This window comes from Aegilops tauschii, chromosome 7, assembly GCF_002575655.3.
Source record: "Aegilops tauschii subsp. strangulata cultivar AL8/78 chromosome 7, Aet v6.0, whole genome shotgun sequence".
NCBI lineage: Eukaryota > Viridiplantae > Streptophyta > Magnoliopsida > Poales > Poaceae > Aegilops > Aegilops tauschii.
This window is the reverse complement of record NC_053041.3, coordinates 158,924,442-158,994,386: the sequence shown is the minus strand read 5'-3', so window position 1 is coordinate 158,994,386 and position 69,945 is coordinate 158,924,442. Positions and strand designations below refer to the sequence as shown.

At 45.5% G+C, this 69,945-nt stretch overlaps 6 protein-coding genes across 8 annotated transcripts in view; 3 read left to right on the top strand and 3 right to left on the bottom strand.

The window, feature by feature from the left end:
* Positions 1-65, top strand: part of LOC109739520 (uncharacterized) — a 6,504-nt gene extending 6,439 nt beyond the window's left edge. Inside the window, exon 5 of the mRNA XM_020298603.4 lies at positions 1-65. This exon is cut by the window's left edge and continues 3,779 nt beyond it. The gene's annotated coding sequence lies outside the window, so the exon portion shown is untranslated.
* Positions 66-192: 127 nt separating this feature from the next.
* LOC109739521 (DNA polymerase lambda) lies at positions 193-4,557 on the top strand. The gene is made up of 14 exons (XM_020298604.4): positions 193-392; positions 465-614; positions 844-1,197; positions 1,558-1,651; positions 1,732-1,862; positions 2,185-2,247; positions 2,329-2,508; positions 2,601-2,654; positions 2,772-2,860; positions 3,234-3,324; positions 3,603-3,683; positions 3,825-3,892; positions 3,986-4,070; positions 4,161-4,557. The coding sequence occupies exons 1-14, from the start codon at positions 222-224 to the stop codon at positions 4,257-4,259; spliced, it is 1,710 nt and encodes a 569-aa protein (XP_020154193.2). The 5' UTR covers positions 193-221; the 3' UTR covers positions 4,260-4,557.
* Positions 4,558-4,683: 126 nt separating this feature from the next.
* On the bottom strand, positions 4,684-7,963 carry LOC109739519 (uncharacterized). The gene is made up of 3 exons (XM_020298602.4): positions 7,623-7,963; positions 7,285-7,452; positions 4,684-5,257 (listed from the first exon to the last, which is right to left on the bottom strand). The coding sequence occupies exons 1-3, from the start codon at positions 7,870-7,872 to the stop codon at positions 5,028-5,030; spliced, it is 648 nt and encodes a 215-aa protein (XP_020154191.1). The 5' UTR covers positions 7,873-7,963; the 3' UTR covers positions 4,684-5,027.
* Positions 7,964-19,256: 11,293 nt separating this feature from the next.
* Positions 19,257-37,403, top strand: LOC109739666 (uncharacterized). Of its 3 annotated transcripts, XM_073505683.1 has the most exons (4): positions 19,257-20,330; positions 21,136-21,226; positions 35,899-36,045; positions 36,442-37,403. In XM_073505683.1, the coding sequence occupies exons 2-4, from the start codon at positions 21,194-21,196 to the stop codon at positions 37,111-37,113; spliced, it is 852 nt and encodes a 283-aa protein (XP_073361784.1). In that variant the 5' UTR covers positions 19,257-20,330; positions 21,136-21,193; the 3' UTR covers positions 37,114-37,403. The 3 variants fall into 3 exon arrangements, 2 of the variants coding, with proteins under 2 accessions (XP_073361784.1, XP_040250291.1); XR_012190033.1 differs by lacking the exons at positions 35,899-36,045; positions 36,442-37,403 and adding an exon at positions 22,474-22,609 and having other exon boundaries at positions 20,286-20,330; XM_040394357.3 differs by lacking the exons at positions 19,257-20,330; positions 21,136-21,226 and adding an exon at positions 33,143-35,792.
* Positions 37,404-38,313: 910 nt separating this feature from the next.
* Positions 38,314-41,394, bottom strand: LOC141026961 (uncharacterized). Its single transcript, XM_073503871.1, has 5 exons — positions 41,309-41,394; positions 39,231-40,885; positions 39,075-39,131; positions 38,917-38,969; positions 38,314-38,802 (listed from the first exon to the last, which is right to left on the bottom strand). The coding sequence occupies exons 1-5, from the start codon at positions 41,392-41,394 to the stop codon at positions 38,314-38,316; spliced, it is 2,340 nt and encodes a 779-aa protein (XP_073359972.1).
* An 8,473-nt stretch (positions 41,395-49,867) lies between these two features.
* On the bottom strand, positions 49,868-53,337 carry LOC109739667 (uncharacterized). Its single transcript, XM_020298740.4, has 6 exons — positions 52,985-53,337; positions 52,187-52,269; positions 51,412-51,498; positions 51,121-51,269; positions 50,777-50,908; positions 49,868-50,299 (listed from the first exon to the last, which is right to left on the bottom strand). Exons 1-6 carry the CDS (start codon positions 53,112-53,114, stop codon positions 50,110-50,112), a joined length of 771 nt encoding a protein of 256 aa, XP_020154329.1. The 5' UTR covers positions 53,115-53,337; the 3' UTR covers positions 49,868-50,109.
* Positions 53,338-69,945: the final 16,608 nt, after the last annotated feature.

The following is a 69,945-nucleotide window of genomic DNA, read 5'->3' as shown; positions in this document are numbered from 1 at the left end:
ATGATGTACATGATTGTTTGGTTCAGATTTGCTTGTGCTTGCTGAACCTGAGCTGGTTCAGAATTGCTTGCCTGTGTGCTGTGGCCAGATGGATATTCAGAGCTTGCTGTCCTGTGGTCAAAACTCGAAGCTCAGCAGCAATGTATGCCCTCATGCAGATGTGCTGTGGCTAGATAGATAATACTACTATTCAGAACAACCTTCCATAAAAAAAAAAAGGAATGCTCTGGAACAACCTAAAACCTCAAAACCCCAGGGGCGACGGAGCGAGGAGGGAGGGAGCGATGGCGCCGAAGCGGAAGCCGGCGGAGCCGCCGAGGGACGCCGAGGGGATATTCCGCGGCGTCTCCGCCTTCTTCGTGCCCCACGGCGTGCAGTCCCGCCGCCTCGAGGTCGCCGCTTCTCCCCCCTTCCGCCCCCGTCCGATTTGCCTCCCATTTGTGCTTAGGGCTTTTGGATTGCAGGTGTGGAAGCAGAAGCTGGTGCAGATGGGGGGCCGCCTCGAGAAGAAGGACGCCGACGCCAAGGGCGCCAGGATCAACCACGTGCTCGCCGCCGACGCCAAGGCGCTGCTCCGGGAGCTCGGCGCGGACTGGCTCCACCGCTTCCCAGGGGTAATGGCTAGCTACTCTCCCCGCCCCCCTTTGACCCCGTAGAGCCCTAGTCTCTATTAGCAATCGCACATCTGCATTGAGCTCTGGAAGGCTGGCTATTAGTCCTTTTGGGGCACTTGCCATTTGCCAAAGTAATGCGGGTATCAAATAACCCTGCTATGCTAGTATGGAAAGCCTTCTGAAGCTTTTGATTACATGTATTCACATGAGGATTGAATCTTGACCGCAGAGCGTGGTGTCCTTTGATTGGCTGGAGGAATGCCTCAAGTCCGGCGAGAGGCTGCCCGAGCACAAGTTCACCATCAATTACGAAGAGGAGTTTAAACTCAAAAAGGCACCTGGTGCCGGAGGTACAGGTGCGTCCAATCCTGCGAAAAGGAGCAAAATGTCATCTGAGGATCCTGAGAATCGCAAAGGAACTAGTGGACAGGATGGGAAGGAGGTGGCTACCGGGGAGCATCGAGACAAAACAAGTACACATGTGCATGATGGTTCAGGTGTCGAAAAGGGGCCTGGCCAGTTTGCACATAGCCAGACTAGCTCTGGGGATACTAAGGACACCGTAGGCTCTCTTGATATTGAGGTATAACCATGATCCTCTGATAAACCAATGTGCATAAACCATCTTTTCTCTAAAGCTTAAATTCGCTTGTTTTGACACACCTACTCTTCTATAATTTGCTAAAGTTTATACAGAGTGAGGCATCAAAAAAGAAAAAATATATTTCTGATGAACTTTGAGCTATAGATTCTACTTACATGCCTGCTGAATATCGGAATTCGACCCTGTTACCCATTGGCAAGCAACTTTGTATCTATTCAAGTTTTCATCCATGGAGTGCAAACTTGAAACTCCTCACTTTTCAGTGCTGGGATTTATCTCATTTTTTGCATAGACGGGGATTTCCTACTTTGCATGCTTATGCATTAGTTATACAACCAGGAAGCTTCTTCTGGAGAACCTACAACATATGCTCCACCGGACCTCAACAGGAACATCACTGAGATTTTTGGAAAACTTATCAACATATATAGAGGTAAGGACATCGACACACTGTATTCAGTAATGTTCTCATCATTTGGTTGATTGTTGTGAAATTTCACTTTTCTCTTGAAGCCATGGGAGATGACCGGAGATCATTTAGCTATTACAAGGCCATTCCCGTAATCGAGAAACTGCCATTCAAAATAGAAAGTGGCGACCAAGTTAAAAACCTCCCTGCCATTGGGAAATCTTTGAGAGACCATGTATGTATGTCTTGTTCTACCATTTCTTACTATTTGTTGGTGACTGCTAGTGTAGTCTGCGACTCTTTCGACATTTTAAAAAGCCGACAAGTATATTTTGGACTCCAATAAATGAAACTAATATCCTTCCTATTACTTAATAATAAGATGAACTTATTGTCTTTGTCTTGTTTACTAGAAAAATTATTGCCATTTTCGCTGATAGCATAAAACATAAAGTGCTAGATGACGCTGAACAGTTATAGTATGGGCCAAATAGGAGTTTGAACATAAAAGTTCCAAGAAAAAATAAGTGATTTTGCATTCATCATTTGATTCGCAGATTAATGAAATAGTGACAACAGGAAAGCTTTCCAAACTGGAACACTTTGAGAATGATGAAAAGGTAACCTAATTTTGAGCAAGGACTAATTCTTAAGCATTATTCAGTTGCATGCCCTGATAATAGATTTACATAATTTTAAAGGTACGGGCAGTCAGCCTATTCGGTGAAGTTTGGGGTGTTGGTCCTGCAACTGCTCTTAAGTTATATGATAAAGGACACCGTACTCTTGATGACCTTCAGAAAGATGACTCACTTACATATGCTCAGAGGACTGGCTTGAAATTCTTTGACGATATCAGACAAAGAATCCCTCGGCATGAGGTATGTAATTCATGCACTTGTTTGCTAGTATTAGTTACTAGATTTTTCACAGGCATGCAACACAGCACACATTACATTCTTTTCTTATCTAGGTCAGTGAGATGGAGAAGCTTTTGCAAGAAGTTGGGAAGGATATCTTGCCTGGAGTGAGTTACAGAGATCATTTTGAGCAACTATTTGTACAGATCACACATAAGCTGTTAAGGCCAATCACTTTCCTATAGTTATTTCTAAAATTTGTCATGTGTGATTCTTATTTGAAGGTGACAATTGTATGCGGAGGATCATACAGACGTGGAAAATCATCTTGCGGTGACATGGATATTGTAATTACTCATGATGATGGTAAAAGGTACACTTCAAAGCATGTGAAACCAGGTTTAGAACTGGACAGGCCTTGTCTAATGATTTAAAATTCACATATTGGGAGAATGTATGCTTCTATGGTCCACTCAATGTATGCTATAATATTGTAATGAATAATTACACTGGCTAGGAAATTAAAACATGTGGAGAAGACAGAACCTCACTATCATTCTGAGCAGCAGTTTAGTTATACAACATTGTTATCAACTTCTGCAAAAAAAACATTGTTATCAACTCATTGTAACTTGGAAGTTTGGATTGTTGGCGTATTCTCCCTTATAAGCATGTCAATTCATATTTATGCAAGAACAGTTTTGTAGAACAAGAAGTTGTGAATCGGGCGTTACAATTCTTTGCAGTCATGTAGGTTTTCTGCCGAAGTTCGTTCAGAGGTTGAAGGACATCAACTTTTTGAGGGAGGATCTTATCTTCAGCATAAACAGTATTGAGGTATGTAGCCACCAGTTCCACAGAATTTGAGAAGATATATTATATGGAAGAGAGCATATAAATAATAATCCAAAAAAATGTGGTGATAAAAAGTACTCCCTCCATAACTTAATATAAGACGTTTTTCGACACTATGATAGTGTAAACAAAATGTGTCATACAGTATTAAGCTACAGAGGGAGTAGAAAGTTACAATATCTGGTAAGGTCCTTTCTCAACTTCCTGCAGAAGTGTGTTAAGAAGGTTTGAGTTAGCTAACATTCTTCAATGAAATGCAGGGAACTGACAGCGGGGTTGACACATATTTTGGTCTTTGCACATATCCTGGGCGTGAGCTGCGGCATCGCATTGATCTCAAGGTATGGAGCGATTCCACTATTCCAGTATGGAGACATTCAGTTATATTGATGTTTTTATTCTTCAGTTAGCATGATTTGTTTCTTTTGGAACTGAAAACCATAATTCATTTTGTATCGCTGTCTGCCTTTTGGTGTTGGCAGGTATACCCAAGGAACAGGTATGCATCCGGGCTACTAGCCTGGACTGGAAATGATGTTCTAAATCGACGGTATAAATTCGAGCTCTATGCATACATTGTCCCATGGTTACGAAAATCCAACTTTATTCTTTTGGAAATAACGTGTACAATTACAACACGCAGATTGAGAATACTAGCAGAATCCAAAGGTTACGTGCTTGATGACACGGGTTTGTATCTTGCTACACAAAGCAGTGGTGGAAAGCGTGTAAGCACGTACACTTGTTTGTCGGTCATTACAATTCTGTCTCCCTTCATTTCTCTGTCGGCATTTCATCTTTTATCGCGAATTTTGCAGGCGGGGAGATCAGAGGCTATAGTTAACTGCCACGAGGAGAAGGATGTGTTCGACACGCTTGGGTTCCCCTACTTGGAACCTCATGAACGGAATCTATAGCTCTGAAGGAGAATGTAGCTTTGCCAGACCTGTGTCGTTTTGTTCTCCTTTGTGCCGCAGGCCCGCTGGTATCTGTTTCCAAACCTGTGTGTAGCAAACGTAGTTTGGCGGGATCGTATATATTTGTTGTTCTCTGTTGTATTGTAGACCAGTTGGGGAGAAATTTGTTGTTCTCTGTTGTATTGTAGACCAGTTGGGGAGAATGTTCGTCGGTGACGCATGAATCTACGGATCTGTAACTATTTTGTTGTACAACCGCTTTGCCTTCACAATGGACACTTGTGGTTTACCTTTGCAACTGCAGCTATCACAAGGTGAAAGACATAAAGACATGGTTTTCTGCCACTATATGATCATATAAGATGGCGTTTTTCTGGAATTTAACAAGAAATAAATGCATTTGAAAGTATTTAATACAGAATAATAATCAACATGGACAGTCCAAGCTTGTAGGCAAAATGTCACAGGCACATCTTGAGAAACTTGACAGGCCCAGGGCATTTCAAAGCCTGTTGCATTGTGAGATAATCCAGATCCAAAAACTATCCCCTTCCTTGGAAGTTAACCGGATCTAAAAGTTGGCACGCAAAAAGTGGGAACATCTGACCGATGTTGCGATATATGCTGCATCCCAGCCAGCACTTTTAGCTACTGAAAACGGAGCTCAAGTTCCAGGCTTCAAGTCAAACTAACCATAATCGCCTACATAGTTGCGAAGATTACTTATATCTCCTCTGCCTACACCTACCGAGAAGCAAACAGCGGTGGTCAATAAGAACTGTTGCTGGGACCGCCACCGAGCATTTCGTCCCTGTCGATGAATCGCTCGAGAAGCTCCCGGTCCTTGGTCACCAGACACTCGTCGTCTTTGCCGAACCAGTCGTACCGATTTCTTGCAATGTAATCGTAGGCCGCGTCGCGCAGTGGGACGGGGATGATCAGCAAGGAGCTCAGCGCCGAGTAGGGAAGAGGCAGGTACGATGCAACTTTCAGCGCAGCTGCAACCAAAAATGTTAAGAATGTTCAGTGCCATGATAACCCGAGAGGATCAACAGCGATGGAACAATTGTATTCTAATTGTTTTTTTTCTGAACTGAGTGTGTTTTTTAGTTTAGTTCCATTGTATATCACAGCATAGCTCTTGTTTATAATTTGCAACAACCATATGGAAATCTGAAACTATTTCAGAATTCTGATGCCTCAAGAACTGATTAAACTATAAACTAAAAACAATTATGTATTTACACAAATCAGAATTTACACGATCTAGTGCCGGAGAGCAAAAACAGTTATCATTGCAACTTTGTTGAGCAAGGGGTGGGCCAAACAGCAGCACAAAACACGCAACTGAACAACTGAAATATACTAGTAGTAGATAAGTTCAGCGAAACAAGTGAAGCATTGATGAGTTCAATTATAAGCAGGGTGCTTGACTACCCTTCACAAGCCTAGCTAAAGATAAATCTTGCAATTGACCTGACTCATAAGAATCAACAGGAAGGGCAAGGCAATCGGCTCCCAATTCATAAATTATGATAAATATCATACTGTATATGATGATACTAGATGTACTGAAATAAAAACCAACTCTAAGGATTCAAGTGGCCCTCATATTAGAATTATGCAGAAGATGACAGGAATTCACCCTTAAAGCAAGAATTTCATCTGAGGTGATGCTACTTGCTACTATTCTCAGCGCAGCATCGAGTCAATTGCAAGAAACCACCACATTTGCGGCTAGGTTTGCAGGAAACCACCAACTCGTTAATCCGTTGCAGAAAACACCGAAAAATTTGTTAAGCCGTTGCAAAAAGCACTGATTAGGTGATTTGGCCCGTTTAATCACTTTCTGACAAGTGGGGCCAGATTGTAAGGAGCTTAACTGGCAAAAAATTAGCACACACACCCCTAGATATTTACAGAAAAGGCAATCAGGCCCCCGGTCCCCAATCAGGACCCGCGGCTGTTCATCGGGCTCGCGGCCGCCAAGCGCGCGCCGGACGGCGCCGGCGAGTCGGAGCGGCAGCGCCTTGGGGACGGAGCAGCTGGCCACCGTCGCCTTCAGCCTGAAGCTGCACCCGAGCGGCTGGCGCGGGGGCGCCGGAGGGCCGTCCACCCAGAGCACGCCCGTGTACAGGGGCTTCGCGTCCGCGTCCGCGTCGGCGTTGCCCCTGACGCACACTACGGTGACGGGGCGGCGGCCGCCCAGGTCCCTGCGGGCGCCCACGGCCAGGAGGAACACGCGGCCGTCCTCCGTGACCAGCAGGCGGCGCTGGTCCTCCTCGGACGACGCCGGCACGACGAACGGCTGGGGCACCTCGTACCTGATCTTCTCCACGGGCCACGCGTGCGCGCCGGACGGCGAGGCGAGGTGGCGCACGAGCTTGGCCGGCGAGCCCACGAAGCGGCAGTCGAAGCAGTAGCAGGGCGCGTGCTTGCAGCTGGCCTTGTGGTCGGCGGCCGAGTGGTAGGGGATGCCGTCCATGGCGCAGCCGTGTCCCTTGTAGAGGCACGACACCTTGTAGGCGTCCACCACGCCGTCCATGAAGCGGGAGCGGGTGTAGGACACGGCGTGCCCGCATGGACCGCAGCGCTTGTTCGTGCCGCCGTTGCCGTCGCCGCCGCTGACGCAGGCCTGGCACACGAAATGCTCGCTCCCGCACTGCAATCCACAATCCACAAACCGGGGGCCTGATTGCCTTTTCTGTAAATATCTAGGGGTGTGTGTGCTAATTTTTTGCCAGTTAAGCTCCTTACAATCTGGCCCCACTTGTCAGAAAGTGATCAAACGGGCCAAATCACCCAATCAGTGCTTTTTGCAACGACTTAACAAATTTTCCGGTGTTTTCTGCAACGGATTAACGAGTTGGTGGTTTCCTGCAAACCTAGCCGCAAATGTGGTGGTTTCTTGCAATTGACTCGCGCAGCATCACACTGCTAGTAACCTGTCAGAAAAATCTTGACAGGACACACTTAACCAAGAAGAGCCTGCTCTGAATCTGGTGGAGGAGGATAGGATACTAACCAGTGGAGCCCTCGTAGTAGGCCTCAGGCCCCTCGATGAAGAGAACGCGGCGGAGGACGTCCTCTCGGTCCATGCCGACCAGCCGCAGGTACGGCTCCGCCGCCTTGGACTGCAGGCAGCAGAACCTGATCTTGGCGTGCCTGTCCGTCCTGAACACCCACTTCACCCCTGCATTGCAAAAACCGCCAACAATTCGCCATCACAAGCGATTCCCAGGCGCAACAAAGCAGTACCGTCGAACGCGAATCGCTCGGCCCAAATTAGGCCACGGCTCGACCCAAATGGTGCCCAGGAATGAGGAATCGTGCGGGTCATAGGGCTGGGTGGCGTGCGCTCACCGCGGTGGCAGAGGTGGCAGACGCCGTCGTAGATGAGCACGCGCGGCTGCAGGACGGTGGGCACGGTGGCCGCGACGGCGGCGGCGGCCCCGACCCCGACCGGCACGGGCGGCCCGAGGGGCCGCGGCGCGTCCTCGTCGACGACGATGTCGGTGGCGGCGGCGGCGCCCGCCGACGCGCGGCCACCGAGGCCGACGAGCGACGGGGCGAGGCGGGGGCGGAGGCGGGCGACGAGGGTGCGGGCGAGCATTTTTTTTTCTTTCCTCCCTCGCGGCGAGGTGGCGGTTCTAGACAGGTCTGGGTTTCCCTTTCTTCCTTGCCCTCGCTGCTGAACACTTTCTCTTCTGTTTTATATTTTTTTCTCACTGTCCCCTTTTCAACGCTGACCGCGGATCCCCGGGGCTGCTTCGCTTGGAGAGCAAGTCAAATGTGGTGGGCCTTTTCCTTTCTGTCCTTTTTATTTATACATTTTTTAATTATTCTCTGGTCTTAAATGCAAGTCTTCACCTGAACTCGATCTTTCGGACGCTAATTTAAACACCACCTTTTTGTGCAAACATCTTGTGTCTCTTAAAATAGAAATTTATCCATCTTCGGATGCTAATTTTGCTACTCCCTCCTATCGCTTCTGCGTCAATTAATTTGGATCAAAAGAAGTATTTGATTTGATTTTATTGTTCACGCCGAGATGCAAGATGCACCTGGGCATCGAATCGCCACTCTCCACATAATGTTCCTATTAAAAACCGTCAAAGATCATTTTGCCAATGGCTCGGCACAAGAACCATATATACCTACTCATCTCAGACGGGACGACTCTCAACTTGAGCGGTCGGCGATAATATCGCAGGGTTCTGGCTAAGAAATAAGAACCCGATGTTTCATGTTGCTGGTAGGTCTCAAGAGAACCTAATACAATTTTAATACGTGTTTTCTGATTAAAGGGCCCAAGAAACATCTTCTGATACATAATAGTACGTGTTTTCTTTATGCGACATGTTTTTGTATAAAGAAGAAGCTATTGCATATGAGTGAGAAGCCACAATATTGAAACCATTGATCCGATTTGTTCTTGAATACAGAGCTGGTCACTCAAGTCTATTTGATTCAATGGATTTTTGAGGGATTCAACCCTTAAAATTGTTCCTACATTGCTTGTGTTAGGTTCGTAGGACTACAAACTGGAAGGAGTTTTTCTTAGGGTTTTTGTAGAGGATATAGCTACTGGTGTAACCCGCCCAGGATGGGCCGGGTTACGTTGCGACAGCTCTTCATTCAGAGGTCCAAGGACAGATTAAGGATGGCGGTTTAGTAGGGAGCTTAAGGCCCAGAGGCGACTTAAGGCCCGTAGTGTTAAATCGCCGTTATGGCGTGACTTGTAGTGTAAGGCAAGAATAGTTAAGAGTCTGAGCCGGACATTGTTTATGAGCCGGCCGGGACTCTGAGAGCCGTCTGGGCGTTACCCTCTCTATATAAAGGGACGACCCGGCGGCGGTTCAGGACAAGCAACATCAGATCGATAACCAGGCATAGCGGTTTAGCTCCCTGGTCATCGAAACCCTAAGTAATTCCACCTCAACTGGAGTAGGCTTTTACCTTCACCGTAAGGGGCCGAACCAGTATAACCCTCGTGTCCTTTTGTCCCGTTTAACCCCTTTAAGCTTCCTAGTTGCGATGGCTCCACGACTAAGTCCTTGCATGAGGACATCTGCCGTGACAATTCCACGACAGTTGGCGCCCGCCGTGGGGCCAGCGCACGGTGGATTTGAGTTCTTGAAGGGCAACTTCGAAGGGCTCAAGGGATACGCTGTGGGTCGGATGACCAAGAGTCGTCGCGGCAAGCTCTACATCAACGACGCAGGCTGGGGCCCCGACGCCGGCTCAATCGAGTACGGGTACCGGGTCCCCTTCGGCGGAATCCACGTGTTCATTGGCAAGATCGGTGAGCCGGGCCCTGAGCCGGACATCGGCACCGACCTCATCGACACGGCTCAGCGTGCGAGACCCGCCCGGACTCTGCCTGCCTTGAAACGTGCTTTCGTGGGATGCATCCACGAAGGGCTCTCTGAAGGATCTAGATCTAGCGATGAGACGGCCATCGGCTCTGATGAGGAATCATCCACAGGTAAGACGGATTCGTTGTATCAACTTCAAGACGGCAGGCTCGGGGGTTGTTCCGATGGCAACAGTATTTCGGACCCTTTTGAGCTGCCAAACCGGGTTGGAATCTTCATGGCCGGCGCGCAACCTGTGCAAAACTCCGCCGCTGGGGCAGGAGGCCCTGCGCACTCGCCAGCTCAGGTGCTGATGGATCTTACGGTCATCCCGGCGGATCAAGCTCAACATGATGCGGAGGTGGCACAGTTAAAACTGGATATAGCACGAGCTAAGGAAGATCTAGCAGCGGAGGGGATCAGGATGGCTGCTGAATGGGCGGCTCTAGACGCCCAGACTCAACTGATTCAGGCGCAGTCTTTCCGGCTCACAATGGATCAGAACGCATCCAATGAGATCATGAGAAGAAGGCATCAGAAGGCTCAATCTCGACTCCCTCCGGTTTACGATCCTCGAAACCTCTTCAACACGCCTGGTGCAGGGCCCAGTAACCCGCCAGAGATCACGGCACCCGGGGCTGGGACGCCGGTTCAGCCGCAAGTGATGGGGCCTCCCCGTGTGAATACTGCCCCACCCCAATATGTACCAATACCACCGGGTCATTATTCTAACCCGTTGGAAAACATGATCGCTGCGGCGGCGCGACTGGCGGCTCTCCCAGTTGAGGGCGACTCTCCGACGGCGGTCGAAACCCGTCGGGTCAGAGAACTTCTTCAGACGGCTCTGGCGAAACAGGAGGCATATTCATAGCCGGGACAGGATTCATTCAACCCCTCGTCCGAGCCGGAGCCCAAGTTATAGCAGACACATGGTTTCAGCGACCGACTCAAGTAACGTCCGGCGCCATGACTTGCCAGCTGGCCATGGCCCGGCGCATAATGGAGCCCTTAACGCAGTAGACCAAGACAGAGCACGTCAAGAGGCGGAGCAGGCGGCTCAGCTGACGGCTTACCAACCCCTCCCGGTTTATCCAACGGCCTCTATCGGGGAAGGCGTAGCTACGAGGATCGGAGGTGTCCCTTGTGTAACGCCCCGAGACCGACGCTCCAGAAGCCTTCCAGTTATTTCGTTGTTGTCGTGTGTTTTATTTGTTTGTTGCATTCATCATCGCATCATTCGCATTGCATCGGCACTCTGTTGCCGTCATTGTTTTCAAACTTGCATTCGTTCGTAGTTGCCGCGTTCCCCCCTTGTCTTCGTTGACCGTTCCGAGACCAACCGTGTTTTTGGTTCCCTCTTGTCAAACTAACTAACCTCTCTCGTCAGCCCGCGATCCCCTCCCGCGCGTCCGAAAGTTGTCCCGTACCCGACCCGGTTTGTTGTTACTGTTGGGTCCGGATCATCCCCTAACATCTACAAAACATCTCCGTTTTCTTATTTGGACTCCCTACCTATTATTTTCTCGATCGTCTGATTTTAATCGGAGGGACCAAATGCCCCTATCAAAAATTCACTTGTTTTATATAAGACCACCACCTACCAAATCAGACCAAACCCTAATTTTTAGGGAGCTGTCCCATCCATTCTCCTCTCCGCCGCCACTAGCTCCACCTGGTCTCCCCCTTCCTCGAGATCCCCGATCCAATCCATCCACCCCACTCGCCCCGACCCAAATCCACCTCCCCGCGCCTCCACTCGATCCCTGGCCATCTCCTGCTCGAGCGATTCCTCCTCCTTGCCTCGCCCGAACCCAAAGAGAGGAGCGCCTCTTTGACCTTCAATCGCCGTTAGCCGGAGCACCGGACCCAGCAGATGAGTCGCCGCCGGCCTCTTTTTCCTCTCCCCTGTTTTCCTCTCCTACCTCCTCTAAACTCTCTCCGTCGTTTGTTTTCTCCTCTGCCAGGAAACGTACGGGGCTCGCCCCTGCTGCCATGGTCGCCGGTGCAAGGTTCTGCACCTCCCGTGCTCGCACGACCGCGCGCGTTGACCGCCTCCAGCCGTCCCCGCCGCCAAGTGCCGCCGACGACCTCCATCTTCCCGTCGCTGCGCCAAGTCCCTCGCCCCGCCTCTGCTTCCCTGCTCCAAATCGAACGCCAAGCCGCCGCCCTGGAGCTTCTCCGCCGCCGGCGCCCTCCTCCAGCAAGGCCCTCGTCCCGCTCGTCTCCGACACCAGCGCCGTCCGCCCCGGCAACCTCAACGTCGAGCTCCAGTAGGAACTGCTTCGCGCACCCCTGTACCCGCGAGCGTCTGAGGCTGCGCCCTCCTCCTCGTCTAGCCCCTCCCCGTCGCCGGGATCTCCTCCGGCAGCGCCGCCGTGCCCGCACGCCTATGGCGAAGCTCCGGTGAGCCAAGCCGCGCCCGTGCCCCTGTTTCTTCCTTCCCCTTCACCTTCTATCTCTGACACGTCTCCCTCTCTCTCTGATGCGTCCACGGGAGGAGCTTCACCCTCGCCGGAGTCCTTCTCCTCGCCGCTGCCTCCGCCAAAGCCCTCATCACCGGCCTCCCCTGCCTCGACCTGCTGTCGCGCCCCTTCTTCCTCTACTTCGAGGACGAGCGCGCCGCCCTGCGTTGACCCGCGCCTTCCCATCTCGCTCGATCCAGCTGCGTGCCTAGCCTGCCCAGGAACCGGCCTCCTCCAGCCTCTACATCGACCGGGTCAAGGCCCATTGGGTGAGGCTACACCCAGCGCCCCGCCTCTATTTTTTTTCTCCTTCTGTTGGGCCAGTCAGTTTCGGTCTAGTGTAGTTTCTTTCCTGTCTGCGATTTTTGCTATTTATCCCAGGTTTTACAGTTTTACAGAAAAACCCCTAGACTTCATGCATTTAATAACTCCACAATCGTGCATCTTATGTAAATAATTTATATATGAAAAGTGCTTAGAATTTTATCTAGTTCCACATTATGCCACTTTCATCCCATGTTAAAATGTTTAAAAATGCTGTTTGTTTAAATTTGTTTAAATGCCATGTTAAAATGATTTATTCCATAACTAAATAATCGTAGCTCGGATTTTAATAAACTTTAAATGCAAATGGGGTAGAAAAATGCATAGATTAACTTGCCGCACTTCATTTTGCTGTTTAACAACATTAAAATTGTGTTTAGGCCAGAACAGTACCAAATTCAAAATATGCATATGAAGATTTTCCGGAATTGTTGTTTGTTGCTCCGGCCTCAGTTAAACTTGCCTAAATAGTTAGCTTACTTATGCTTCACCTCTTGCCATGTTTAACAACATTTAATATTGTTGGGTACATAACCGAGAGAGAACTAAATAATTGATGTGGTGTTTCATCAATATGCAACTCGTTGCATATTGAGCTCCACTTAAGTTGTAGTATTGTTTGATGCATATTGCCATGCCATGCCTCATTAAACCGGACATGCATCATACTTGTTTGCGCATTATGCCATGTGTATGTGATGGTTGTTTACTATGTTGTTTGTTTCTTTCCGGGTTGCTTCTCTCGTTAGCTTCGGTTTCGTTCTGGAGTTGTGAGGATTCGTTCGACTACGTCTGTTTGTCTTCTTCATGGACTCATTCTTCTTCCTAGCGGGATCTCAGGCAAGATGACCATACCCTCGAAATCACTTCTATCTTTGCTTGCTAGTTGTTCGCTCTATTGCTATGCTGCGCTACCTACCACTTGCTATATCATGCCTCCCAAATTGCCATGAAACCACCTCTAACCTTTGTCACCCTTCCTAGCAAACCGTTGTTTGGCTATGTTACCGCTTTTGCTCAGCCCCTCTTATAGCGTTGTTAGTTGCAGGTGAAGTTGAAGTTTGTTCCATGTTGGAACATGGATATGTTGGGATATCACAATATCTCTTATTTAATTAATGCATCTATATACTTGGTAAAGGGTGGAAGGCTCGGCCTTATGCCTGGTGTTTTGTTCCACTCTTGCCGCCCTAGTTTCCGTCATACCGGTGTTATGTTCCTTGATTTTGCGTTCCTTACGCGGTTGGGTGATTTATGGGACCCCCTTGACAGTTCGCTTTGAATAAAACTCCTCCAGCAAGGCCCAACCTTGGTTTTACCATTTGCTACCACCTATCCCCTTTTCCCTTGGGTTCTGCAGACTCAAGGGTCATCTTATTTTAACCCCTCCCGGGCTAGTGCTCCTTCGAGTATTGGTCCGAACTGAGTAGACTGCGAGGCCCCCTCGTGGAAACTCGAGGTCTGGTTTTACTCGTAGGATGTCTCATCCGGTGTTGCCCTGAGAACGAGATATGTGCAGCTCCTATCGGGATTTGTCGGCACATCGGGTGGCTTTGCTGGTTTTGTTTTACCATTGTCGAAATGTCTTGTAAACCGGGATTCCGAGACTGATCGGGTCTTCCCGGGAGAAGGTTTATCCTTCGTTGACCGTGAGAGCTTATGATGGGCTAAGTTGGGACACCCCTGCAGGGTATTATCTTTCGAAAGCCGTGCTCGCGGTTATGTGGCAGATGGGAATTTGTTAATATCCGGTTGTAGAGAACTTTACACTTGACCCTAATTAAAACGCATCAACCGCGTGTGTAGCCGTGATGGTCTCTTCTCGGCGGAGTCCGGGAAGTGAACACGGTTTCTGGGTTATGTTTGACGTAAGTAGAGGTTCAGGATCACTTCTTGATCATTGCTAGTTCACGACCGTTCCGTTGCTTCTCTTCTCGCTCTTATTTGCGTATGTTAGCCACCATATATGCTTAGTGCCTGCTGCAGCTCCACCTCATTACGCCATCCTTTCCTATAAGCTTAAATAGTCTTGATCTCGCGGGTGTGAGATTGCTGAGTCCTCGTGACTCACAGATACTTCCAAAACAGTTGCAGGTGCCGATGATACCAGTGCAGGAGACGCAACTGAGCCCAAGTGGGAGCTCGATGAAGATCTTGTTCGTTGTGTTGTTTCTTTTCATGTTGATCAGTAGTGGAGCCCAGTTGGAACGATCAGGGATCTAGCAGTTGGGTTGTCTTCTTTTCTTTTGGTTCTGTAGTCGGACCTATGTGTGTATCTTGAATGATGTATGATTTTATTATGTATTGTGTGAAGTGGTGATTGTAAGCCAACTCTTTATCCCATTCTTGTTCATTACATGGGATTGTGTGAAGATGACCCTTCTTGCGACAAAACCACAATGCGGTTATGCCTCTAAGTCGTGCCTCGACACGTGGGAGATATAGCCGCATCGTGGGTGTTACAAGTTGGTAATCAGAGCCATCCCCGACTTAGGAGCCCCTTGCTTGATCGAATCGCTGACGTTGTTGAGTCTAGAATAAAAATGTTTTGAGTCTTAGGATTATATATATCGGAGAGTAGGATTCTTTTTACTTCTCAGTCCCTTCATCGCTCTGGTGAGGCCTCCTGACGTAGATGTTTTGACTTTCCTCTCCTCAAATTTCACTAAATTTTTTTTAGGATCACGCGGGTATCTTAGAATCGTTCCGATGGTTTTGTGACGAGAACATTGTTCTTGGTGCCTCCTGACATTTAGGGGTTGTGGCAGTGTCCCGGGGAGTTGAGCTCCGAGGTGTTGTCGTCACAATTTTATCGTTGCAGTTCTGGAATACCTGAGTTTCGCCGACATCGAAAATCTCTTTTATGCAGTTGTTGGTGAGATCACCTCGACGCCACCCAGTACCGGGGCGGGAGTTCGGGAGTATTGCCATAACTAGTATAACGGATGCTTTTCGAAGGTTGAGGTAAATGATTTCCGAAGGTTTCTTGGTTATGTGTTGACGGATGGATACATCTGGATCTAGGTATTATTAGTTTGGGTGATATATTTTGTGTCCCCTGTATCCCCAATACCAGATTGCATAACCAGAAAGTTTCGGGAGTTTATAAGTGGGAATTCAAGTAGCTCTTAGGATATCTTTTGGACAGATGCATGATATGAGATTGGGGTTCGACGTCTAGTGGTCCGCCTTTCCACGGTTGGTTTTACAGTGGTCTCGTAGTGTCTTAAAGAGTCCTTGGCTATGCCGACTCGGGGACGCTTCGTATGTCATGTGCACTGCCTTGTACATGATGGTGCTGTACGATCGAGCCCGTGTGGGCCCCACCACGAAAACTTCGGACGAAATCTCTATCATATGTTTGTTCCGGCTTATTCCGCAAGCCAAATCCTTTGTTTTGTTTTGTTTTGTGGTATTCGAGTTGCTTCAATGCCAAGTGTTGATTCCATACCTTTTCTAAGTGGTGTTCTCATATTCCAATGTGGATACTAATCCTTCTTGATCATCGAGATTGCCATCTTAATTCTATTTCCAACCGGTGCGTTTCTTTTCGAGATGATCCCATCATTCTCCCCAGCCGCAAGATCAATTATAAGTTTTCTCAACGGTGTTTATTCCATCTGCCCCAAGTTGCCTTTGTTTTTCCCGCCCTCCCATCCTTTTTCTTCAAGGACTTAGATTTCTCAACCAAGTATCCATTTTATTGACTGAAGTTTCTTCATTCTTTTCCTTTAATGTTTTATCTGGTGATTTCTCATGAATATACTAAGGGAGCTTCAAGTTCATCATTCTTCGTTCTTTTTTTCTTCACCGGTGGGTTCAATTCAAGCTTTGTCGACCATATCCTTTCCTCGTTTCAAATGTTTTCTCATGCCGGTGCAACTCTTAATCATTCTTCGCGTGCTATTCAATTGTTCCGGAGTGCTGAAGACGCCTCAGGAGATTCATGTTTTCATTCCTAATCCGTTCAAGCTATTTCGAGGTTGTTATCTCATTCAACTCATTTAATTCAACTAGCGCAATCTCTCTTTTAAATCATTTCAATGGTGTTTCTTTTGAGTGGGCCCTAACCCACAGGTTTTTTCCCAGGATCTGACCTAACTCTTCTAATTCGTTCCGGAGTTATTCTCAAATTCATTGCAAAGTTTGACATAAGAATGAATTATCAGCAGTCAAATGTCTTTCTCCAAGATCTTTCAAATTCTTTCATCGTTGGTTCATCATTTCTATTATCCATTGTTCCGGAGTGTCTCAATAATTCAGGGTGGTGTTTCTCATTGTCATTCTTGGATTTTGAAGACCGAAGAAGAGTTTCTCTTAAATCTTGCTTCATTCTCTTCAAGATTCATGGTTATAGCTTGATGCCATCCTCTCATAATTGTTTTCGATTGTGAGAATTCTTTTCACCCATCCGGGGCAATTCATGAGTCTTTTCAGTTTGATTCTCTGAAGGCCATCATTTCAGAAGATTTATTCGTTCTCAACATTCAGCTCTCGTTCTCCAAATCTTACCGGTGCATCGTTCAAATATCCTCTAGTCAATTCATGATCTCTTTGTTTCACTTGTGTCTAAATTCTGTCAAGTATCTTTATTCATTTTCTAATTCTTCCCGATGAATTGTGCCTTTGCTACTTTCATTTCAAATTCTTACGGTGGTTCGTTCAAGATTTCAATTCCTTCGTTATCATATCAATTAATTCGTTGTTTCCAAATCCTACCGGTGGTTCCATCAAGACCTTCTCAAGTTTGTGTTATATCTCTCTTAATCCTTTCTACGAGAATAAGTAGTATGACAAATCCATTGCTTGTCATCAATTAATTGGTGAAGGATGAGCATAATGTAATTCTTATTCTTGTTTCATCGAGTAAATTCAATTCCTTATTCCGGAGGTTCATCAAAATTCTTGATTTCATTGGTTCATCTTTCTTTCCGGAGTTCCAAGTTTTCTCGGTTATATCATTTCAAAGCTTCATCTTATCACTGCAAGGTTTCACCTTATGTTTTCAACTCCTCTTTCTTTTATCATCCTTTGATTACCGGAATTCTCACGAAGGCTCAACATGGTGGTTCGTCAAGGTTTCTTTTCATTCTTCAATTGTTCTTCAAGATTTTTCTCGGAGTTATGATCCGTCAAGGTTACTCCAAAATAAACATGGTGTTCAACACATGTTTTGTTTTGAGGAGTTCAAGCATTCTTCATCTTGCATTCTGAAGTGCAATTCTCTCTATCTTATCTTTTGAGGTGGTGTTATGTCATTCTTGACAATTTGAGTTCGCGTTTCATGATTCACATGTTGTCAAGAATGAGATATTTTAAATCCACCAATCTCTTCATTGGATTTATCTTGTGTCATGTTTCACCTAAAGCCTTCCCTAAGGAATGTTGCTAATTGTGGTGTCTAACAATGATCCAAGTTTTCCCCTATCCTCTCAGCGAGAGAAGATTTCATCTCTTCGTTGATCTCAAGCAAGCAATTGTTTTTGTTAGTGGCAAAAAATTTCACCTCATAATTTTGAGAAGTTTTCCATAAGCCCACTACAAGCTTATTCTTTTCGTTGTTGGTTTTCCAACAACTCCGTTCTAACCTTCTTGGAAGGATGCTATCTCAAATTCACTTAAGGTAGAACATGTTGTTTTCTTCTCCGTTCTTTTCATTGCATTCTTTCATTTCTACCGGAGGCATTGTGATATTGCTCTCTTCGACCAATCATCTTGTTTTGTCAAGATCATGTAATTTTTTCCTTTCTTATCCGTTTAGCCGGAGTGTCGTGTTTTCATTCGAGTTCTCTCATCTTATCAAGTTTTGTCTCCTTCCTCAACCGGAGTGCTGTCTGAAATCTTTCTGACCCATTGTGCCATTCTTTCAATAGTTCCGGAGGCAATGTGTTGTTAATTTCATCGAGTATCCTCTCATCTTGTCAAGATCATATTCTATTCCTTCCATTTCCAATCGGAGTGTTGGATCATCTCTTCAATATCTTTTCATCTTATCAAGTTTTCTTCTCTTTTCTACCGGAGTGCTGTCCAAATTCTGTCATTCGTGTTCCTTGTTTCACTTTTCTACCGGTGTGCTTTCATATTCCTTTTGATCCGTTAAGCTCTTGTTTCATATTCTTCAACCTGCAAAGGTTCTCGCAATGTTCCTTGTTCCTCTTTGATAACGGAGTGTTTTAAATTTTGTTCACCTCTGTCGTGTCATTTCTTCAAGCTTTGCGACCTCTCAAGGTTCTTTGGTTTCACTCATTTGTCAAAGAAGCAATTTGTTTTACCACTTCCCCTTCCGTTTCTCTCCGGTGCCATCCTAGATCTCGGGACGAGATCCTCTTGTAGTGGTGGAGTGTTGTAACGCCCCGAGACCGACGCTCCAGAAGCCTTCCAGTTATTTCGTTGTTGTCGTGTGTTTTATTTGTTTGTTGCATTCATCATCCCATCATTCGCATTGCATCGGCACTCTGTTGCCGTCATTGTTTTCAAACTTGCATTCGTTCGTAGTTGCCGCGTTCCCCCCTTGTCTTCGTTGACCGTTCCGAGACCAACCGTGTTTTCGGTTCCCTCTTGTCAAACCAACTAACCTCTCTCGTCAGCCCGCGATCCCCTCCCGCGCGTCCGAAAGGTGTCCCGTACCCGACCCGGTTTGTTGTTACCGTTGGGTCCGGATCATCCCCTAACATCTACAAAACATCTCCATTTTCTTATTTGGACTCCCTACCTATTATTTTCTCGATCGTCCGATTTTAATCGGAGGGACCAAATGCCCCTATAAAAATTCACTTGTTTTATATAAGACCGCCCCCTAACAAATCAGACCAAACCCTAATTTCTAGGGAGCTGTCCCATCCATTGTCCTCTCCGCCGCCACTAGCTCCACCTGGTCTCCCCTTCCTCGGGATCCCCGATCCAATCCATCCACCCCACTCGCCCCGATCCAAATCCACCTCCCCGCACCTCCACTCGATCCCTGGCCATCTCCTGCCCGAGCGATTCCTCCTCCTTGCCTCGCCCGAACCCAAAGAGAGGAGCTCCTCTTTGACCTTCAGTCGCCGTTAGCCGGAGCACCGGACCCAGCAGATGAGTCGCCGCCGGCCTCTTTTTCCTCTCCCTGTTTTCCTCTCCTACCTCCTCTAAACCCTCTCCCTCGTTTGTTTTCTCCTCTGCCAGGAAACGTACGGTGCTCGCCCCTGCTGCCATGGTCGCCGGTGCAAGGTTCTGCACCTCCTGTGCTCGCACGACCGCGAGCGTTGACCGCCTCCAGCCGTCCCCGCCGCCAAGTGCCGCCGACGACCTCCATCTTCCCGTCGCTGCGCCAAGTCCCTCGCCCCGCCTCTGCTTCCCTGCTCCAAATCGAACGCCAAGCCGCCGCCCTAGAGCTTCTCCGCCGCCGGTGCCCTCCTCCAGCAAGGCCCTCGTCCCGCTCGTCTCCGACACCAGCGCCGTCCGCCCCGGCAACCTCGACGTCGAGCTCCAGTAGGAACTGCTTCGCGCGCCCCTGTACCCGCGAGCGTCTGAGGCTGCACCCTCCTCCTCGTCCAGCCCCTCCCCGTCGCCGGCATCTCCTCTGGCAGCGCCGCTGTGCCCGCACGCCTATGGCGAAGGTCCGGTGAGCCAAGCCGCGCCCGTGCCCCTGTTTCTTCCTTCCCCTTCACCTTCTATCTCTGACACGTCTCCCTCTCTCTCTGATGCGTCCACGGGAGGAGCTTCACCCTCGCCGGAGTCCTTCTCCTCGCCGCTGCCTCCGCCAAAGCCCTCATCGCCAGCCTCCCCTGCCTCGACCTGCTGTCGCGCCCCTTCTTCCTCTGCTTCGAGGACGAGCGCGCCGCCCTGCGTTGACCCGCGCCTTCCCATCTCGCTCGATCCAGCTGCGTGCCTAGCCTGCCCAGGAACCGGCCTCCTCCAGCCTCTGCATCGACCGGGTCAAGGCCCACTGGGTGAGGCTACACCCAGCGCCCCGCCTCTGTTTTTTTTTCTCCTTCTGTTGGGCCAGTCAGTTTCGGTCTAGTGTAGTTTCTTTCCTGTCTGCGATTTTTGCTATTTATCCCAGGTTTTACAGTTTTACAGAAAAACCCCTAGACTTCATCCATTTAATAACTCCACAATCGTGCATCTTATGTAAATAATTTATATATGAAAAGTGCTTAGAATTTTATCTAGTTTCACATTATGCCACTTTCATCCCATGTTAAAATGTTTAAAAATGCTGTTTGTTTAAATTTGTTTAAATGACATGTTAAAATGATTTATTCCATAACTAAATAATCGTAGCTTGGATTTTAATAAACTTTAAATGCAAATGGGGTAGAAAAATGCATAGATTAACTTGCCGCACTTCATTTTGCTGTTTAACAACATTAAAATTGTGTTTAGGGCAGAACAGTACCAAATTCAAAATATGCATATGAGGATTTTCCGGAATTGTTGTTTGTTGTTCCGGCCTCAGTTAAACTTGCCTAAATAGTTAGCTTACTTATGCTTCACCTCTTGCCATGTTTAACAACATTTAATATTGTTGGGTACATAACCGAGAGAGAACTAAATAATTGATGTGGTGTTTCGTCAATATGCAACTCGTTGCATATTGGGCTCCACTTAAGTTGTAGTATTGTTTGATGCATATTGCCATGCCATGCCTCATTAAACCGGACATGCATCATACTTGTTTGCGCATCATGCCATGTGTATGTGATGGTTGTTTACTATGTTATTTGTTTCTTTCCGGGTTTCTTCTCTCGTTAGCTTCGGTTTCGTTCTGGAGTTGTGAGGATTCGTTCGACTACGTCCGTTTGTCTTCTTCATGGACTCGTTCTTCTTCCTAGCGGGATCTCAGGCAAGATGACCATACCCTCGAAATCACTTCTATCTTTGCTTGCTAGTTGTTCGCTCTATTGCTATGCTGCGCTACCTACCACTTGCTATATCATGCCTCCCAAATTGCCATGAAACCACCTCTAACCTTTGTCACCCTTCCTAGCAAACCGTTGTTTGGCTATGTTACCGCTTTTGCTCAGCCCCTCTTATAGCGTTGTTAGTTGCAGGTGAAGTTGAAGTTTGTTCCATGTTGGAACATGGATATGTTGGGATATCACAATATCTCTTATTTAATTAATGCATCTATATACTTGGTAAAGGGTGGAAGGCTCAGCCTTATGCCTGGTGTTTTGTTCCACTCTTGCCGCCCTAGTTTCCGTCATACCGGTGTTATGTTCCTTGATTTTGCGTTCCTTACGCGGTTGGGTGATTTATGGGACCCCCTTGACAGTTCGCTTTGAATAAAACTCCTCCAGCAAGGCCCAACCTTGGTTTTACCATTTGCTACCACCTATCCCCTTTTCCCTTGGGTTCTGCAGACTCAAGGGTCATCTTATTTTAACCCCCCCGGGCCAGTGCTCCTTCGAGTGTTGGTCCGAACTGAGTAGACCGCGGGGCCCCCTCGTGGAAACTCGAGGTCTGGTTTTACTCGTAGGATGTCTCATCCGGTGTTGCCCTGAGAACGAGATATGTGCAGCTCCTATCGGGATTTATCGGCACATCGGGCGGCTTTGCTGGTTTTGTTTTACCATTGTCAAAATGTCTTGTAAACCGGGATTCCGAGACTGATCGGGTCTTCCTGGGAGAAGGTTTATCCTTCGTTGACCGTGAGAGCTTATGATGGGCTAAGTTGGGACACCCCTGCAGGGTATTATCTTTCGAAAGCCGTGCCCGCGGTTATGTGGCAGATGGGAATTTGTTAATATCCGGATGTAGAGAACTTGACACTTGACCCTAATTAAAACGCATCAACCGCGTGTGTATCCATGATGGTCTCTTCTAGGCGGAGTACGAGAAGTGAACACGGTTTCTGGGTTATGTTTGACGTAAGTAGAGGTTCAGGATCACTTCTTGATCATTGCTAGTTCACGACCATTCCGTTGCTTCTCTTCTCGCTCTTATTTGCGTATGTTAGCCACCATATATGCTTAGTGCCTGCTGCAGCTCCACCTCATTACACCATCCTTTCCTATAAGCTTAAATAGTCTTGATCTCGCGGGTGTGAGATTGCTGAGTCCTCGTGACTCATAGATACTTCCAAAACAGTTGCAGGTGCCGATGATACCAGTGCAGGTGACGCAACTGAGCTCAAGTGGGAGCTCGATGAAGATCTTGTTCGTTGTGTTGTTTCTTTTCATGTTGATCAGTAGTGGAGCCTAGTTGGGACGATCAGGGATCTAACAGTTGGGTTGTCTTCTTTTCTTTTGGTTCCGTAGTCGGACCTGTGTGTGTATCTTGAATGATGTATGATTTTATTATGTATTGTGTGAAGTGGCGATTGTAAGCCAACTCTTTATCCCATTCTTGTTCATTACATGGGATTGTGTGAAGATGACCCTTCTTGCGACAAAACCACAATGCGGTTATGCCTCTAAGTCGTGCCTCAACACATGGGAGATATAGCCGCATCGTGGGTGTTACAAGTTCCCTTGTCTGGTGCTGGCTCTCCGTAACGAACGTCTGCCCAAGGATTTCAAAGGGCCCAGGAAGGTACCTAATTACACGGCGGATTTACAGCCCGGAGCATGGATTGAGAGCTACGAGATGGTTATGGAATTACTGGAGGTCAGCGAAGCGGCGATGGCCAAATACTTCACCATGATGTTGGATGGGACTGCCCGCACTTGGTTGAAGGGCCTGCCACCTAATTCCATCGGGTCATGGGCAGAGCTAGAAGCCCGGTTCATCCAGAACTTCAAAGATACATGCAGGCAATCTATGTCAATTGTGGATTTGACTAACTGCAAACAACAAGAGGGTGAGTCTACAACCCACTGGGTACGCCGGGTCAAGGAGATAATACATTCGTCTGATAAGATGGATGCCGGCTCTGCAGTCTTAATGTTGGAGCAGAATTGTTGTTTTGCGCCCCTGAAGATGAAGCTCGGGCGGCTCAAGCGCGATTGCAATGATATGGGTACGCTGATGGCGGCTCTGGTCAAGTACGCCGACTCTGACAGTACCAAGGATCCCGCGTCTGATGATGAAAGGACAGGGAAGGGAAAGAAGAATGGCAACGGCAAGGGCCCGCAGCATAACCCGGCGAACCAGGGAGGTAACAAACGTAAGGCTGATGGTAGTATGGAGTTTGTGGCCAACACCAATGCGCAGGGCAATAACCACCGACGTAAGGGGAGACCACCTCCCCGATCCGGCGGGTCAGGCCCGACGCTTGAGCAATTGTTGAATGAGCCATGTCCAAGGCATGGCTCTAGGGAGAAGCCGGCCACTCATCTATGGAAAGACTGCGCAATCATGAAGGCCTTCAAAAATTCCAACGCTTTTAATGGCAACAATGGGCAGGGCGGCGGCTCAGGCGGCGGCGGCTTTCATGGCCCGGGCGGCGGCTCAAATTCCAACTCTCAACATTTTCAAGGTAATCAAGGAGGTTTTAATCAGCAATCTGGCCAGGGTAATCAGCAGCAGCAGCAGGGGGATACCAGACCAATCCAAAGCAGCTCAACAGTGGACAATATCATGTGTTTACTACCAGTCTGTGCAAGCGAGACCAGAAGCTTCATAAGAGGGTTGTGAATGCTGTTGAGCCGGCAGTTCCACGTTATTTGAGATGGTCTGAGCAGCCTATTGTGTGGAGTAGGGAAGATCACCCTCCCCGGGTTGATAATCCGGGTCACCTGGCCTTGGTGGTGGCTCCTCAGGTAGGCGGGTATAAATTCACTAAAGTGCTCATGGACGGAGGCAGTAGCATCAACATCCTCTATTATGAGACCTTCCGTCGTATGGGATTAACTGATAAAAACCTCAACCAATCCAACACTGTTTTCCATGGTGTGGTGCCTGGTAAGTCGGCGTATCCAGTTGGTAAGATCGAGTTGGAAGTAGCCTTTGGAGATGAGTACAACTACAGGGCGGAAAAACTGACTTTTGAGGTGGTTAAAATAAGAAGCCCGTACCATGCTTTATTTGGGCGGCCGGCTTACGCCAAGTTCATGGCATGGCCGTGTTACGTATACTTGCAGCTCAAGATGCCGGGTCACAATGGAACCATCACGGTTCATGGCAGCCGAAAGATAGCCTTGGAGTGCGAGGAAGGTGACACTGCTTACGCTGAATCTGTTTGTGCAACAGAGGAGTTGAAGTTTTACAAGGATAATGTTGACCCGGTCGATATGACGTCTTTGAAAAATCCAACCACGGAGCATGAGCCGGTAATGAAATTTAAGTCGGCCGATGAGACTAAACTTGTTGACTTTGTTCCAGGTGACTCATCTAAGCAGTTCAGCATCAGTGCTAATCTGGATCCCAAATAGGAAGGCGCGCTCATCGAGTTCATCCGTGAGAACTGGGACATCTTTGCATGGAAACCTTCTGACATGTCGGGTGTACCAAGAGAAATCGCTGAGCACACTCTCAATATTGATCCGAAATTTAAGCTAGTCAGACAATTCCTCCGGCGGTTTAATGAAGAAAGGCGGAAAGCCATTGGTGAGGAAGTAGCCCGGCTCTTGGCGGCCGGGTTCATCGTTGGAGTCTTTCATCCAGAATGGTTAGCTAACCCGGTGCTCGTGCTCAAGAAGAACGGCACCTGACGAATGTGTGTGGACTATACGGATTTAAACAAGGCTTGTCCTGCTGATCCTTTTGCTCTCCCCCGTATTGATCAAATTATTGATGCTACGGGGGGTTGTGAGCGTTTAAGTTTTTTGGATGCTTACTCTAGATACCATCAGATCAAGATGGCAGTTAAGGACCAAGAGAAGACGGCGTTTATCACTCCCTTTGGAGCCTTCTGTTATGTGTCTATGCCTTTTGGGCTCAAGAGTGCACAGGCGACTTACCAGCGGTGCATGCAGAATTGTCTCCATAATCAGATTGGGCGCAATGTTCATGCTTATGTGGATGATATTGTGGTAAAATCTAGAGAGAAGGAAACCTTGGTAGATGATCTGAAAGAGACCTTTGATAATCTCCGGGTCTACAAGATGATGCTTAATTCGGACAAATGTGTTTTTGGTGTTCCTGCAGGCAAGCTCTTGGGTTTTCTGGTTTCTCATAGAGGCATTGAAGCTGACCCGGAGAAGATCAAGGCAATCACCTCTCTGGCTAAGCCGGCGTGCATAAATGACGTCCAGCGTCTGGCGGGTCGCATCGCTGCTTTGAGTCGTTTTATAAGCCGGTTGGGCGACAAGGCCATGCCACTATATCAGATGATGAAGAAAACAGAGGACTTTGTCTGGAATGATGCTGCTAATGCTTCTTTTGAGGATTTGAAAAGACAGCTGGCTGAGCCGCCAGTCCTTGCTGCTCCTGTCGATAAGGAGCCCTTATTGTTGTATGTAGCCGCTAACACACGGGCCGTCAGTGTGGCTGTGGTGGTGGAGCGTAAGGAGGCGGGTAAGGAACATCCGGTTTGTTGGGGATCGTAGCAGAATTTTAAAATTTCCTACGCATCACCAAGATCCATCTATGGAGTATACTAGCAACGAGGGGAAAGGAGTGCATCTACATACCCTTGTAGATCGCGAGCGGAAGCGTTCTAGTGAACGGGGTTGATGGAGTCGTACTCGCCGTGATCCAAATCACCGATGACCGAGTGCCGAACGGACGGCACCTCCGCGTTCAACACACGTACGGAGCAGCGACGTGTCCTCCTTCTTGATCCAGCAAGGGGGAAGGAGAGGTTGATGGAGATCCAGCAGCACGACGGCGTGGTGGTGGATGTAGCGGGATCTCGGCAGGGCTTCGCCAAGCTTCTGCGAGAGGGAGAGGTGTTGCAGGGGGAGAGGGAGGCGCCAGGGGCTGTGGTGCTGCTGCCCTCCCTCCCCCACTATTTATAGGCCCCCTGGAGGGGGGGGGGGGCGCCGGCCCTGGAACCCATCTACATGGGGGGGCGGCGGCCAAGGGGGAAGGGGGGTGGCTTCCCCCCCAAGCCAAGTGGGGCGCCCCCCACCCCTAGGGTTTCCAACCCTAGGCGCAGGGGGAGGCCCAAGGGGGGCGCCCCAGCCCACTAAGGGCTGGTTCCCTTCCCACTTCAGCCCATGGGGCCCTCCGGGATAGGTGGCCCCACCCGGTGGACCCCCGGGACCCTTCCGGTGGTCCCGGTACAATACCAATAACCCCCGAAACTTTCCCGGTGGCCGAAACTGGACTTCCCATATATAATTCTTCACCTCTGGACCATTCCGGAACTCCTTGTGACGTCCGGGATCTCATCCGGGACTCCGAACAACTTTCGGGTTTCCGCATACTAATATCTCTACAACCCTAGCGTCACCGAACCTTAAGTGTGTAGACCCTACGGGTTCGGGAGACATGCAGACATGACTGAGACGCCTCTCCGGTCAATAACCAACAGCGGGATCTGGATACCCATGTTGGCTCCCACATGTTCCACGATGATCTCATCGGATGAACCACGATGTCGAGGATTCAATCAATCCCGTATACAATTCCCTTTGTCAATCGGTATGCTACTTGCCCGAGATTCGATCGTCGGTATCCCAATACCTTGTTCAATCTCGTTACCGACAAGTCTCTTTACTCGTACCGTAATGCATGATCCCGTGGCTAACTCCTTAGTCACATTGAGCTCATTATTATGATGCATTACCGAGTGGGCCCAAAGATACCTCTCCGTCATACGGAGTGACAAATCCCAGTCTTGATCCGTGCCAACTCAACAGACACTTTCGGAGATACCCGTAGTATACCTTTATAGTCACCCAGTTACGTTGTGACGTTTGGCACACCCAAAGCACTCCTACGGTATCCGGGAGTTGCACGATCTCATGGTCTAAGGAAAAGATACTTGACATTGGAAAAGCTCTAGCAAACGAACTACACGATCTTTGAGCTATGCTTAGGATTGGGTCTTGTCCATCACATCATTCTCCTAATGATGTGATCCCGTTATCAATGACATCCAATGTCCATAGTCAGGAAACCATGACTATCTGTTGATCAACGAGCTAGTCAACTAGAGGCTTACTAGGGACACGTTGTGGTCTATGTATTCACACATGTATTACGATTTCCGGATAACACAATTATAGCATGAACAATAGACAATTATCATGAACAAAGAAATATAATAATAACCATTTATTATTGCCTCTAGGGCATATTTCCAACAATCTCCCACTTGCACTAGAGTTAATAATCTAGTTACATTGTGATGAATCGAACACCCATAGCATTCTGGTGTTGATCATGTTTTGCTCTAGGGAGAGGTTTAGTCAACGGATCTGCTACATTCAGGTCCGTATGTACTTTACAAATATCTATGTCTCCATTTTGAACACTTTCACGAATGGAGTTGAAGTGACGCTTGATATGCCTGGTCTTCCTGTGAAATCTGGGCTCCTTCGCAAGGGCAATAGCTCCAATGTTGTCACAGAAGAGAGTCATCGGGCCCGACGCATTGGGAATCACCCCTAGGTCGGTAATGAACTCCTTCATCCAGATTGCTTCTTGCGCTGCCTCTGAGGCTGCCATGTACTCCGCTTCACATGTAGATCCCGCCACGACGCTTTGCTTGCAACTGCACCAGCTTACTGCTCCTCCATTCAAAATATACACGTATCCGGTTTGTGACTTCGAGTCATCCAGATCTGTGTCGAAGCTAGCGTCGACGTAACCCTTTACGACGAGCTCTTCGTCACCTCCATAAACGAGAAACATATCCTTAGTCCTCTTCAGGTACTTCAGGATATTCTTGACCGCTGTCCAGTGTTCCATGCCGAGATTACTTTGGTACCTTCCTACCAAACTTACGGCAAGGTTTACATCAGGTCTGGTACACAGCATGGCATACATAATAGACCCTATGGCCGAGGCATAGGGGATGACACTCATCTTTTCTCTATCTTCTGCCGTGGTCGGGCATTGAGCCGTGCTCAATTGCACACCTTGCAATACAGGCAAGGACCCCTTCTTGGACTGATCCATATTGAACTTCTTCAATATCTTGTCAAGGTACGTACTCTGTGAAAGACCAATGAGGCGTCTTGATCTATCTCTATAGATCTTGATGCCTAATACATAAGCAGCTTCTCCAAGGTCCTTCATTGAAAAACACTTATTCAAATAGGCCTTTATACTTTCCAAGAATTCTATATCATTTCCCATCAATAGTATGTCATCCACATATAATAAGAGAAATGCTACAGAGCTCCCACTCACTTTCTTGTAAACACAGGCTTCTCCATAAGTCTGTGTAAACCCAAACGCTTTGATCATCTCATCAAAACGAATGTTCCAACTCCGAGATGCTTGCACCAGTCCATAAATGGAGCGCTGGAGCTTGCATACCTTGTTAGCATTCTTAGGATCAACAAAACCTTCCGGCTGCATCATATACAATTCTTCCTTAAGAAAACCGTTAAGGAATGCCGTTTTGACGTCCATTTGCCATATCTCATAATCATAGAATGCGGCAATTGCTAACATGAATCGGACGGACTTCAGCTTCGCTACGGGTGAGAAAGTCTCATCGTAGTCAACTCCTTGAACTTGTCGATAACCCTTAGCGACAAGTCGAGCCTTATAGATGGTCACATTACCATCCGCGTCTGTCTTCTTCTTAAAGATCCATTTATTTTCTATGGCTCGCCGATCATCAGGCAAGTCAGTCAAAGTCCATACTTCGTTTCATACATGGATCCTATCTCGGATTTCATGGCTTCTAGCCATTTGTCGGAATCCGGGCCCGCCATCGCTTCTTCATAGTTCGAAGGTTCACCGTTGTCTAACAACATGATTTCCAGGACAGGGTTGCCGTACCACTCTGGTGCGGAACGTGTCCTTGTGGACCTACGAAGTTTAGCAGTAACTTGATCTGAAGCTTCATGATCATCATCATTAACTTCCTCCCCAGTTGGTGTAGGCACCACAGGAACATCTTCCCGCGCTGCGCTACTTTCCGGTTCGGAAGGGGTGACTATCACCTCATCAAGTTCCACTTTCCTCCCACTCAATTCTTTCGAGAGAAACTCTTTCTCCAGAAAGGACCCGTTCTTGGCAACAAAGATCTTGCCTTCGGATCTGAGGTAGAAGGTATACCCAATGGTTTCCTTAGGGTATCCTATGAAGACGCATTTTTCTGACTTGGGTTTGAGCTTTTCAGGTTGAAGTTTCTTGACATAAGCATCGCATCCCCAAACTTTTAGAAACGACAGCTTAGGTTTCTTCCCAAACCATAATTCATACGGTGTCGTTTCAACGGATTTCGACGGAGCCCTATTTAAAGTGAATGCGGCAGTCTCTAAAGCATAGCCCCAAAAAGAGAGCGGTAGATCGGTAAGAGACATCATAGATCGCACCATATCCAATAGAGTGCGATTACGACGTTCGGACACACCGTTTCGCTGAGGTGTTCCAGGCGGCGTGAGTTGTGAAACGATTCCACATTTCCTTAAGTGCGTACCAAATTCGTGACTTAAATATTCTCCACCATGATCTGATCGTAAGAACTTTATTTTCCTGTCACGTTGAGACCTCACTCTGAAATTCCTTGAACTTTTCAAAGGTTTCAGACTTGTGTTTCATTAGGTAGACATACCCATATCTACTTAAGTCATCAGTGAGAGTGAGAACATAACGATATCCTCCGCGAGCCTCAACACTCATTGGACCGCACACATCGGTATGTATGATTTCCAATAAGTTGGTTGCTCGCTGCATTGTTCCGGAGAACGGAGTCTTGGTCATCTTACCCATGAGGCATGGTTCGCACGTGTCAAATGATTCGTAATCAAGAGACTCCAAAAGTCCATCTTCATGGAGCTTCTTCATGCGCTTGACACCAATGTGACCAAGGCGGCAGTGCCACAAGTATGTGGGACTATCGTTATGAACTTTACATCTTTTGGTATTCACACTATGAATATGTGTAACATCACGTTCGAGATTCATCAAGAATAAACCATTGACCAGCGGGGCATGACCATAAAACATATCTCTCAAATAAATAGAACAACCATTATTCTCGGATTTAAATGAGTAACCATCTCGAATTAAACGAGATCCAGATACAATGTTCATGCTCAAAGCTGGCACTAAATAACAATTATTGAGGTTTAAAACTAATCCCGTAGGTAAATGTAGAGGCAGCGTGCCGACGGCGATCACATCGACCTTGGAACCATTCCCGACGCATCGTCACCTCGTCCTTCGCCAGTCTCTGTTTATTCCGCAGTTCCTGTTTTGAGTTACAAATATGAGCAACCGCACCGGTATCAAATACCCAGGAGCTACTACGAGTACTGGTAAGGTACACATCAATTACATGTATATCACATATACCTTTGGTGTTGCCGGCCTTCTTATCCGCTAAGTATTTGGGGCAGTTCCGCTTCCAGTGACCACTTCCCTTGCAATAAAAGCACTCAATCTCAGGCTTGGGTCCATTCCTTGGCTTCTTCCCGGCAACTGGCTTACCGGGCGCGACAACTCCCTTGCCGTCCTTCTTGAAGTTCTTCTTACCCTTGCCCTTCTTGAACTTAGTGGTTTTATTCACCATCAACACTTGATGTTCCTTTCTGATCTCCACCTCCGCTGATTTCAGCTTTGAATATACCTTAGGAATGGTCTTTTCCATCCCCTGCATATTGAAGTTCATCACAAAGCTCTTGTAGCTCGGTGGAAGCGACTGAAGGATTATGTCAATGACCGCGTCATCCGGGAGATTAGCTCCCAGCTGAGACAAGCGGTTGTGTAACCCAGACATTCTGAGTATGTGCTCACTAACAGAACTATTTTCCTCCATTTTACAGCTGAAGAACTTGTCAGAGACTTCATATCTCTCGACCCGAGCATGAGCTTGGAAAACCATTTTCAGCTCTTCGAACATCTCATATGCTCCATGTTTCTCAAAATGCTTTTGGAGACCCGGTTCTAAGCTGTAAAGCATGCCGCACTGAACGAGGGAGTAATCATCAGCACGTGATTGCCAAGCGTTCATAACGTCTTGGTTCTCTGGGATTGGTGCTTCACCTAGCGGTGCTTCTAGGACATAATCTTTCTTGGCAGCTATGAGGATGATCCTCAGGTTCCGGACCCAGTCCGTATAGTTACTGCCATCATCTTTCATCTTGGTTTTCTCTAGGAACGCGTTAAAGTTGAGGACAACGTGGGCCATTTGATCTACAAGACATATTGTAAAGATTTTAGACTAAGTTCATGATAATTAAGTTCATCTAATCAAATTACTCAATGAACTCCCACTCAGATAGACATCCCTCTAGTCATCTAAGTGAAATATGATCCGAGTTAACTAGGTCGTGTCCGATCATCACGTGAGACGGACTAGTCAAGATCAGTGAACATCTCCATGTTGATCGTATCTTCTATACGACTCATGCTCGACCTTTCGGTCCTCCGTGTTCCGAGGCCATGTCTGTACATGCTAGGCTCGTCAACACCCGTTGTATGCGAACGTTAGAATCTATCACACCCGATCATCACGTGGTGCTTCGAAACAACGAACCTTCGCAACGGTGCACAGTTAAGGGGAACACTTTCTTGAAATTATTATAAGGGATCATCTTACTTACTACCGTCGTTCTAAGCAAATAAGATGCAAAACATGATAAACATCACATGAAATCAAATAGTGACATGATATGGCCAATATCATTTTGCTCCTTTGATCTCCATCTTCGGGGCACCATGATCATCTTCGTCACCGGCATGACACCATGATCTCCATCATCATGATCTCCATCATTGTGTCTTCATGAAGTTGTCACGCCAACGATTACTTTTACTTCTATGGCTAACGCGTTTAGCAACAAAGTAAAGTAATTTACATGGCGTTATTCAATGACACGCAGGTCATACAAAAAATAAAGACAACTCCTATGGCTCCTGCCGGTTGTCATACTCATCGACATGCAAGTCGTGATTCCTATTACAAGAATATGATCAACTCATACATCACATATATCATTCATCACATCTTCTGGCCATATCATATCACATAACACATGCTGCAAAAACAAGTTAGACGTCCTCTAATTGTTGTTGCAAGTTTTTTACGTGGCTTGTATAGGTTTCTAGCAAGAACGTTTCTTACCTACGTAAAACCACAACGTGATATGCCAATTTCTATTTACCCTTCATAAGGACCCTTTTCATCGAATCCGTTCCGACTAAAGTGGGAGAGACAGACACCCGCTAGCCACCTTATGCAACTAGTGCATGTCAGTCGGTGGAACCTGTCTCACGTAAGCGTACGTATAAGGTCGGTCCGGGCCGCTTCATCCCACAATACCACCGAAACAAGATAAGACTAGTAGCGGCAAGAAGAATTGGCAACATCTACGCTCACAACTGCTTTGTGTTCTACTCGTGCATAGTAACTACGCATAGGCCTGGCTCATGATGCCACTGTTGGGGATCGTAGCAGAATTTTAAAATTTCCTACGCATCACCAAGATCCATCTATGGAGTATACTAGCAACGAGGGGAAAGGAGTGCATCTACATACCCTTGTAGATCGCGAGTGGAAGCGTTCTAGTGAACGGGGTTGATGGAGTCGTACTCGCCGTGATCCAAATCACCGATGACCGAGTGCCGAACGGACGGCACCTCCGCGTTCAACACACGTACGGAGCAGCGACGTCTCCTCCTTCTTGATCCAGCAAGGGGGAAGGAGAGGTTGATGGAGATCCAGTAGCACGACGGCGTGGTGGTGGATGTAGCGGGATCTCGGCAGGGCTTCGCCAAGCTTCTGCGAGAGGGAGAGGTGTTGCAGGGGGAGAGGGAGGCGCCAGGGGCTGTGGTGCTGCTGCCCTCCCTCCCCCCCACTATTTATAGGCCCCCTGGAGGGGGGGGCACCGGCCCTGGAACCCATCTACATGGGGGGGCGGCGGCCAAGGGGGAAGGGGGGTGGCTTCCCCCCCAAGCCAAGTGGGGCGCCCCCCACCCCTAGGGTTTCCAACCCTAGGCGCAGGGGGAGGCCCAAGGGGGGCGCCCCAGCCCACTAAGGGCTGGTTCCCTTCCCACTTCAGCCCATGGGGCCCTCCGGGATAGGTGGCCCCACCCGGTGGACCCCCGGGACCCTTCCGGTGGTCCCGGTACAATACCGATAACCCCCGAAACTTTCCCGGTGGCCGAAACTGGACTTCCCATATATAATTCTTCACCTCCGGACCATTCCGGAACTCCTCGTGACGTCCGGGATCTCATCCGGGACTCCGAACAACTTTCAGGTTTCTGCATACTAATATCTCTACAACCCTAGCGTCACCGAACCTTAAGTGTGTAGACCCTACGGGTTCGGGAGACATGCAGACATGACTGAGACGCCTCTCCGGTCAATAACCAACAGCGGGATCTGGATACCCATGTTGGCTCCCACATGTTCCACGATGATCTCATCGGATGAACCACGATGTCGAGGATTCAATCAATCCCGTATACAATTCCCTTTGTCAATCGGTATGCTACTTGCCCGAGATTCGATCGTCGGTATCCCAATACCTTGTTCAATCTCGTTACCGACAAGTCTCTTTACTCGTACCGTAATGCATGATCCCGTGGCTAACTCCTTAGTCACATTGAGCTCATTATTATGATGCATTACCGAGTGGGCCCAGAGATACCTCTCCGTCATACGGAGTGACAAATCCCAGTCTCGATCCGTGCCAACTCAACAGACACTTTCGGAGATACCCGTAGTATACCTTTATAGTCACCCAGTTACGTTGTGACGTTTGGCACACCCAAAGCACTCCTACGGTATCCGGGAGTTGCATGATCTCATGGTCTAAGGAAAAGATACTTGACATTGGAAAAGCTCTAGCAAACGAACTACACGATCTTTGAGCTATGCTTAGGATTGGGTCTTGTCCATCACATCATTCTCCTAATGATGTGATCCCGTTATCAATGACATCCAATGTCCATAGTCAGGAAACCATGACTATCTGTTGATCAACGAGCTAGTCAACTAGAGGCTTACTAGGGACACGTTGTGGTCTATGTATTCACACATGTATTACGATTTCCGGATAACACAATTATAGCATGAACAATAGACAATTATCATGAACAAAGAAATATAATAATAACCACTTATTATTGCCTCTAGGGCATATTTCCAACACGGTTCAGCGGCCGGTTTACTACGTCAGCGAAGTACTCATTGAGTCCAAGCAAAGGTATCCACATTGGCAGAAGCTTGTTTATGGGGTGTTCATGGCAAGCCGGAAGCTTAAGCATTATTTCCAGGGCCACCCTATCACTGTGGTTTGTTCTGCTCCCCTAGGAGATATCATCCAAAACAGGGAAGCCACAGGAAGAGTTGCTAAGTGGGCCATTGAGCTTGGGCCTCATGATCTGAAGTATGTGCCACGCACGGCTATCAAATCACAAGCATTGGTAGATTTCATCAACGATTGGACAGAGCTGCAGATGCCTGAAGAGAAGCTGGATAATACATACTGGACTATTCACTTCGACGGGTCCAGGCAATTGGAGGGCTCGGGGGCTGGAGTTGTGTTAGCTTCCCCTCGAGGTGACAAATTTTGTTATGTCCTACGATTGATGTTTCCCTGTACTAACAACGCAGCTGAGTACGAGGCCTTGCTCCATGGTCTTCGGATGGCCAAGGAGATGAGCTTAAGCCGGGTAAGATGTTTTGGTGACTCAGATTTGGTGGCCCAACAAGTATCAGGCAAGTGGGATTCCAAGGACCCCCTCATGGCGGCTTATCGCCGCGAAGTTGATGCCATTGCTGGGCATTTTCAAGGTTACCAAGTAGAGCACATTGATCGCAGAAAGAATGAGGCGGCTGATGCATTAAGCCGGCTCGGCTCTCAGCGAAAGCCGGTGCCGCCTAATACCTTCTTGGATACTCTGCATAACCCTTCTGTCAAGTTGCCTACAGAGGAAGACTTGGCTATTCCTGACCCAGAAGCACAGTTGGTGGCGGCTCTCCATGTTATCCCAGATTGAGTTAATTGCACAGAACTACCACAATTCGGGCATCACATGCAGATTGGTACCACGATTGCTAATCTTTGCATGTCAGTACCATGATTGCTCCAGGTTTTTTCAAATAAGGCTAAAACGCGTATTTATACGTATTGACGCTCGATCCGACAGCTCGGGCCCACCCGTCAGGTGCCACGCTGGCCAATCGGCGCGTGCCCGCGCGCTGACTAGGACGAGCCGGTGCGCTGCTGCTCTCGAACCCGGTCCGGTCGCACCAGCTCGCCCCCGCCGCACCATTCCCCTCCCCTCCTCCTCTCCTCACTCGTTTCCTCCGTCGCCGCCGCCTGCGTCCCGACTGCCGGCCGCCGCACCGCCCCGCCGACGCCATGGTTTTGGAGGACGAAAGCAGCGACGACCAGTCTAGCCTCCCGTACATGCATTCTTCCTCCACAGACAGTCTCAACGAGGTCAGTACAGTGAGTTTAGGGTTAGGGTTACAGATTTGGGATTTCTTGATTTGGTTGATTTTGGTAGGTTTTGATTTGCCCATTGTCTTTGTGCGAGCTTCTGCAGGTCCCTTTCAGCCTTGAAGATCCAGATTACAAGGGGCTTGAGCTGGATGTGATGTCTCCATGTGAGAAGCACGGCATGGCATCTGAGAGGCTTGTTGCCTTTGAAGGAACAGACACAGGCAGGCGGTTTTTAGCATGTGCACAGCCGGTATGGATTGTAGGCATAGTGATTTTTTTCTTACTTTGTCAGTGCCATATTGAACTCTGTTTGCTGGAGTACTCTCCTTGCTGTCAACATTTTGGTTCATAGTGGCATTAGAGTAGCTTATTTAGGTCAAGCATGAGTATATTTTGCTGGAGTACAATGGCGTAGTAATTTTGGTTAATAGTGGTACTAGAGTAGCTTAAAAATGATAACTAACCTAGGCATAGTGATTTTTTTCTGTTTGCTGGAGTACTCTGTTTGCTGGAGCCATATTGAACTCTGTTTGCTGGAGTACTCTCCTTGCTGTCAACATTTTGGTTCATAGTGGCATTAGAGTAGCTTATTTAGGTCAAGCATGAGCCATATTGAACTGTGTTGGTGTTGTTCTTGTTTTTGCAGGCAGGTAGCAATTGTGGCTTTGTTGAATGGGTTGATCACCAGTGGCCCCCAACAATGCAGAATGCATTGTTGAAGCTTTGGGCAATGGTTGAAGATGCCAAAACTGCTAGGGTGAATGACAATCTTGAAAGTTCTTTCACTATCCACCATCTGACAGAAGAGAAGAACAAGCTGGATGCCAACTATGACAAGCTAGTCCAAGATGTGCATGAGCTGATGAACTTCCAGGAAGATAAGGTGGTGGATTTCAGACATCTGCAGTCTGCCATTACATATCAGCAGGAGGTAAGAAAAGAACTGATTGATGATATGAAGGCACAGATGGCAAGTGAGATGGCAAAGAAAGATGAAGAGACCCAGAAACTTACTCTCAAGTATGAGCTGCTGCTCAACCTGACAAGAGCTCAAGCAACAGTCATTCAGAACTTGAAGCTGAACAAAATGAAAGAGAAGCAAGTGCTTACTGAAGCTAGTATGAATTTGGAGCTGAAGAATGCAGAGCTAACAAAGTGTCAGGAGAAGCTCACCCAAGAGAAGCTAGAGTTAAAGCTTGAGGTTGCTGATCTGCTTAAGGGAAATGAAAAGCATATTGAAGAGAAGTGGCAGTTAGAGTTTCAGAATGAAAAGTTGAAGGAGAAGTTCAGGGGGATTCAGGCCATCTTGGAGAAGTGAAGAAGATGAAAATGAGATTAGTGGCATTGCTGACCTTTTGGGAATGATGGTTGTGTAATGACCTAGCATCTAGGAACTAAGGTTGTGTACTGTATGCTTGTACTAATGGTGAACTATGGCTGTGTATGTATGTAGTAGTTATGCTATTCATCCTTTTGTGAGAAAAGGATGAACTATGCATTTGAAGTTGAACTCCTCTATGTATTGTGAACAATGGTTATGTATGGCTATAATGAGTTGAACTCCAGAAACTAATGTGATCAGTTTCTTATTATGTATGGATATGCTGATTATGTAGAAGGATATGTTGATGATGATACATTATGACAATGTTGCAGCAAACCACTCATGTCATACAAAATAAAAGAGGAACAAGACTGACTAAATCTCATCAGAAGATAACTTCACTGATCCATTACAACTTGGCTTAAACTAGAGCAACTAAACCAGGCAGGACATTGCATTTAGATTGGCTGCAACTAAACCAACTAACTAACTTAATATCTTGCCTGCAACTAACCCAAGCACAAATATAGTGAAAAGAAACAACACATTGTGAAATTTGGCCCTAATCCCTACAATCTCTGCATTCTTCTCTCTGAGTTGAGTTTGCAGAGACAGAAACATGGCCTCCCTTGTGCCATCATCTTCACTTGGAGTCAGCATTGGAAATTGATCTTCCTCTCTAGCAACAGTTGCACCTTTAAGCCTCCATACTTCATCAGGTGAAAAGTTATTACCACATGCTTATTCTTCCTCAAAGCTAGCTCAGGCTTCAACTGTTTAAGACAGTTTGTGTACCTATGCCCTTGGAGACCACAATTGCCACATGTTATGCCCCATTCTTGAAGTTTCTTTTGGCTTTGGTACTTCAAATTTGCCCTTGATCCTCTTTTCTTTCTTTCTTCCTCTCTTGATTTTGAATGCAGGTGGTTCTATGTCTGGACCAGGGGTCCTTGTCCAATCATGCTCACCAGGCACAGGAAAGATCATTGGTTCATAAGCTGCAGCATAAAAATCTTTCTTGAAGAATTTGCTGACATAATCCTCTGGTTTCCTTTTAGCCTTGTTTATTGCAGAGATGGCATGGTTGCAAGGTATGCCACTAAGGTCCCACTTCCTGCATCCACAAGTCTCAAGTTCCAGGTTGACAGCATGTGTTTGCTGCCCACTTGTAACTTGCCATAAGTTGACCCCTGCCTATATTGGCTTGCAATATCTGGCCCTCTCCTTCTCAACCTCTAGCTTCTCACTGTAATGAGGTGTTATATCCCATCTTGCTGCCTTTACACTCTCTCTGTTCCTATGCCACCTCACCATCTGCTTATCTTTTATCCCATCACACATTGTCCTTATAGGTTTTCTCCTAACATCTAGAATGTACTTGTTGAACACCTCAGACAAGTTGTTCACTACCAAGTCAGTCTTGCAGTTTGTGTCAAATGCATGCCTTGCCCATGTTTTTTTTGGTATTGCAGTAAGCCACTCCCAAGCTTCCTCACTTTCAGATCTAAGATCATTCATTGCAATATTAAATTTGTGTTCATTGTAGGCATAGCTAGCATTATCCATGCACTTCTTAAGATCTTCACCCCTAAACCCAGCATTTTGGAAATTTGCATATAAATGCCTAAGGCAGAATCTTTGGTTGCAATTTGGAAAGACAGCATTCACTGCATTCAATAACCCCTGACACAAACAATTTAACAAGTCTAAGCTACAAGGTAAATAAATATGCACCAATGAAACTCTTAGCTACTGTTAACACTTGTGCAAAACAAAATGAAATGTGCAAACACATACCTTTTGTCTATCTGACATTATAGTACAAGGTCCAAACTTGCCCACTTCTCCACCTAGGCAAATTTTCAGTTGGTGTAGAAACCAACACCAACTAGGTGTGTCCTCTTGTCCAACTATGCCAAATGCCAGTGGATATATGTTGTTGTTGCCATCTCTACCAGTGGCAACAAGGAGTTGAGCTCCTGTAGTGAGCTTAATGAAGCATCCATCAACACCTGCATAATCAACATTTCCAAACATTAAATACATTCAAGTGATATACAATATGGAGTACTCTACAATATGTAAATGGTGCACAAGGTTCAGGAACTAACCAATGAATGGCCTACACCCATTGAGAAACCCCTCCCTTGCTCCATTCAGGCAAAAGAACATGGCATGGAATCTTGGGCCTGGGTGGGGTATTTTTGCATTTGGTACTGGAGTAACAGTAGTGACTATTACTCTACTCCCAGGGTTTGTATCCATGACAGTCTGAGAATAGTCTTTAAGCCTAGGATATTGCTTCTTGTGATCTCCTAAGACAACTTCAATAGCTATGTTCTTTGCCCTATATGCCATGCACTTGGGCACATCTACACCATATTTTTCCATGCATGCATCAATTATTGTCTGAATACCAGTAGTTATATCAGATCTGAAGAGATGCTCATATTTCTGTGCTAGCCACTTAGCACTAACCCTGGTGGTCTCAGTGGTACTAGGGCAAGTGTGCTCTAGTCTCATCTTCTTAATTACAAAGGTTTTCTCCCCTTTTATAACTGCTGCCACCATAAAGAACTGGCAATGTTTATCTGGACACTGAACAATTATCCTCTGATCTGAATTCCTGTGATACTTAAAATTCCTGGCCTGAGTGATGTGCAAATTCAACAAAGCATCTCTGAATTCATGCTGATCCCTAAAACACAACTTCATACACAGTTGCTCATGTGGTTGCTCCATTTTCTCATTGTACCACTTCCTAGCAGGACTTTTCTTTGCCCCACTCTTCCTTTTCTTTGGTAGGACAAAAGAGGATGGCTCAAAACCATCATCATCACTCTCCCTCAACAACCCCTTCTCTTCTTCATCTGATGATGGTCTGAAATCAGGTTCAACCTCTGGTAGCTTACTAGAATGTGACCTAGTTGTTGGTCCTCTTCTAACTGGTAGCTTCTGCTTCTTCTTCGCAGGTTCAACTATAGTTTCTTCTTCTTCTCCAAAAGTCCTATCTTCCTCTACCTCAAATGGTTCCTCAACTTCAGTGTCACCCTCATAATGCAGCATTTCTTCCTCTTCTGATTGCTCATCATCTGATTCTTCCTCTTGTACTTCTAGCTCTCTCTGTCTCTTTCCCTCTTGCACCTCTACATCTTCATCATCACCCATGTAATGATGGTCATTTCCAATTTGAGCATCCTCATCAGAGGCATTAGCATCACTGTCCTCATATGCCTCAAATCCTTGATATCCCTCTTCTTCTTCTTCTTCCAAAACTGCTTTCAACTTGGCTGTTGCATTCTTGCTTTCTTGTGTGCAAACACCAGCAGGATGAGGTGTGCTAGAGTTGCTACATTGACTCTCAAAAACTACTCCTTGCTGATCAACAGCTAAGATAGGAGGCTCACTCAGATCGAAAACAACAGGCTCTTGGTACACCACAGTGGACAACTCTGGCATTTCACATTGCTGCAACTCAAAATCAGTATTAGGGGGTGGACAAGCCCTGACTAGCAAATCAAGCACCAATTTGTCCTGGATCTTCCTCTTTATCTTCTGTAATTCTGCATGACTGTTTACCAAATCCAGCCCTTTCTCTCCTAAAGATGGAATTTCAATGTGAAACAAACAATCATATGCATTAAATCCTTGGGTTTCCATCACTGCAACCAAATTCAGATAAGTAATATCTGAACCACACAGCTTCATCTCCAATGGTCCTCTTGCATCAAAATGGATCCTTACTTGCCAAATGTCTTCATCCAAACTACAGAACAAATTAAACTTCATGTATTCATTATAATTACTCTTAATTTGGAGAGCAACTGTACAGTACAGAACAATTTAGAGTAACCTGTAAGTCTAATATTTACTATTAACTCTACTATTACAGATGCTATTTCAGCGCAGAACAATGCTACTAAAGTAACCTGCAAGTCTAATATTTACAGTACAGAACAATGTACTTTACTATTTCAGCACAATAGCAAAATCAAGGAAAAAGACAAGGTCATAATCCCAAATTGTTACTGTAATTGAACTAATTTGAGAGTGCAATACACTGAGTTACTAGTTACTGTAATTGTCCTATTCTAGTCACTACAATTGGACAAACCTAATCCATTGCTGCGCCAACCCTAAAAATCCCCAATTGGATAAACCAGAGCAGGAGGAGGACAAGGGTACTTACAACACGCCGCCAAGTCCATGCGTCAACTCATGGCTGCTGCTAGGGTTCGCCACCCACTGCTGCACCAACCGCAACCGCTGCTCCATGCTGAGTAACATCGACTCCTCCTCGTCGTCGGTCGAGTACGCGGAGCTGGAGTCGTCGCCGCCATCGCCGTCGACGCCAGCCGTTCCGCTAGGAGGCCAGAACGGCATCTCACCGCCGCCGTGGACGCCCTCGCCGCCGCCTGCCGGAGTCGCCGACGCCATAGACTAGGGTTCGAGCGAGTGAGGAGGGGAGGGGAATGGTGCGGCGGGGCCGAGCTGGTGCGACCGGACCGGGTTCGAGAGCAGCAGCGCACTGGCTCGTCCTAGTCAGCGCGCGGGCACGCGCCGATTGGCCAGCGTGGCACCTGACGGGTGGGCCCGAGCTGTCGGATCGAGCGTCAATACGTATAAATACGCGTTTTAGCCTTATTTGAAAAAACCTGGAGCAATCATGGTACTGACATGCAAAGATTAGCAATCGTGGTACCAATCTGCATGTGATGCCCGAATTGTGGTACTTCTGTGCAATTAACTCTCCCAGATTGGACAGTGCCATACTTGGCTTACATGACCCGGGGAGAATTACCTGAGGATGAAACTCTGGCCAGACAAATAACCCGGCAATCTAAGTCAATGGTAATTATCAATGGCGAGCTGCATCATCGTAGTATTACGGGAGCTTTTCAGCGTTGTGTTTCCTCTGGGGAAGGTCAAGAAATTCTACGTGAGATTCACGAGGGGGATTGTGGCCATCATGCCGGCTCAAAATCCCTTGTGGCCAAAGCTTTTCGTCATGGTTTTTATTGGCTGACGGCTCATGCTGATGCAGAGGACTTGGTCAGTAAATGTGATGGTTGTCAGAAGTTCTCAAGACGGGCTCACGTGCCGGCTCAAGAGTTGAGGATGATTCCAATCACTTGGCCGTTTGCAGTCTGGGGGCTTGATATGGTTGGGCCCTTCAAAAGGTCCAAGGATAAGAAGACCCACCTCTTGGTGGCGGTTGACAAGTTCACAAAGTGGGTTGAGGCAGAGCCAGTTAGTAAGTGTGACGCAGCCACGACGGTCCAGTTCATGAAAAAGGTGATATTTCGCTTTGGTTTTCCACACAACATTATAACTGACAATGGTACCAATCTGTCTAAAGGCGCCATGGAGGAATTTTGTCAACGAGAGCATATTCGGCTTGATGTTTCATCAGTGGCTCACCCTCAATCCAATGGTCAAGCTGAGAGAGCCAATCAGGAAATCTTGAAGGGCATCAAGCCCCGGCTTTTGGTCCCTTTGCAACGGACGTCGGGTTGTTGGGTGGAGGAGTTACCCTCTGTATTATGGAGCATCAATACTACTCCTAACAGGTCTACGGGTTACACGCCTTTCTTCATGGTTTACGGAGCTGAGGCGGTTCTCCCTAGCGACATCCGTCATGATTCGCCTCGAGTGGCGGCTTATGTTGAGGCAGATAATGAGCGAGCGCGTCAAGATGCTCTTGACTTATTGGACGAACAGCGTGACGTAGCAGCAGCTCGTTCGGCGATTTATCAACAAGACCTGTGCCGCTATCACAGCCGCCGGGTTAAGTCTAGGGCCTTTCAGGAAGGTGATTTGGTGCTCCGGCTCATCCAGGATCAAACAGATGCACACAAGCTATCCCCACCTTGGGAAGGGCCCTTTGTGGTCAGCAAGGACTTGCACAACGGGTCATACTACCTCATCGATGTTCGGGAGCACAAAGATTCACGTAAGTCGGAGGAGGAGACCCGCCGGCCGTGGAATATAGCTCAGCTTCGGCCTTATTACACTTGAGCCACCGGCTCTCATAATGTACATACTTCTATAGCCATGTATATATTGTGATAAATAATAAAAGCAGGACCTCTGTCCTTTTTTCCTCCAAAGGTAAATGTGTCATTATTATTTTCATTGTAATGTTACATGGTCACTTGGAGGTTGATCCGGCTTATGATCGTATTCGAATCTGGCCATTAAAAATATGATCACTTGGGGGCTTCCTGTTCAAACATAGGTCGTATTCGAACCAAAGAGAACACAGCTGTCGATACCCACTTGATTGGCATATTGCCGAGGTCATTGGGGAGTTTTCTTGATCATATTTGAATCATAACTCAACCCCCTTTGGGAACCGACGTGGATCGTATTCGAATCAGCGTCGTTAAACAACTCTCAAGGTCATTTGGGGGCTTCCTGTTCAAACATAGGTCGTATTCGAACCAAAGAAGACATAGCTGTCGGTACCCTCTTGATTGGCAACGCCAAAGCCACTGGGGGCTATAGGATCGCATTCGAATCTTAGCTCAACCCCTTTGGAACGGTTCTCTGGTCGTATTCGAATCAGAAGCCCCTAAATTTTTGAGATTTCTTGGTTTGCCAACCAGTTCTTTTGGTGATATCAAAAGTATTCAAGGGTGGTTCTTACTCCACCGGTTTAACCTTGATTAATAACGTTGACAACACGTAATAAGCATTATATGTGCTGGTGAACCGGAGTTGAGTTCTCAACCTCATGGTCCGGGTTATATAAACCGGAAGTGTACTTGAAGGTTTGCAGGTATACTGTTATGGTTATCTCAAAGGTATAATTGAGAGCCGGTTTATTATGACTTTGGTTCATATTCCGGGTTATATGTAAAGTATATGATTCTCCATGCGGTAAGCCGCCTAGAGACTTGTGATTTGTTTTCTCTGCAGGACAGTTAAAGACAGCTCTTTTAACTTAAGGAAGGCAGAGGATCAAACATAACCCGGAAGAATATAAAAGGGCAGCTTAAACATAGTTAAGCGCTACACACGTGCACGATGGCACGACAAAATTAAGTGTTCGTCCTACTCTATTACAGGACTCCCCGAGTCCAAAAGGCGAGGCATTGTTTTTGAGTCATCACCATGAGCCGCCTAAGAAATCAAAGGTGCTTGTCGGGCTGAAGCTTCTGGCTCATCCCTCTCCGCTCCTCCGGCTGGTTCCATGTCCTGGAAGGTTGATGATTTCCAGTCAATGCCACTCAGGGCTTCAAATTGAGCTTCATCGTCAATTAACCCGGCCGGGTCAACTTCGGGGGCGAAAGTATGCTTACGCCTCGGAGGAATCAGGCTGACTGCTTCATAACGAGGTGTTGGGATCCTCTGATTCTCCGCATCATAGCCCGGTTGACATTTGGTAAGGTCTGTGTCATTACCAATCAAGGTGGCCACCGGGCATACGCTCTTCACACAAGCGGCGAAGTCTTTCTGGTCAAAGGGAGTGCCATCTTCCTTCAAGCTAGGATACCCAAGGGCGATGTCGGCCGGGTCTAGCTCCGGTAGAAACGCCTTGGCCCGGCTTAGAGCGGCTATGGCTCCGGCTCTTGCAGAAGCTCGTCTTAGCTCTTGGAAGCGTTGAGGAAGCACGGCAAGCCGCCTGAGTACATCCGCCAGATGAGTCGGAACTTCGTTTGACAGAGCCACAATGGCTAAGGCACGTTGTGACCCGGTGTAAAGTTGCTCTACCAAGGTATAAACCGCCTTCAGCTTGGTCAGCACGTTCTGGTTAAGATTGGAACTCCTGGGACCTGCATTACAAAGTTAAGTGAGCTGATGGCAATTAAGATACTTATGGGAAATAAAAGATGTAAACTAGCCAGAAGCTTACAGAGTAACTTAGCAAAGATTGCGAAGACCATCTGCGATACATGGCGTTTTAAGCCGGATAGCTCGGCGGTTCTTTCAGTAAGGTGGCCTTCGCTTGTTCGGCCCGGCTGAGCAAGGCAGTTTTTTCATCCGCCCAGGCTTTTCTTTCTGCTTCAAACTTCTTCTTCAGTTTCTCTTGTGCAGATACACTGAATTCAAATTTGGAGTTGGCCTTTTGGGTTTCACTTTCCTGAGTCTTCAGGCGGTTCTTTAAGTCAGACATTTCCGATTCAAATTTCTCACAAGCGGCCTGTACAAATTCCGGGTTACAGTTAGGGTGATTATAATGCAACATTAAGTCCCAAGCACTTTGCAAGCAAAGACACTTGGCACTTGGGGACTAATGTATGCTGAAGAGCTCTATTTACAGTGCCGGGTCATGAAAATAAGTCCCAAGCACTTTGCAGGCAAAGGTACTTGGCACTTGGGGGCTAATGCGTAAAGTTGTTCAACTACTTGATTAACGTAAGGTAAGAACTGGTTCAACTATGCTGTTTAAAGCCAGCCCTCGAGTGTTACCAGGTAAGCCGGTTTTCTTGCAGTGATTATTAAGCCGGAATTAAGTCTACAACATATTTTCATCATAAGTAATAGACTTGGGGGCTGGCATGGTAAGGATAACTATGGAGTAAGCAAGAGAGTCATACCTCAGATTTTTGATGTATTTGCTTCACCATATCAATTTCCAGGTCCCGGCTGTTGTGCACTTGATTAAGGTAGCCAGAGACAATATCTTCAATGCTTAGATGAGCATAATCAGTGGTGACCAGCTTGGCCCTATGGCGTTCCGGAAGTTCTTCCTTGGCAGAGCACTTAGCCAATATGGTAGGTCTCCCCGGCTCGACACTCGGTCCGGGTGATTACAACGTCCGGGTCATCTGGATGAGCCGGGCTGGGGATCTCCGGGTTATCAGAACCTTCCATAACTTGCTCATCAGATGGAGCAGTGGTGGCATCAGGAGCTGGTGCAAGCGGCGGCTCATGAGCAGAAGCCTCAGGTTCAGTCAGGATCGGCTCTTCGTCCGGCTTATTCTTCTTCGCCCTCTTGCTGGGCTTTACTTGAACACTGAAAGTTAAAGGGTTAGTGCAAAAACATGAGTAAGATAAGCACAAAAATTAAGCTGATCATCATTACCCGGGTGCGGTTTTGAAGGCCGGCAAGCTGGACTGCATTGAGTCGCCGGAGGAAGGTGAAGTTCCCTGGTAGTTTGAGTCAGAAGAATTGAGTGGTTGACGAGTGACACCCGCCAAAGGATGAAAAGGATATAAGTCGGAGATAACCTCAGTCCGGCGCTTCCTTGAGGCTTCGGGTAAGCCGGAGGAGAGGTCTGCATCCTTGCTGGTCCGGGTCTGTCTCCGACTTTCATAAATCTGTCGCTTCAAAAGAAATTGAGGATCTTGATAAGCTAAAGGATGTGAAAATCTTACTTTCCGGGTTACTCTTCGGACTTTCTGTCTCGGCAAAGCCTCGGAGTCGGAGGAAATTATAGTTACCTCTTCAACTGGTTCATGACTTGCTCCGGTGTCCTCCTGCTGATAATCCATGTCAATAAGATGGTTTAAAAAGGAGCCTAAAGAATCAAGGGCTACCTCTGACTCGGAGGTGTCTTCCAGGTGAAGCAGGTCCGAGGCGCTAGGTTTACTCCCCTTCTTACGGGGAGCGGCTTTCCTGGCGGCTTTCTTATCCTTTCTGGCTTTCTTGGCAGCTTCATGGTCATACCTGACCTTCCAGAATTTATCATTAGCCTGTAAAATACAACAAAGATTTTTGAAGTTAAGACGAAATCGTTAAAATGGAAGGTAAGGTGTTCAGGTCAATGGTTTACCGCTGGTGCCGGGTTAGCCTTGCAGAAAGGACTTAAGCCTGTTCTCCCGCAATCCGCCAGGCTCTCGTTCAGAAGAGACTTGGTCATTTCATCAATGACGTCCTCAGGTAAGTCATCGGGGCTGTGCCGAAGAGGATCATCCTTCCGGCCCGTGGAATCGCACATCAAGCCGGGGCGACGGCTTAAAGGAATCACCCGCCAGGCAATCCAGACCCGGACCAGATCAATGCCATTCAGGCCGTTCCCCAGAAGAGCTCTGATCTTGTTAATGGTGGGAGTAAGTGGTTGACGTTCAGCCTGAGATAGTTTATCTCGCAAGGGGTGATTTGATTCCAGACGCAGGGCGCGAAAGCCGGGCAGAGGATTTTCATCAGCCGGAGACGTGTCTTGGCAGTAGAATCATGTCTGGTTCCAGTCTTTTGGGTGGCTTGGCGGCTCAGCATAAGGAAAGAGACAATCTCTCCGCCGTTGGATGGAGATTCCACCGAGCTCCAGGCTGGGCCCATTGGCACATTCGTTTTGGCGGTTCAGATAGAATAACTCTCTAAAGAGTAGCAGGCTGGGTTCTTCTCCAAGGTACACCTCACAGAACACTTGGAAGTTGCAAATGTTTGACACGGAATTGGGTCCAATGTCTTGAGGTCACAGATCGAAAAAGTGTAGGACATCCCTGAAGAATTTTGAGCCGGGAGGAGCAAAGCCCCGGCTCATGTGATCAGCAAAAATGATAACCTCTCCGTCCTTAGGTTGAGGTCTCTCTTCAGACGGGTTAGGAGCACGATAGGACATGACCTCCTTCTTGGGCAGATAACCCGTTTTCACGAAGTCAGCTAAGGTGCTGTCAGTGACGTTGGATCTAACCCAGTTGCATGTAATGGGCGCCTTGGGAGCTTTGGGCGGCATTGTGAAGAATGGAAGCCTATGACAAAATAAAATTTCTGGTTCAAATGTAAGCCGGAGGAAAATTTCGGTTCATTATTTAAGGTGGCGGCTTATGAAGGGGTCTAATGGCATATGGCTAATTGTGTCAGGTTATTTAAGCCGCTATGGATGTCATGAGCAATTAAGTTATTTGAATCTATTATGAATGAGCCGGAATATTCATGAAGCATTGCCTCTTTTAAGCCGGCGATATGAGCCGCCATGGCTAACAGATGCAGTTTTCTGCCTAAGTGTTGCACAAACAAGTTTTACAGATTGCGGGGATTATTTTGGATCAAACGATCGTCCAGAAAAGGAAAATTTCTAGACCTAAGAACTGACACAGAGAAGTTCATAAGCTCTAAATGAGGTCTTTTTGCAAGCAAAAGGGATCTGCTAGTATTGAAAATGGGTGCGAAACGACTACCGCCGAAGTTATGCACTACTCTTGGATCAAAGGGGGGTGTTGTGGAAGAACTGCGAAGAAATCGCGGGGAACCACGAAGAACACAGAAGAACTCGCGAACCCTAATGCGGATCTGATGTACGGGACGGTGAGGACTTACAGTTGCAGGTTCACTGCGGAGAGTCGCCGCCGTTCTCTGGACTAGCTCAGGTTGATGCAGCGGCCGAGGTTGAGGAAGACGAGAGGCGCGGCTGCGGCGGCGGAGCTCGGGTTCTGAGGCGATGAGAGGAGGAAGACGATGGAAAGGGAGAGTGAGAGAGGACCCGGTCGGGCCTATTTATAAGGGGCGGCTGTTAAGTGGGCACGAGAAACGAGGAGTCTGAAGACATGATTATCCAGCTACAGAGGCGCCTCGATTTGCGGGATAGTTAATAAAGATAAGGATCCGTTGAGATACGTTGGGCAGAACATGCATTAATGGCGGATGATGTCACGGCGGGTTACCAAGAATCCAGAAGATGACGTCATGGCGGGTTATAACCTTCGCGCAACCAGAAGCCGGAAGATTTTCTCTTAAGGTATTGAAGATTGACATGAACCGGTTCAAATCAATCTGGGGCCTAATGTTGAGGATATACCTACTGGTGTAACCCGCCCAGGATGGGCCGGGTTACGTTCCGACAGCTCTTCATTCAGAGGCCCAAGGACAGATTAAGGATGGCGGTTTAGTAGGGAGCTTAAGGCCCAGAGGCGACTTAAGGCCCGTAGTGTTAAACCGCCGTTATGGCGTGACTTGTAGTGTAAGGCAAGAATAGTTAAGAGTCTAAGCCGGACATTGTTTATGAGCCGGCCGGGACTCTGAGAGCCGTCTGAGCGTTACCCTCTCTATATAAAGGGACGACCCGGCGGCGGTTCAGGACAAGCAACATCAGATCGATAACCAGGCATAGCGGTTTAGCTCCCTGGTCATCGAAACCCTAAGTAATTCCACCTCAACTGGAGTAGGCTTTTACCTTCACCGTAAGGGGCCGAACCAGTATAACACTCGTGTCCTTTTGTCCCGTTTAACCCCTTTAAGCTTCCTAATTGCGATGGCTCCACGACTAAGTCCTTGCATGAGGACATCTGCCGTGACAATTCCACGACAGTTTTCATGCACTAGATTTTGTAGGAAAACTAGGAAGGTGCCCATGCTACGGTACTGAACCCCCCAAAAATGAAGCAAAGCCTACTTTACTCAAAGTTACATGCCCATGGATTTTCGACCACAAACCTGCTTGCTGGCACGAAACATGGGAAGTTAAATGCTAAACAAAGAAGCATGTCCTTGCAAATTTGGCTCCTTATGCATCATGACCATCTATTCTCAATAAAAGTAACAACATTGTATTCGAGACATTTTTTATCTATAAGCCCAATTCATGATATCAAGCTCATTTCTGGCCATTCAAAAAAATTAAGACGAAAGCATACAAATTATTTGCAAAGATAAGTATATATTTCACCAAAATTCACAAAAACTTTCAGCTAATCTGATTGGAACAGTAGTTCAGGAGCATAACATTCCACAGGCATGGCCATCATAAAGGTTAAGCACGAAGCCACACCATACAATTCTGAATTCAGAACATTGCAGCTGCTCTGAGATAGCCAGCAGATGACTAGCGAGTCATGGCTGAAGGAATACATAACAACATGGTAATGTTCAACGATATTTCTATAACAGATCAGGTTCTGAACCTCAAACGTTCGTCAGAAGCTACCAATGCAATTTTCTATGTCTCACAAAGTCAAGTCAGGACAACAGTAGATCTAATGGGAGGGGGTGATGCTGATGGTTTCCCACTTTTCCTTCTTTCGTCGGGCAAAAATTAGTCACAGATCAGATTACACTTGTGCAGAAACACAGTCACTACTATGACGATGGGATGAAAGATCAATCTATGGCTTCACATACTCGCGGATGAACTGCTCAACTGCTGAAACATCACCAGTCAGACCAGCACCTTCATCAACTATCACCTTGTTCTGACACTGGCTGAAGTTGAATGCCTCTCCAGGTAACCCAAGTTGGACTTCATCACTGATGTCAGCGGATGATATGGCGTTCCTTGATTCCCGGAGCTTGTTTCTACAAATAAAAAATTAGCACAAGTTTGTGTCAGTCGGTCAATGCAAATGGTTCTGTTATGCTCCCTCACAGGTGTTTCAAGATATATGAGTGATTACAGAGTGACCTCCGTTGTTCCAGGATCAGGGAAATATGAGTAGAATATACATGTATGTAAGCTTTTTGGCAGCATAACATACACAAAAAACAAACGAATACATTCAAGCTGCAGTATTAATCTAGCCAATACATTATAATTCACAGAATTTACAGAGCGACCTCAATTGTACCAGGATCACGGAAATATGGATAGAATATACATGTATGTAAACATTTTTTGCAGCATAATATACACAAAAACAAACAAATACATTCAAGTTGCAGTACTAATCTAGCCAATACCTATAAATTCACAGAATTATTAAACACGCCAACCCAAGATGATGCATTCTAAGTTCCAACCATGCAACAACGTTGAATATGAAAAATGAAACATACACTTCTTTCTCCAACTGCTTCTTGATGAACTCCTTTGAGTGAGCTGTAACTTTATCTGTCTTGTTGCAGAATATCAGAACAGGAATCCTTTTCTTCACTACAGTTGCCTTCGTCAAAATGTCATACAAGTACCTGTCGTGAGAGTTAAAGAGAAAACTGTCAGGCGGTACGAACTGCATCAGATCAAACATCTTTATACATGTTTGAATATGAAATAAGGTCCTAGCCACACTCCTAGTTTGAATACAGCATATGATTGGGTTGGCGATCAAAGTTTGCGAAATTGGACACCATCAAATTTTCCAATCAACACCAAATAACAGAAAGTAGGTCAGCAAAATTACTCTGCAGAAGCTTGCATGCTAGACAAGAAATCTAGAGCATCGACGACAAAAACAACCCCAGCTGCCTGAGGCAGGACTTCATCAAGCTTCGATTTCAGCCTTGCATGACCAGGAACATCGATAACATGAACAGGTTTTATTTTGCCTTTCTGTTGAGTGGAAGGGAACAAAGTCAAGTAAAAATCTTGCAGTCAGCAAATATATGTTTCTATAAGAAAACAGTAGCCTTGATTCTACATAGTTATATTAATATCAAGGTGTAGCAGGGATTCATCTCCAGAAAGTTCTAACCCTTTCCAGCTCCGAGTGCAGCACAAATGTAGCATTGTTATGTGTCATCGAAGTCACAGTTCCCTGATGTGATGACCCATCGCGAAGCTAAAGACGAGAGATGGAAAATTAGCACAAAACCAAAAGATAATACAAAGAAACTGTGTAATTCCTCCATTGGAAAGATAATTAAAACTAAAAAAAGGAAATGTAAAGTAGTCTTTGTTCTCCAAAATCTTGCCGTGCAGGCATGCACTATATAAAATCATATATACAGTAAAATCAAGGGGGCAAGGCAAGAGATGCACGACAGATAACAGTATGGCACCAACGCAACCTGAGTGGAAATTCAGCTAAAAGGACATGTTATAAGCTACTGAACAAATTGCGTCAAAGGAAGCATATACAAGAGCAAATTGCAAACTAGATACTATCATAACATTATTCTCGGTGTTAGTCATATACAAATGCCCCATCTTTTTTACCAAATCAGAAAACCGAAATCCATGTCAATTCACAAATGCTAGATCAAAAAAATCATTGGCAAATCAGACACCGGATGTCAGTTTTGAAACCAAGCCCTCTGTCAGAGTAACACCTGTTAGGCCTAACTTCTAAAACTTACAACACAGAGAGACAAACAGCAGCAATCAAGTTTGTGAGGCAAGGCATGCATGGCCATTACTCTTGTCATACTTTATGATACCATGTCAATCCATGAGGAGTTGAATAGTTGTATCACTAGATAATGGGATGCACAAAAGAAAGAGGACCACATACAGAATTGGAACGATACCTGATAGAAAAGAACAGTTTTGCCGCTGCCACTAAGCCCGGATAGAACTATGGTGTTCGGTTTCGATGATTTCAGACAAGAAGCTGTTAAACAACCAAACATACAGAGCAACTGCATGTTAATTACTACACAAATACAGTAGTACCAATGAAATTCTATATCACAAAAGCAGAAACCTAAACAAGCATAATGAATACAGCAAGACATTTTACATCTTTGGGTGCACCCATTATGTACACTAAGACATTAATGAGGAGTAATCAAGTCACACTTTTGAATATAACTTATCTCCAGATTAAGAAACACTAGTGCCTCCTTTTTTTTATCGCCACACATATTATAATGTCATTGTCAGATGCCCTGACAACTAAGAACTCGTTAATTGTAACATCTTACAGTATTATCATTCTACAAGGCACATGTATCATAATCAGCTGAAGTCTGAAATTTAACTGGAGCTTTCAGTATCTCTGCTTCCACTCAAGTTAGTTCAGTTCTCCGCATGATCCAAGGCATGGACTCGACTGTGCTCCAACCACAATTTGAACCCAGTGTCAATACAACTACAGCTAACTACAAAATTGGTCACTCACTCCAGATCCCCAGCTAGTTAATACGTGAAACAAAAGGGACAACTATCACACATAAAATGCTTCCAGGAATATTTGCAAGCGTACTCAAGCCAGTTCCCCGTTACTACCTGCCACATCTACCTAGGTTTCCTAACAGCAAACAGGATATCGCGGGACTCAGGGGCAGAGGTAGAATGCGAGGAGAAGGTTAGGCTTGGCATTTCACCTGCGACCAGCACCAGAATCGTCACCGCAATCACGGCGACCGCGACGTAAATCTGCTCCGGGGGTTGCTGGCGGATCCAGTGCTCTGCTTGGCCTGCCCACGCCTCCGCTTGGCGAACCCACTCGTCCATCGTCGCGCAAGCACAGGGAAGGAGAGGGCGAGGTGGTGGCGGAGGGAGCAGCTGTGTGGCGCCGGGAGATCTCGGGGGAGGGGAGGGGAGGGGAGGTTTCTAGAAGGAAGGTAGGAGAAGCGAGAGGAGGACGACGAGTCGAGGGTTTTCGCACGGGAGGAGAAAGGGGGAGGCTGGGAGGAAAAATAAAAATAAAATTGAGACACAGAAAAAAGAAGTTTGCGTGTTTTTTTAAGGGATGAAAAGACTTTATTCATCAAAAAATACCACAATATGTGGGTTACGAAGAGGGGGATGAGCAAGCCACAAATAGCGTCCCCGGGCTAAAGAAAGAGAAAAGTTAGCTAAACTATAAGCATCACTGTTTATGTGTAATTCAAGAAGTTCTATCTAGACCTGATGAAATGGGCAGGCATAACCCAGCATGGCCCGCCCTCATTAAACGTGTATGCATGGCATGGCCCATGACGGCCCATTTACAAACGGGTTGTGCTCGCTTTAAGGTCCACGCATGGCGCGTCTATAATACATAAATAGTTCATCCCCATTAACCTATTTTTCTTGACATGCAGGCTATCCACGGTATCAATCAACATGCAACCATCCACCTAAGCAAATCTACCACCTCGGAAAAAAGTATATACGCCCGCCTTAAGCCATGTCACCTCTATTTCTTCTATCAGGTTGTGTGGCATGCACCCACTATACTGGAATACCAAATGAGGGGCCCTTCATAATCCATCCACCGTACGGGAAGACCAAACGAAGCCCAGTTTGGTTTCTAGTGGCCCCTACTCCTGTATACTTCTCCATACAAATCATGATCAAATCTTCTGCCAACTACATGAAATCCCAATCACAGGACGTGAAAAGCAGCGGCAACACGCAGGCAACAGGTAGCAGCGCACCCATGCCTATCGACTTGAGGAATAGGCTTGGGAGGCAATCGCCAAGGCCACGACCGCCAACGAAGAGAAGAAAGACTCTGGCTGGAGTGGTGGGCTTCAACCTCAACTGCTCTAGTCCGCGTCTCCAGGCCAAGCAGAGAAAGCTGCCAATTGCCAAGCTTGATGAGAAGATGTTGTGCCAGCGCATGGGGGTCATTGACGAAGGGCAGCAAGTCACCGAGGAGGCCATCGGCAAGTTTGTGGCCATGTTCCAAGTCCAGTTGCCTGATATCACAGTGTCAGCTCTACGGGCTCTGTTTAACCTCGACTACGACCTAGCGAATGCTTTTGACGCTGCACTGCTCGAGCACGGTGGACAGGCGGGAACCGAGCTCTTGGGAACAAGCGCAGATGTGGCCGGTGAGGCGGCGTGATGGAGCAGCCTCTAGACCCACGTTGTAGACGTCCTCCTCTTTCCATGATAGATACAACTTCTACGTATGTGTGTCTGTACGCCTGTTTGCAGCTGTCCATGTTGATGACTGCTCTCTGCTGCCTTGGCGAGGTATGTAAGCTTTCTCTTAGTTTTCCTAAACTGCTAGTGCCAGTCGCTGGATGCCTGTGTGCTCCATACAACTCCATCCCCATTGTAACTTAGGTTATCCATGTTAGAACAAAATCTTGGTATCCTCAACTGGAATGTACGAGGTTTAAATTGCCCAGATCGTCGAGCAACTATCAGAGAAATGATCACTGCTACTCCATGCCACATAGTCTGTCTTCAAGAGACCAAACTGGAGCTCGTCGACCAGTTCGTCGCTTCGTTCCTTGGTGGCCACAGACTACAGAACTTTGCCCAGCGCCCAGCCTTAGGCACTCACGGTGGCATCCTGCTGCTATGGGGCGAGAGTGTCGTGGATGTGAAGGATGTGTGCATTGGCAACTTCTACCTCTCCTGCAAAGTCACGATTGTTTCCTCGGCCACAACCTTCAAGCTCACCACCGTTTACGGTCCTACGAGAAGCAACCTCAAGGATGCCTTCTTCCAGGAATTGATCAATGAGAAGTGATGACCCACAAGTATAGGGGATCTATCGTAGTCCTTTCGATAAGTAAGAGTGTAGAACCCAACGAGGAGCAGAAGTAAATGATAAGCAGTTTTCAGTAAGGTATTCTCTGCAAGCACTGAAATTATCGGTAACAGATAGTTTTGTGATAAGGTAATTTGTAACGAGTAACAAGTAATAAAAGTAAACAAGGTGCAGCAAGGTGGCCCAATCCTTTTTGCAGCAAAGGACAAGCCTGGGCAAACTCTTATATAAAGGAAAACGCTCCCGAGGACACATGGGAATTATCGTCAAGCTAGTTTTCATCATGCTCATATGATTCACGTTCGTTACTTTGATAATTTGATATGTGGGTGGACCGGTGCTTGGGTACTGCCCTTCCTTGGACAAGCATCCCACTTATGATTAACCCCTCTCGCAAGAATCCGCAACTACGAAAGAAGAATTAAGTTAAACCTAACCATAGCATGAAACATGTGGATCCAAATCAGCCCCTTACGAAGCAACACATAAACTAGGGTTTAAGCTTCTATCACTCTAGCAACCCATCATCTACTTATTACTTCCCAATGCCTTCCTCTTTGCCCAAACAATGGTGAAGTGTCATGTAGTCGACGTTCAAAATATCGAACGAATACCAAATTCACATGACTACTTATAACAAGACTTCTCCCATGTCCTCAGGAACAAACGTAAACTACTCACAAATCATATTCATGTTCATAATCAGAGGGGTATTAATATGCATAAAGGATCTGAACATATGATCTTCCACCGAATAAACCAACTAGCATCAACTACATGGAGTAATCAACACTACTAGCAACCCACAAGTACCAATCTGAGGTTTTGAGACAAAGATTGAATACAAGAGATGAACTAGGGTTTGAGAGGAGATGGTGCTGGTGAAGATGTTGATGGAGATTGACCCCCCCCCCCGATGAGAGGATCGATGGTGACGATTTCCCCCTCCGGGAGGGATGTTTCCCCGGCAGAACAGCTCCGCCGGAGCCCTAGATTGGTTTCGCCAGGTTCCGCCTCGTGACGGCGGCGCTTCATCCCGAAAGCTTGCTTATGATTTTTTCCAGGGCAGAAGACACCTTATACCAGAAGATGGGCATCGGGGGCTGCTAGGTGGCCCACGAGGCAGGGGGCGCGCCCTCCACCCTCGTGGATGGTGGGTGGCCCCCCTCTGGTGCTTTCTTCGCCTGATATTTTTAATATATTCCAAAACTGACTTTCGTGGAGTTTCGGGACTTTTGGAGTTGTGTAGAATAGGTCTCTAATATTTGCTCCCTTTCCAGCCCAGAATTCCAGCTGCCGACATTCTCTCTCTTCATGTAAACCTTGTAAAATAAGAGAGAAAAGGCATAAGTATTGTGACATAATGTGTAATAACAGCCCATAATGCAATAAATATCGGTATAAAAAACATGATGCAAAATGGACGTATCAACTCCCCCAAGCTTAGACCTCGCTTGTCCTCAAGCAGAAGCCGATATCGAAAAATATGTCCACATGTTTAGAGATGGAGGTGTCGATAAAATAAAATACGGACATGAGGGCATCATGTTCATTCTTGAAATAGCAACACACACACACACACACACACACATATATATATATATATTGTCATATGATTTCTTATGCTAAAGTAACAATCTATCTATTCACAATGTAAAGTATGAATCAGAAACTTCATTGAAAACTAACAAACTATAATCTCAGTCATTGAAGCAATTGCAATTTATCATAACATCGGAAAGAGTCAATATAAGAGCTTTTCAGCAAGTCCACATACTCAACTATCTTTTAGTCTTTCACAATTGTTAACACTCATGCAGTACTTATGGGTATGAAGCTTTAATCGGACACAGAGAAAGATAGGGGCTTATAGTTTTGCCTCCCAACCTTTTACCTCAAGGGTAATGTCAACAATAATGCTTTATGAAAACCCACATCCAATTGGATATATATATCAGGATCTTTCCAACACATAGTGCTTGCCAAAGGATAAAGTGTAAAAAGGAAGGGTGAAGATCACCATGACTCTTGTATAAGGTATAAGACAAGAATAAAAGATAGGCCCTTCACAGAGGGAAGCAGAGGTTGTCATGTGCTTTTATGGTTGGATGCACAAAATCTTAATGCAAAAGAACGTCACTTTATATTGCCACTTGTGATAGGGACCTTTATTATGCAGTCCATCGCTTTTATTTCTTCCATATCACAAGCTCGTATAAAGCTTATTTTCTCCACACTAATGGAGCATACATATTTAGAGAGCACTTTTTATTGCTTGCAACAATGACAACTTACTTGAAGGATCTTGCTCAATCCATAGGTAGATATGGTGGACTCTCATGGCAAAACCGGGTTTAAGGATATTTGGAAGCACAAGTAGTATCTCTAATTGGTGCAGAGAATTTGGCTAGCATGAGGGGGAAAGGCAAGCTCAACATGTTGGATGATCCATGACAATATAATTTATTTCGGATGTAAGAAAACATAACCCATTACGTTGTCTTCCTTGTCCAACTTCAACCTTTTAGCATGTCATATTTTAATGAGTGCTCACAATCATAAAAGATGTCCAAAATAGTACATTTATATGTGAAAACCTCTCTTTCTTTATTACTTCCTATTAATTGCAATGATGACCAAAACTATGTTTGTCAACTCTCAACAATTTTTATTCATCATACTCTTTATATGTGAAATCATTACTCTCCATAAGATCAATATTATATTTTTATTTCTTTTTATTCTTTCTTTTATTCCCTCAAGATCATAGCAAGATAGCAAAGCCCTCGACTCAAAACTAATCTTTATTATATATAGCTCACGAACTCGATTACATAGAAGGATCATAAAGCAAAGCTCAAAACTAGATCATACTAAAACTTTATTCTACTAGATCAAGATATTACTATAAGGACCGAACTAAGAAAAACGGTAAAGATAGAAGTGTGATGGTGATACGATACCAGTGCACCTCCCCCAAGCTTGGCAGTTGCCAAGGGGAGTGGCCATACCCGATACTTAGTTCTCCTTCTTCGGAGGTGGTGAAGAAGATGGTGGAGTTGTTGATGAAGTCGTGTCACACATCGAGCGTAGGAGATCTTCCAATTTGCGGATAATGGCCTTGAGTGCAGTGATGTATTCTTGCAACAAAATATTTTCACGAGTGAGATACTTGTTTTGCACCCGAACTATTTCAATCATCTTGAAAGCTTCTATTTCAATAGGGGTAAGATGGTTATAGTGAGGTTGAAGGATATGTCTTCTTCTTCTGCTGGCGGAGCTTGATCCTCCGTGGCCTTCTTGATCTTATCACCCTTGTTTGTCTCCCCAAGTTCTTCTCTCTTCACCTCTATCTTCATTAGCCAAGCATCGTCGCCTGCGTTGTTGGAGGAGGGGGACGACATGATGCCTGGCCTTGAAAACTCTGGCAGAAAATAGCTCGAAACAAAAACAGGAGATATTTGCGTGGTACGGTGGTCAAAACCTTGGGAGATTATATAATGAATTTTTACCGACCGAAAGAAGTATCGTGCAAGAAAACGGAGTCCGGAGGGCACACGAGGTGCCCACGAGGCAGGGGGCGCGCCCTCCACCCTTGTGGATGCCTCGTGTCCCTTTCGGACTACTTCTTATTTTCCTATTTTCTTAAATATTCCAAAACAGAGAAAAATTGCTATTAGAACTATTTTGGAGTCGGTTTACTTACCGTATCACATACCTATTCCTTTTCGGAGTCTGAAACGTTCTGGAAAGTGTCCCTTATGTACTCCTCCGGGGTTACGGTGTCAATAACATTGGTTTTAACATTTATGGGATTACCTGAGATATAATGTTTGATTGTTTGACCGTTCACCACCTTCGGATTTGTGCCTTCGAAGTTGTTGATTTTTATGGCACCGGAACGATAGACCTCCTCGATAACGTAAGGACCTTCCCATTTAGAGAGAAGTTTTCCTGCAAAAAATCTTAAACGAGAGTTGTATAACAAAACATAATCACCTACATTAAACTCGCGCTTTTGTATCCTTTTGTCATGCCATCTTTTAACTTTTTCTTTAAACAGTTTGGCATTCTCATAGGCCTGGGTTCTCCATTCATTAAGTGAGCTAATGTCAAATAGTCTCTTCTCACCGGCAAGTTTGAAATCATAATTGAGCTCTTTAATGGCCCAGTATGCCTTATGTTCGAGTTCGAGAGGTAACTGACACGCTTTTCCATAAACCATTTTATACGGAGACATACCCATAGGATTTTTATATGCAGTTCTATAGGCCCATAATGCATCATCAAGTTTCTTGGACCAATTATTTCTAGATCTATTAACAATCTTTTGCAAAATTAATTTAATCTCTCTATTACTTAGTTCTACTTGACCACTAGATTATGGATGGTATGAAGATGCAATTCTATGATTAACATCGTACTTAGCAAGCATTTTACGAAAAGCACCATGAATAAAATGTGAACCACCATCAGTCGTTAAGTATCTAGGGACTCCAAACCTCGAAAAAATAACTTCTTTAAGCATCTTAATAGAGGTGTTATGATCAGCACTACTAGTTGGAATAGCTTCTACCCACTTAGTAACGTAATCAACAACAACTAAAATATGTGTGTACCCATTAGAGGAGGGAAACGGTCCCATATAATCAAAGCCCCAAACGTCAAATGGTTCAATAACAAGTGAATAGTTCATAGGCATTTCTTGACGTCTACTAATATTACCAATTCTTTGACATTCATCGCAAGACAAGACAAACTTACGGGCATCTTTAAAAAGACTAGGCCAATAAAAACCGGATTGCAATACCTTATGTGCAGTTCTATCTCCAGCATGGTGTCCTCCATAAGCCTCGGAGTGACACTTGCGTAGGATCTGTTCCTATTCATGCTCAGGTACACAACGTCTAATAACACCATCTACTACTTCTTTATAAAGGTGTGGGTCATCCCAGAAGTAATGTCTTAAATCATAGAAAAACTTTTTCTTTTGCTGGTATGTGAAACTAGGTGGTATAAATTTAGCAACAATGTAATTGGCATAATCAGCATACCATGGAGCAGTACGAGAAGCATTTATGACAGCTAATTGTTCATCAGGGAAGCTATCATCAATAGGTAGTGGGTCATCAAGAACATTCTCTAACCTAGACAAGTTGTCTGCAACGGGGTTCTCAGCTCCCTTTCTATCAATAATATGCAAATCAAATTCTTGTAGCAAGAGAACCCATCTAATAAGTCTAGGTTTAGCATCTTTCTTTTCCATAAGATATTTAATAGCAGCATGATCAGTGTGAACAGTTACTTTAGAATCAACAATATAAGGTCTGAACTTATCACAAGCAAATACAACTGCTAAAAATTCTTTTTCAGTAGTAGCATAATTTCTCTGGGCACTGTCTAGAGTTTTACTAGCATATTGGATGACATTTAATTTCTTATCAACTCTTTGTCCTAGAAGAACACCTATAGCATGATCACTAGCATCACACATAATTTCAAAGGGTAAATTCCAATCAGGCGGCTGAAAAATAGGTGCAGAAATCAAGGCTTTCTTAAGTATTTCAAATGCTTCTACACAATCATCATCAAAGACAAAAGGAACATCTTTTTGTAAGAGATTAGTCAGAGGACTAGAAATTTTTGAGAAGTCTTTAATGAACCTCCTATAAAAACCGGCATGACCAAGGAAACTTCTTATACCTTTAATGTCCATAGGACACGGCATCTTTTCAATAGCATCAACTTTGGCTTTATCAACTTCAATACCTCTTTCAAAAATTTTATGCCCCAAGACAATACCTTCATTAACCATAAAGTGGCACTTCTCCCAATTCAAGACAAGATTAGTTTCTTCACATCTCTGCAAAACTCGATCAAGGTTGCTTAAGCAATCATCAAAAGAAGTTCCATACACGGAGAAATCATCCATGAAAACCTCAACAATCTTTTCACAAAAGTCAGAGAATATAGAAGTCATACATCTTTGAAAGGTAGCAGGTGCATTACATAAACCAAAAGGTATACGTCTATAAGCAAAGGTACCGAAAGGGCAAGTAAAAGTGGTCTTTTCCTGATCCTCTTTCGACACAGGTATTTGAGAGAAACCGGAATAACCATCTAGAAAGCAAAAATGTGTATGTTTGGATAATCTTTCTAGCATTTGATCAATAAAAGGTAAAGGGTAATGATCTTTTCTAGTAGCTTTATTCAATTTGCGGAAATCAATTACCATTCTATAACCTGTAACAATTCTTTGTGGGATCAATTCATCTTTATCATTAGGAACAACATTAATACCTCCCTTCTTAGGGACACAATGGACATGATTTACCCACTGACTATCAGCAACGGGATAAATTATACCTGCCTCCAGAAGCTTTAGTATTTCATTTCTTACCACTTCTTTCATCTTAGGATTTAACCGTCGTTGGTGATCAACAGCCGGTTTAGCATCTTTCTCCAATTTTATTTTGTGCTGGCAAGAGTGGGACTAATACCCTTAAGATCATCAAGAGTATATCCAATAGCAGCTCGGTGCTTCTTTAGAGTTTTCAATAATTTCTCCTCTTCCTGCTCTGAAAGGTTAGCACTAATAATAACAGGATATATCTTCTTTTCATCAAGATAAGCATATTTAAGAGTATCAGGTAATGGTTTAAGCTCAAACACGGGATCACCCTTGGGTGGAGGAGGATCCCCTAGAATTTCAACAGGCAAGTTGTGTTTCAAAATAGGTCCCTGTTTAAAGAATACTTCATCAATTTCCCTTCTTTCATTCATAAACATATCATTTTCATGGTCTAGCAAATATTGCTATAAAGGATCATTAGGAGGCTCGACAATAGAAGCAAGACCAATAATTTCATCTTTACTAGACAATTCTTTATCATGAGGTTGTGTACGAAATTTAGCAAAATTAAAATAATGAGACATATCTCCTAAACCAACAGTAACAGTATCCTTTTCGCAGTCTATCCTAGCATTAACAGTATTCAAGAAGGGTCTACCAAATATAATGGGACAAAAGTCATCTTGTGGGGAACCAAGAACAAGAAAATCAGTAGGATATTTAACTTCCCAACACAAGACTTCAACATCTCTAACAATCCCAATTGGTGAAATAGTATCTCTATTGGCAAGCTTAATTGTAACATCTATATCCTCTATCTCAGCAGGTGCAATATCATGCATAATTTCTTTGTATAAGGAATGAGGTATTGCACTCGCACTAGCACCGATATCACATAAGCCATGATAACAATGATCTCCTATTTTAACAGAAACAACAGGCATGCCGACAACATGTCTATGTTTATTTTTAGTATCGGGTCTAGCAATTCTAGTAGCTTCATTACAAAAGTAAATAACATGCCCATCAATATTATCGACCAAGAGACCCTTAACCATAGCAATACTAGGTTCAACTTTAATTTGCTCAGAGGGTGTAGATGTTCTAGCATTACTCTTACGAACCACAGTTGAAGCTTTAGCACGATCCTTTATTCTAATAGGGAAAGGTGGTTTCTCAATATAAGCGGTAGGGGGATCAACATTATAAGTGATAGTCTCTTCTTCAACTTTAATAGGTTCAAGTACTTTTAATTCAATGGGAGGATGATATTTAAACCACTTCTCCTTAGGGAGATCAACATGAGTAGCAAATGATTCACAGAAGGAAGCTACTATCTCAGTGTCAAGTCCATATTTAGTGCTAAATTCACGAAAAACATCGGTATCCATAAAATATTTAACACAATCAAACTTAGATGTTATACCTGATTCCTTACCTTGGTCGAGTTCCCAATCTTTAGAGTTGCGTTTAATTCTTTCCAATAAATCCCATCTGAATTCAATAGTCTTCATCATAAAACAACCAGTACAAGAAGTATCGAGCATGGAGTGATTATTGAGAGAAAGTCGAGCATAAAATTTTTGAATAATAATTTCTCTTGAGAGCACATGATTGGGGCATGAATATAACATTGACTTAAGCCTCCCCCAAGCTTGAGCGATACTTTCTCCTTCGCGAGGCCAAAAATTATATATATAATTACGATCACGATGAACCAGATGCATAGGATAAAACTTCTGATGAAATTCCCATTTCAATCTGTTGTAGTTCCATGATCCAATATCATCACATAGCCTAAACCATGTCAATGCCTTTCCCTTCAAAGATAAAGGGAAGAATTTCTTCTTGATAACATCCTCGGGCGTACCTGCAAGCTTAAATAATCCACAAACTTCATCCACACAGATTAGGTGCATATCGGGATGTAATGTTCCATCTCCTGTAAAATGATTAGCTAGCAGTTTCTCTATCATACCCGAAGGAATTTCAAAGTAAACATTTTCAGTAGGTTCAGTAGGTTGAGGAGCAACTCTTTTCTCTACTGGTCGGGGTGAATATACCCCGAACGAGCCCCTCAAAGGATTATTTTCCATAGTAACAAGTGACAGTAAATTTCAGCACACTATATAAATTTTTCCTTACCAAATTCCACCTACCAACACTACAAAAAAAGACACTTCCGTGATGATACGTGTTTGTCATAGTAGGTCACGTTTTCTGTCATGCATGTACATCCATGACAAATTTATGACAGAATCAAGATAGTCATACCTGTGCTGTCGTAGAAGTGTTCCATGACATTACCAAAATTATCATCACGGAAGTGTCCACTTCCATGACGATAAATCGCGTGTCACAGAAGTGCTTTCGTCAAGGGTGACCGACACGTGGAATCCACCATAACGGAATGCCGTTAAGCTATCGGGTCAGGTTTTGGATCCGATAACCCGTTAACAACCAGGACCAATGGGGATTTTCCACGTGTAAAATTCTAATTGGCTGACGGAAACACGTGTCAGCTCCGCGTTGGCACATGTGTCACTCATCCAATGGGCGAGATGCGCCTATGATATGCTGACACGTGGACCGGCCCAAAAGTGGCCCATAAAGTTTAAATGGGCTGGCCCAACTAAAGGCCCACAAGATTTTGCGATCCATAATGGGCCAGCCCAGCAAAAGGCCCACAAGATTTTTCGTATCATAATGGGCCGGCCCAGCTAAAGGCCCACGAGATTTTGCGGGCCATAATGGGCCGGCCCAGATAAAGGCCCGCGAGATTTTGCGGACCATAATGGGCCGGCCCAGATAAAGGCCCAACATTCTCAGTTAAGGCCCGTACGGCTAGTGTCAAATCAGCCCGTCAACGGCCTGTCCTAAACTTGTCATCATCGTGGCCCATGATCACTTCTGGCCCGTTAACAGTCCACTAAGTATATGGGCCGAATTACGGCTCGGTGTATTTTCGGCCTGTTAAAGGTCTTGCTTCATTTGGGCCCATTTACAGGCCATTGAAACTTTCGGCCCAGAAACGACCGTGAAGGATTTGGGTCATATTCGGCCATGTCTGACATTCGGCCTGTTAGCGGCCCGCCATAGATTTGGGCCACTTTCGGCCTGTTGTGATTTTCGGCCTGTTAACGTCGGACGAAATCCATGGGCCATATGTGGCCAAACGTCACATCGGGCCCATTAACGGCCCATATAAAAATGACGATAATCTATCCCGACCGAACTTTCGGCTTGTTAAAGGCCCGTGTATTAGGTCGGCGCATTTACGGCCCGTCCGAATTTCGGCGTGTGAAAGATCCGCATCGTAAATGGGCCCAATCTCACTTTCGGTCTTTTAAAGGCCCATGTTTTTATGGGCTCGAGATATTTACACCTGTAAACGGCCTATTGTTATTGAGGGCCCAAATTATGTTTAGGCCTATTAAAGGCCCACTATGGGCACAGGCCTACCAGAAAAATATGAAATCTTATGCTGATTTAGGCCCAGATATTTTTAGTGGTCTACATGCAAATTTCGGCCCATAATCATTTTTAGCCCAATTGGAATGGGCCCGACGAATGTTGGCATGTTGGGCTCCTACGAAGCTTTCGGCCGAATACATTACTAAGATAAACCTACACTATACAAAAATAGCGTCGTAATTATTGCAGCCTTTGGCAGCAGCATAAATGCTGTATCACAACAAAAGGCCTGTTGGCATAAAGTTTACAGTCCTTGCAGATAAAAACACCATCAGATGTATAGAAGCACAAATCATTTGACCTGAGTGCTAATGTTTCAGGCTGTAGAATCTGATGGAGCAGCACGATCTTCACCTTTTTTCCGCCATTGCTCTTGAACAACGAAGCGAATGTTTGATAGTCTGGTTTCAAAACCATTCATATCTTGACGACATTTGTCAACCACTATTCTTGTTTCCAAAATGACGTCCATTAGGGATTGTACTTGTGTCTGGAGCACAGATATATCACTCTGTCTAGCAGGAAGATTTTGTTCAGTAGGCGATTTGGACGAGGTTACCTTGACAACCAACCCAGAATTACGCAGGAAGGTGCTTTTTGCACTGTTAGTGGAGAGATACTGACGCACTGCATCAAGAGGTGACATTGTGCCTGTGGTAGCCTCGTCACCTTCAGGTGGTTGTGGCTGTTCAATCATTTTTTCCATAGCTTCCTGAAAGTTTGAACTTGTAGATTAGTGTACCAGATAAGTTACTAATGAGACAAAAACAAACAAAGTAGGTTACACGTTTATACATAACTTATTTTGGTGAACTACTGTAATACATTAGCATGTATTGTAGTGCCAACTACATAATAAAATCACTTTCGGAACATATGTCCATGTAGCATGCCTACTGTATTGTCTATTTCCTCACATTCGTTGACATCTAAGGATAAAGAGACATGGTTTAAAGTAGGATGGACATAGTATGACATCATTCATATCATGGGCAAACAGATATAAAACAAACATGCTATTTTATCATTGTGTGCGCACGTGAACATAACAACTGGAATATATATCAAGACCAAAAGAATATCCTTCATCTCTTTTAAACCATGTAAGGTGAAATGATACGTTAAGACAACTGTGTATAAAAGTGAACAGAGTAACTGACATTGGCTGCAAACCAAGTAGTTAAATGAACACATCACAGTACCAATCAGTTCAAAGGCAGGAGGAGTAAGGACTTACAACAGCGGCTTGAACTGGTGTGCTCATGCCCTTCATCTTGCTGGTGTGGCAATCCTTGAAGATTTGCACTGCATTCGGTTCAGGTTCTTTTTGGTCCGCACAGGCTTTCCTCTGTATTTGGAACAAGTCAATATAGATACGATAATATGGCACAGAAAAAAGAAGGAAGTAGCAGCTATTTACAAGAGCCTTGCAGTGTGCAATATAGCTACGAGATCCTGTTGTCTGTTGGAATTTCACTTTAGAACGGTTGGTCTTGTTCTTCAAACAGTTAGCCTAGAAGAAGATACACTTGTAAGGCACATACATAAATACAAGTTCACTATGTGGTCTGATCAAATACATATAGCCTACCTGATACTTTGGATCAGACCAGTGTTTAACGAGGGCTGTCCAATCTTCATCGGTAATATATTCCACTGGAGATGTTTGGGCGATTTCATTGTTAGCCTTGCCTTCAAAGTGAGATTTTCTAAGGTGGTACCGATACTGTCGCAGAGCAGACTGAAAAACATGAGTGCATGCTTGTTTAGTTGCATCATATTTCGGATCCAACTTGAACCTCGTCTATTGAAAAAAGAATGTGAGTCTTATTAGGAGGAAGCTAGAAAGTATGGGACAGAGCAAGACAATATTACTAATTGCGGTGAATAACATTACTTACGGATAAATGGTCAAGGAAGGTGTTAAACTGGGTATTATCTTTCTCATTCCTGTACTGGATCCACGTTGGGAGGATACGTGCATGACACCTAACGGCAACGGCTGCCTCTGATACTAACTTGGCTGACTCTGTAGCATCACGTGGCCTTTCTAAACCTGCCTCAAAATGGATCTCCATTCTTCCTCCTTTAGATTTTGTTAATCTGTCAAGCATTATCCCTGATGTCTGTTTCCGCTTGCGTCATGGTGCTAGTTCAACAACGAATATGGAAAGTGTTAGTGTACATCAAACTGTGAGAGTACATATAAAGGAGCATGCAACTGCAACTTGACTCGGTCAGGTACCGTCTTGGTGTTGATGCTCATGAGGTTCATCTGATCTTGCCAAGTCCTGTTGTGTCAGCAGTGCTTCGGAAGTAGTGTTAGGTGTGAAGGCAGCTTGGGAACTGGCCAGTTCTGGAGCAAACGAACGAGTAACTCGTTGAGATGCTGGTACAGTTGAAGCGGATGCTGCAGCTGGTGGAGCAGGTGATACTGTGTTTGTAGATTTAGCCAGTGGACTTGGACCTTCTACTGCACTATAAGTACCAGCAGAATCTGGACGGCCGATCCTTTTCCGTTTCACCCGACGAGTAACAACACTCCCTACTATATTATTTTCCTTGCTCTTTTTTGACTTTGCCATGTCAAGCCGTACCCACAACACAAAAGAATAAAATCGCTCTTCAGAACTCATTGATGCATGATACAGACAAGCAATACTTTGATGTAAGACAACCATATGAGGATGGAATATGTAAGGAAAACAGGACGGCATGACATATTCACAGCTACGATGTGTAAACTAAGCAGAAGGATTTTCAAGAAAATAGAAGTGATGCAAGCTAGACACCATATGAAAGATGCAACCAATATTACTCTGCCAAGTTAAAAGTGTCTTGTCATAAGTGGCAATTCCAAAAATTAGAAGCAGTACAACGTAGAAATCAATGCAAGATGCAACCACTATCAAACTGCCATGTTAAAAGTGTCCAATCATGAGTGACTGATGCGGGATACACAACAGCAGTACTTTGATGTAAGAACATGGTATGATAGATAGATGCAGTGTATTCTAGGCACAGAACGCCATGTCATATGCACATGTATAACGTATGAACTCAGCAGGTGCAATTTAATCAAAATAGAAGAAATACAGGCTAGACAACATATGCAACATGAAACCAATTATCACACTGTCAACTTAGAGCAAGCACCTGCGATGGAGTACGGGAGATGAACTCATCATGTAGACTTGGGACTTCAACTTCATTAGCAGTAGCAGTGGCAAATCTAGAGAGTCTCTGTTTGCGTCGGTGCGGAGGACCACCAACATCCCCTAACTTACTCTTTTCCTTCCTATTTTCTGATATTGCCTTATGAAGTCAAAACCACAAGAAGATGAATAAAATTAGCTCTGCATAACTGGTTGATGCATGATACAGACGAACACTACTTTGATGTAAGGCAAGCGCAGGATAGGAGGATGGAATATATACAAAAAAAGACAGCGTTTCATATTCACACGTACGATAGGAGGATGGAATATGTATGAAAAAACAGTAAGCGGAAGGCATTTCAACAAAATTAGAAGAAATGAAAGCTAGGCACGATATGAACATGCAACCAATATCACTCTATCAGGTAAAAAGTGTCTCGTCGTAAGTGCCATTTCAAGAAATTAGAAGCAGTACAAGCTAGAAGACAATGCAAGATGCAACCTACATCACAGTCCCAAGTTAAATGTGTCTTATGGGTAAGTGATCGTTGCAAGTATAAGTTGTAAGCTACGCAGATGCAATTCAACATAATCAGAAGCAATACAAACTAGACATCATACGGAAAACGCAACCACATATAACAGTTCCAAGTTAGAGCAAGCACCTGTGATGGTGGAGTAGGGGAGGTGTTCTCATCATGTACACGTATGTTCTAGAAACAGGAACACGTGTCATATTCATAGGCATTATGTGTAAAGTAAGCAGATGCAATTCAACAAAGTTAGAAGCAATACAAGCTAGACATCATACGCAACATGCAACCACATATAATAGTGCCAAGTTAGAGCAAGCACCTGTGATGGTGGATTAGGGGAGATGTGCTCATCATCTACACAGCTACGTTGACTGTCTAGCCTTGCGTTGTCTTGCGAATCTTGTTGGGAGGATGGCGGAGTAGAATCTGTAGAGAACCTCCGTTTCAGTTTCTCGGAAGGACCACCATCATCCAATGCCTTGCCAATTTCCTTCAGCTTTATTGATTTTGCATTGTGAGGTCAAACCGACAAGAAAAAGGAATATAATTCGCTCTTCAGAACTCATTCATGCATGATACTGACGAACACTACTCTGATGAAAGGCAAAGTCATGATACGAGGATGGAATATGTACGAAAAAATGGACGGCTTGACATATTCACACCTATGATGTGGTAACTAAGTAGAAGGCACTTCAACAAATTAGAAGCACTGCAAACTAGACACCATATGAAAGGTGCAATCAATATCACTCTGCCAAGTTAAAACTGTCTCGTCATAGCTGGCGTTCATCAAACTAGAAGCAATACATGCTAGAAATCATATTCAAGACGCAAACCAATATCACACTGCCAACTTAAAGGTGTTCCATCATAAGTGAGTGATGCAGGATACACAAGAAGAGTAGTTTCATGTAAGAACATGGTGTGATAGACATATATAGTATGTACCAAAAACAGGAAAGCGTGTCATATTCACACATATCATGTGTAAGCTAAGCAGATGCAGTTTACACTAATTAGGAGCAATACAAGCTAGACACCATATGCAACATGCAACCAGATATCACACTGCCAAGTTAGAGCAAGCACCTTGGATGGTGGAGTAGGGGAGCGGAGACTTGGACCTTGTAATGCACTATCAGTACAAGGAGAATCGGTACAGATGCTCCGTTTACGTTGCTGCAGAGGACCACCATCATCGCCTTCCTTACTCTTTTCCTTCCTCTTTCTTAATTTTGCCTTGTCAAGTCAAACCCACAAGAAAAAGGAATAAAATGTGCTCTTCAGAACTCATTGATGCATGATACTGATGAACACTACTCTGATGAAA

Excerpts from the sequence above, each read along its gene's own strand:
- LOC109739666 (XM_040394357.3), top strand. The coding sequence starts at position 35,712 with ATGGTTTTGGAGGACGAAAGCAGCGACGACCAGTCTAGCCTCCCGTAC. Across the intron at positions 35,793-35,898 it reads CCACAGACAGTCTCAACGAG|GTCCCTTTCAGCCTTGAAGA; the intron begins GTCAGTACAGTG and ends GAGCTTCTGCAG. Across the intron at positions 36,046-36,441 it reads TTTTAGCATGTGCACAGCCG|GCAGGTAGCAATTGTGGCTT; the intron begins GTATGGATTGTA and ends TTGTTTTTGCAG.
- LOC109739667 (XM_020298740.4), bottom strand. The coding sequence starts at position 53,114 with ATGGACGAGTGGGTTCGCCAAGCGGAGGCGTGGGCAGGCCAAGCAGAG. Across the intron at positions 50,909-51,120 it reads AGCATGCAAGCTTCTGCAGA|GTACTTGTATGACATTTTGA; the intron begins GTAATTTTGCTG and ends CTCTCACGACAG. Across the intron at positions 50,300-50,776 it reads AAGCAGTTGGAGAAAGAAGT|AAACAAGCTCCGGGAATCAA; the intron begins GTATGTTTCATT and ends TTTTATTTGTAG.
- LOC141026961 (XM_073503871.1), bottom strand. The coding sequence starts at position 41,394 with ATGGAGCAGCGGTTGCGGTTGGTGCAGCAGTGGGTGGCGAACCCTAGC. Across the intron at positions 40,886-41,308 it reads CATGGACTTGGCGGCGTGTT|TTTGGATGAAGACATTTGGC; the intron begins GTAAGTACCCTT and ends TTTGTTCTGTAG. Across the intron at positions 39,132-39,230 it reads TGGGTGTAGGCCATTCATTG|GTGTTGATGGATGCTTCATT; the intron begins GTTAGTTCCTGA and ends TTGATTATGCAG.
- LOC109739519 (XM_020298602.4), bottom strand. The coding sequence starts at position 7,872 with ATGCTCGCCCGCACCCTCGTCGCCCGCCTCCGCCCCCGCCTCGCCCCG. Across the intron at positions 7,453-7,622 it reads CTGCCACCTCTGCCACCGCG|GGGTGAAGTGGGTGTTCAGG; the intron begins GTGAGCGCACGC and ends TTTGCAATGCAG. Across the intron at positions 5,258-7,284 it reads CTACTACGAGGGCTCCACTG|CTGCGCTGAAAGTTGCATCG; the intron begins GTTAGTATCCTA and ends TTTTGGTTGCAG.
- LOC109739521 (XM_020298604.4), top strand. The coding sequence starts at position 222 with ATGCTCTGGAACAACCTAAAACCTCAAAACCCCAGGGGCGACGGAGCG. Across the intron at positions 615-843 it reads GGCTCCACCGCTTCCCAGGG|AGCGTGGTGTCCTTTGATTG; the intron begins GTAATGGCTAGC and ends TCTTGACCGCAG. Across the intron at positions 1,863-2,184 it reads GGAAATCTTTGAGAGACCAT|ATTAATGAAATAGTGACAAC; the intron begins GTATGTATGTCT and ends TTTGATTCGCAG.